This window comes from Xenopus laevis, chromosome 9_10S (assembly GCF_017654675.1).
Source record: "Xenopus laevis strain J_2021 chromosome 9_10S, Xenopus_laevis_v10.1, whole genome shotgun sequence".
Taxonomy (NCBI): Eukaryota; Metazoa; Chordata; class Amphibia; order Anura; family Pipidae; genus Xenopus; species Xenopus laevis.
Window position 1 is genome coordinate 47,156,996 of NC_054388.1, and position 70,785 is coordinate 47,227,780.

At 44.8% G+C, this 70,785-nt stretch overlaps 3 protein-coding genes, 1 long non-coding RNA gene and 2 other non-coding genes across 8 annotated transcripts; 2 read left to right on the forward strand and 4 right to left on the reverse strand.

Moving 5' to 3' along the window:
- Positions 1–5,292: 5,292 nt before the first annotated feature.
- On the forward strand, positions 5,293–33,925 carry trim25.S (tripartite motif containing 25 S homeolog). Of its 3 annotated transcripts, none has more exons than XM_041578070.1 (10): positions 5,293–5,354; positions 9,741–10,374; positions 18,370–18,465; positions 19,705–19,938; positions 21,506–21,644; positions 22,748–22,822; positions 23,836–23,910; positions 28,062–28,130; positions 28,234–28,287; positions 30,113–33,925. In XM_041578070.1, exons 2-10 carry the CDS (start codon positions 9,778–9,780, stop codon positions 30,640–30,642), a joined length of 1,869 nt encoding a protein of 622 aa, XP_041434004.1. In that variant the 5' UTR covers positions 5,293–5,354; positions 9,741–9,777; the 3' UTR covers positions 30,643–33,925. The 3 variants fall into 3 exon arrangements, with proteins under 3 accessions (XP_041434004.1, XP_018094113.1, XP_018094111.1); XM_018238622.2 differs by lacking the exon at positions 5,293–5,354 and adding an exon at positions 8,547–8,822; XM_018238624.2 differs by lacking the exons at positions 5,293–5,354; positions 22,748–22,822 and adding an exon at positions 8,527–8,822.
- Positions 33,926–42,842: 8,917 nt separating this feature from the next.
- Positions 42,843–49,711, reverse strand: LOC108702869 (40S ribosomal protein S11-like). The gene is made up of 5 exons (XM_018238625.2): positions 49,571–49,711; positions 47,388–47,519; positions 43,518–43,593; positions 43,279–43,408; positions 42,843–43,009 (listed from the first exon to the last, which is right to left on the reverse strand). Exons 1-5 carry the CDS (start codon positions 49,583–49,585, stop codon positions 42,886–42,888), a joined length of 477 nt encoding a protein of 158 aa, XP_018094114.1. The 5' UTR covers positions 49,586–49,711; the 3' UTR covers positions 42,843–42,885.
- Positions 49,712–49,826: 115 nt separating this feature from the next.
- LOC121398747 lies at positions 49,827–54,419 on the forward strand. The gene is made up of 2 exons (XR_005964483.1): positions 49,827–54,028; positions 54,135–54,419. It is a non-coding gene; the product is annotated as an uncharacterized LOC121398747 (long non-coding RNA).
- A 9,676-nt stretch (positions 54,420–64,095) lies between these two features.
- rpl13a.S (ribosomal protein L13a S homeolog) lies at positions 64,096–68,032 on the reverse strand. Its single transcript, XM_018238627.2, has 9 exons — positions 67,883–68,032; positions 66,931–67,014; positions 66,448–66,520; positions 66,200–66,265; positions 65,678–65,779; positions 64,830–64,915; positions 64,691–64,750; positions 64,325–64,447; positions 64,096–64,212 (listed from the first exon to the last, which is right to left on the reverse strand). The coding sequence occupies exons 1-9, from the start codon at positions 67,895–67,897 to the stop codon at positions 64,126–64,128; spliced, it is 696 nt and encodes a 231-aa protein (XP_018094116.1). The 5' UTR covers positions 67,898–68,032; the 3' UTR covers positions 64,096–64,125.
- Positions 66,344–66,418, reverse strand: LOC121399215. The gene has a single exon (XR_005964827.1). It is a non-coding gene; the product is annotated as a small nucleolar RNA Z195/SNORD33/SNORD32 family (small nucleolar RNA).
- On the reverse strand, positions 66,591–66,663 carry LOC121399216. Its single transcript, XR_005964828.1, has one exon. It is a non-coding gene; the product is annotated as a small nucleolar RNA Z195/SNORD33/SNORD32 family (small nucleolar RNA).
- Positions 68,033–70,785: the final 2,753 nt, after the last annotated feature.

Sequence of the window (70,785 nt, forward strand, 5' to 3'; positions counted from 1 at the left end):
CTCAATTCGTACGATAATATCTGTCAGGATCTTGAACTCTGGTGGTGCTGTTCTGGTCATTTGCAGCACTTACCTCATGAGCCACTGGGGGCTCTCGGGACTGGTTCTGAACTCTTGTGTTTAGTGTTTCTGTTATCTGCCTGTTCACAGTATGTTTTCCACCCACCTCGTTTACCCTCATGTGTTTCCCATTCCTAAGCACGTTCCCTTTATAAACCCTGCCCTGAGCTTTGCTCAGGGCTGAGTCATTGAATGTATTCTGTTTGTTCCTGACCTGCCAACGAAACCTTGAAAACCTTGTTTCTTGAGTGAGTACCTTTTGTTCCTGTGTTCCCCATTTTTTCCCTCTCCATACCTTGATTAGCCTTTTTTGCCTGTTCCTGCCTTTTGGTTTCTGTGTTCTGTAAACCTACTATTACTTTCATCATCATGTTTTTGTCTCCAATCACCTATGGCTACACCCCTGGGCTCCCACCATATCCACTCCCCATGGAGTGGCTATCCTCGGTTAATGAATGTTACAGAATGACTCAGCCTAACTGCAGGAAGCCTTTGGGAAAGCCCTCCATGCCTTCTGACTCCGTTGTTAAACTGCAACTCCCTTGGGGTGGAGAGGATAAGGCAGAAGACGCTATCAGTTTCACTGATGTCTGGCAGGATTTTGTCTCCGATGATGACTGGGAGGATTCAGTCTTCGATGAGGACTGGGAGGATCTAGACTCGGATGAAGATGAACTACAAACTATCTGGCCTGTGTCAGATTGGCCACCTCCAGTTTTTTGGCCCTTGTCTCCTCCACAACCTTCTGCTCCTGTTGCAGCTGCCAAACCCAGGTTACCCTCGTTTTCTCTCAGACCTGAACCCCAGTTTATTAGCTTTTCTACGGTTTCCCAGCACCCTCCACTGCCCACAGCTTTGGTGCCGGCTCTCCAGTCTCCAGCTTTGGTGCCGGCTCTCCAGTCTCCAGCTTTGATGTCCTTGCTCCTCTCTCCAGTCCTTGCTCCTGTGCCGGCTTCCCAGCCAGTCCTTGCTCCTGTGCCGGCTTCCCAGATAGTCCATGCTCCTGTGCCGGCTTCCCAGCCAGTCCTTGCTCCTGTGCCGGCTTCCCAGCCAGTCCTTCCTCCTGTGCCGGCTTCCCAGCCAGTCCTTGCTCCTGTGCCGGCTTCCCAGCCAGTCCTTGCTCCTGTGCCGGCTTCCCAGCCAGTCCTTGCTCCTGTGCCGGCTTCCCAGCCAGTCCTTGCTCCTGTGCCGGCTTCCCAGCCAGTCCTTGCTCCTGTGCCGGCTTCCCAGCCAGTCCTTGCTCCCCCAAAAGCTGCCTGTGCCCATTACCATGCCAATGCTTCAGGTTCCCGCCTCTGTATCTGCAGCCCAGCCGGTTTCCGTGCCTGCAGCCCAGCCGGTTCCGGTTTCCGTGCCTGCAGCCCAGCCAGTTCCCGTGCCTGCAGCCTAGCCGGTTCCAGCCTCCGTGCCTGCAGCCCAGCCGGTTCCAGCCTCCGTGCCTGCAGCCCAGCCGGTTCCAGCCTCCGTGCCTGCAGCCCAGCCGGTTCCAGCCTCCGTGCCTGCAGCCCAGCCGGTTCCAGCCTCCGTGCCTGCAGCCCAGCCGGTTCCAGCCTCCGTGCCTGCAGCCCAGCCGGTTCCAGCCTCCGTGCCTTCAGCCCAGCCAGACTCCGTTCCCGTGCCAGCTCCCAGACGACTGCTTCTTCCTGAGCCTGTTTCTGTTCTATCTGCCCTGGCCTCCTGGCCTGAGGACCAGTTTGCCCTGTCCTGAGGACCTGCCTGCCCGGGCCTCCGGGCCTGAGGACCTGCCTGCCCTGGATAGTTCCACTTTCCCTGCTACTGGACCTGGTAGGGCGGTTAATCCTGTCTCTATCAGGTCTATTGCTGTAGGTGGTGGTATCGCTGTCCTGGCTTGCCTCTTCCTGTTTCTAATGGGTGCCTGTGCTCCTGGTCCGCCACCTGTGATGGGTGCCTGTGCTCTTGGTCCGCCACCTGTGATGGGTGCCTGTGCTCTTGGTCCGCCACCTGTGATGGGTGCCTGTGCTCTTGGTCCGCCACCTGTGATGGGTGCCTGTGCTCCTGGTCCGCCACCTGTGATGGGTGCCTGTGCTCCTGGTCCGCCACCCGCGATGGGTGCCTGTGCTCCTGGTCCGCCACCCGCGATGGGTGCCTGTGCTCCTGGTCCGCCACCCGCGATGGGTGCCTGTGCTCCTGGTCCGCCACCCGCGATGGGTGCCTGTGCTTCTGGTCCGCCACCCGCGATGGGTGCCTGTGCTCCTGGTCCGCCACCCGCGATGGGTGCCTGTGCTCCTGGTCCGCCACCCGCGATGGTGCTGTGCTCCTGGTCCGCCACCCGCGATGGGTGCCTGTGCTCCTGGTCCGCCACCCGCGATGGGTGCCTGTGCTCCTGGTCCGCCACCCGCGATGGGTGCCTGTGCTCCGGCCGCCACCGCGATGGGTGCCTGTGCTCCTGGTCCGCCACCCGCGATGGGTGCCTGTGCTCCTGGTCCGCCACCCGCGATGGGTGCCTGTGCTCCTGGTCCGCCACCCGCGATGGGTGCCTGTGCTCCTGGTCCGCCACCCGCGATGGGTGCCTGTGCTCCTGGTCCGCCACCCGCGATGGGTGCCTGTGCTCCTGGTCCGCCACCCGCGATGGGTGCCTGTGCTCCTGGTCCGCCACCCGCGATGGGTGCCTGTGCTCCTGGTCCGCCACCCGCGATGGGTGCCTGTGCTCCTGGTCCGCCACCCGCGATGGGTGCCTGTGCTCCTGGTCCGCCACCCGCGATGGGTGCCTGTGCTCCTGGTCCGCCACCCGCGATGGGTGCCTGTGCTCCTGGTCCGCCACCCGCGATGGGTGCCTGTGCTCCTGGTCCGCCACCCGCGATGGGTGCCTGTGCTCCTGGTCCGCCACCCGCGATGGGTGCCTGTGCTCCTGGTCCGCCACCCGCGATGGGTGCCTGTGCTCCTGGTCCGCCACCCGCGATGGGTGCCTGTGCTCCTGGTCCTGGTCGCCACCCGCGATGGGTGCCTGTGCTCCTGCGTCCGCCACCCGCGATGGGTGCCTGTGCTCCTGGTCCGCCACCCGCGATGGTGCCTGTGCTCCTGGTCCGCCCACCCGCGATGGGTGCCTGTGCTCCTGGTCCGCCACCCGCGATGGGTGCCTGTCTCCTGGTCCGCCACCCGCGATGGGTGCCTGTGCTCCTGCGTCCGCCACCCGCGATGGGTGCCTGTGCTCCTGGTCCGCCACCCGCGATGGGTGCCTGTGCTCCTGGTCCGCCACCCGCGATGGGTGCCTGTGCTCCTGGTCCGCCACCCGCCGATGGGTGCCTGTGCTCCTGGTCCGCCACCCGCGATGGGTGCCTGTGCTCCTGGTCCGCCACCCGCGATGGGTGCCCTGTGCTCCTGGTCCGCCACCCGCGATGGGTGCCTGTGCTCGCTGGTCCGCCACCCGCGATGGGTGCCTGTGCTCCTGGTCCGCCACCCCGCGATGGGGTGCCTGTGCTCCTGGTCCGCCACCCGCGATGGGTGCCTGTGCTCCTGGTCCGCCACCCGCGATGGGTGCCTGTGCTCCTGGTCCGCCACCCGCGATGGGTGCCTGTGCTCCTGGTCCGCCACCCGCGATGGGTGGCCTGTGCTCCTGGTCCGCCACCCCGCGATGGGTGCCTGTGCTCCTGGTCCGCCACCCGCGATGGGTGCCTGTGCTCCTGGTCCGCCACCCGCGATGGGTGCCTGTGCTCCTGGTCCGCCACCCGCGATGGGTGCCTGTGCTCCTGGTCCGCCACCCGCGATGGGTGCCTGTGCTCCTGGTCCGCCACCCGCGATGGGTGCCTGTGCTCCTGGTCCGCCACCCGCGATGGGTGCCTGTGCTCCTGGTCCGCCACCCGCGATGGGTGCCTGTGTTGCCTCCGTGGTCCGCCACCCGCGATGGGTGCCTGTGCTCCTGGTCCGCCCACCCGCGATGGGTGCCTGTGCTCCTGGTCCGCCACCCGCGATGGGTGCCTGTGCTCCTGGTCCGCCACCCGCGATGGGTGCCTGTGCTCCTGGTCCGCCACCCGCGATGGGTGCCTGTGCTCCTGGTCCGCCACCCGCGATGGGTGCCTGTGCTCCTGGTCGCCACCCGCGATGGGTGCCTGTTGCTCCTGGTCCGCCACCCGCGATGGGTGCCTGTGCTCCTGGTCCGCCACCCGCGATGGGTGCCTGTGCCCTGGTCCGCCACCCGCGATGGGTGCCTGTGCTCCTGGTCCGCCACCCGCGATGGGTGCCTGTGCTCCTGGTCCGCCACCCCGCGATGGGTGCCTGTGCTCCTGGTCCGCCACCCGCGATGGGTGCCTGTGCTCCTGGTCCGCCACCCGCGATGGGTGGCCTGTGCTCCTGGTCCGCCACCCGCGATGGGTGCCTTGTGCTCCTGGTCCGCCACCCGCGATGGGGTGGCCCTGTGCTCCTGGGTCCGCCACCCGCGATGGGTGCCTGTGCTCCTGGTCCGCCACCCGCGATGGGTGCCTGTTGCTCCTGGTCCGCCACCCGCGATGGGTGCCTGTGCTCCTGGTCCGCCACCCGCGATGGGTGCCTGTGCTCCTGGTCCGCCACCCGCGATGGGTGCCTGTGCTCCTGGTCCGCCACCCGCGATGGGTGCCTGTGCTCCTGGTCCGCCACCCGCGATGGGTGCCTGTGCTCCTGGTCCGCCACCCGCGATGGGTGTCCGTGCTCCTGGTCCGCCACCCGCGATGGGTGTCCGTGCTCCTGGTCCGCCACCTGCGATGGGTGTCCAAGCTCCTGGTCCGCCACCTGTAATGGGTGCCTGTATTGGTCTTGTCTATCTTCATGTCCTGGCTTCCGACTCTGGCTGTGATGTCTTGGCTCCTAATTCTGCCAATGTTCCTGATTTGGCTCCTGACCCCAGCGACTACTTTGTTTTGTTTTCCCATCCTGGTGAAGCTCCTGTTCACGCATCTGTTTCTGGTGAGGCTTCTGTCTATTTCCCCAGTGTTTGGACTAAAAAGGATGGGGGACCATTTGATCCTGGGATCACCCAGAGGTCAATCCTCAAGGGGGGGGGTAATGTCAGGATCAGCCCGGGACTTGAACTCTGGTGGTGCTGTTCTGGTCATTTGCAGCACTTACCTCATGAGCCACTGGGGGCTCTTGGGACTGGTTCTGAACTCTTGTGTTTAGTGTTTCTGTTATCTGCCTGTTCACAGTATGTTTTCCACCCACCTCGTTTACCCTCATGTGTTTCCCATTCCTAATCACCTTCCCTTTATAAACCCCGCCCTGAGCTTTGCTCAGGGCTGAGTCATTGAATGTATTCTGTTTGTTCCTGACCTGCCAACCTGAATATTGAAAACCTTGTTTCTTGAGTGAGTACCTTTTGTTCCTGTGTTCCCCATTTTTTTTCCCTCTCCATGTGGATACCTTGATTAGCCTTTTTTGTCTGTTCCTGCCTTTTGGTTTCTGTGTTCTGGCTGCCAATAAACCTACTATTACTTTCATCATCATGGTTTTTGTCTCCAATCACCTATGGCTCCCACCATATCCACTCCCCATGGAGTGGCTATCCTCGGTTACAGCGGTTCCCCGTTGTGAGCGTTACAGTATCTTTGCGTCTATGGCCAGCTTTACTTGCAGCCACATGACTAGAGGCACCTCAGTGTAGTTTTTGGTGGGATGGTCAGCCTGGTACAACCACCAGAACATGTAGGCCTTGTCCCTGACTGCAACATACCCCCAGGATTCCTTGGGCTCCCTTAGTGGCACTCCTGCAACACACTTAGGGGGAAGGTTAACATTGAAATCACATTTTTAGTAATCACCCCCCCAATTTTATAAGAATTTATCATAATCCCTTTCATTAAGAGGGCATAGAATACCCCCTAAATTATAGGGGATGGCATTTGAACAAAGATTTTCAAACTTTTTCAGCTTAAGCCCCTCTGTCAATGATCAACCTTTCCGGGAAGCCCATGGGAGGGCCCCATACACAAGCCAATAAGCTGGTGACTCGGTCTGTCTGCAGTTTTTATCGGCCCGTGTATGGCCATCTTAAAAGTGGACATACACGGACAGATTTAAAGGAACAGTAACACCAAAAAATGAAAGTGTTTTAAAGGAATGACAATCTAGTGTACTTTTGCCCTGCACTGCTAAAACTGGTGTGTTTGTTATAGAAATACAACTATAGTTTATATAAACAAGCCATTCAAGCACAGGATACACAGTAGCTAAGAAATGAGTTCTGAAGAAACCCATTGTATCCTGTGCCTTCTTATTTTTCAGATTTGAATGGCTGTCTCCATGGCTACACAGCAGCTTGTATTATAAATTATAGTAGAGTTTCTGCAGCAAACAGTGCAGGCCAACAGGACATTATATTTTCATGACATAAAGGGGATCCGTCACCCAAAACAATTATTCAAAATCCTATTTCATCACATTAGTCAAGCAAAATGAACTTTAATTACACAATATAAATTATTTGAATCTTGTTTCATTCAGTCTGGGAATTCATAATTGTAACAAGCAGGCAGGAGCCATTTTGTGGACACTGTTATTAAGGCAAGCCTTAAATCATCTGAAAATCTTGTTTGTGCACCAGAATGGGGGTCCCGATGTCCATCCCCAGGGCCGCCATCAGGGGGGGACTAGGGGGACAGTTGTCCCGGGCCCCGTGATTTTTTGGTCTTAGGGGGGCCCAGACGCTGTACTCACGCTGTAGCCGGGCCCCCACTGCTGTCAGGAAGCTGCAGAATCGTGTAGGGAGGGCAGAGCTTCTTCTACACGTCTTTCACCTCTCCAGCGTTTAAACTATTGGTAGTTTTCCCTAGAGCCGCATGGTGATTGGATAAGCCTATCCAATCCCTGTGTAGATCTACCGGGACTACTAAGCACTATAGCTCCGCCCACCCTACCCGATGCAGCTCATTGAGAGCAGGGGAGGGGACTTAATGTTTTTTGTTTTTTTTTAGTTTCTTGAACCCCTGGCCACTAATGTTTTTATTAAATATATTCTACGGGGCCCCTGACCACCAATATTTTAGTAAAACTTTTACGGGGGCTCTCTGTCATCACCGTTTTTTTTTAATTTATTGGGGCGCCCTGACCACTAATGAATTTTTTTAACTTATAGGGGGTCCCTGACTACCAATGATTTTTTTTAACTTATAGGGGGGCCCTGACCACCAATTAATTCTTTTAAACTTATAGGGGGGGCCTGACCACCAATGATTTTTTTTAACTTATAGGGGAGCCCTGACCACTAATTTTTTTTTTTAAACTTATAGGGGGGTCCCTGACCACTAATGAATTTTTTTTAACTTGTAGGGGGGCCCTGACCACAAATGTTTTTTGGGGGGCGGGGCTTGGGGCAGGATTTGGGGTGGGCGGGGACCAGGGGGCCAGAAAATGTTGCCGTATGGGGCCCCGTGATTTCTGATGGCGGCCCTGTCCATCCCCATGCTCTGACTACACAATGAAACGGTGAAGAGAACGGGGGAATGTGGGGAGAACAGTGACATCTAGTGCTGAATGGAAAGTGAAAGAAATGGTCTGCCCCAGGCATGGAGGGGCAGAAAATATTTGATTAACTGCTGAGATTTGTAACATATGAATGCTTTAATAAAAAATAGAAATTGGATTTCATCTTTAATTTGAAAAGGACTTTAAGGCTAAGGCCACACTAGGCGATAGCGCCGCGATTTGACTCGCGGCGACTTTTCGCCGCGACTTTTAAGCCGCAATCGTTGGGGAAACTTTTGTGCTGGCGAAAAGTCGCCGCGAGTCAAATCGCGGCGCTATCGCCTAGTGTGGCCTTAGCCTTATTATTCAGCTTTTTATGTCTGGGCGACAGGTCCACTTTAAAAACACTAATTTTTTAGTATTACTGTCCCTTTAAAGCAGTGCTACGTAAATGGCACAAGGCAAGTAAATACCTTCTGTTTTCACAAGGCTTTATGCTACTGATCACTTTCTTCATTCTAAAGCCCACCCCCTGCCTATGAATGTGATCTTCCTGTGTCCAGGCACGGCTGCATCAGGCAAGAGCAAGCAGGAAGAATAGCAGAAGAACAGAAGAACTGCAGCCGTCAAATTACTATCTCGCTGACAGTGATTTAAATTTCCTGCCCACGCATCGGGTACTGTTGGGGGGGTATTTGCACATGAAATAGTCACTGTGCCCCCCCTGCTATGAGTTCTGGTAGTATTTGTACATGGGATTGCCACTGGTCCATCCTGTTTTAGTTCTGGAGTATTATACATGGAATTTCAACTGTGTTCATTCTGCTAAATGTTTTTGGGAGTTATAAATAAAAATTACATCAGTGGCTTTTTTTCTCAGAATGATGTGTGCTTTTGGAAGAGCTGAAATAGATGCTTAGCTATCTATATATTCCATGTATCTCAAGTGGGCATGGTCTAAATTCTACAGGAACAGCCCCTAAGTTTGCTCATAGCCTGTACAGAGAGATACCAGCACTCCCCCTGTACTAAGCAAAATTCAGCAGGAACAGCCTAGAGACCAGATTCAAATAACAACTGGCCACCCCCTTTTACCTGGGGCAGTGTGCAGCAGTACGGGTGGATCTAGAATGGCTCTGTGTTTGGATGGACAGGGCAATGCTGTAAACTGAGGTTTCTTTTCCTCACTGCTTCCAGCCTTAGCAAACCAGAAACGAAACCAATGTTGTGCCTGGGAGTGGGAGGGGTTTCCCACAATATCACATGTGCACAATCAACCAATTATCTTTCACCTTTCCGTGGCGTTTAAACTACTCTCTCAGTAAATGTCAGTGAGTCAGTCAGTCAGTGAGCGCTCCTTCGTTACAGTAACAGTGAGTATGGTCTCTATTCCTGTCAGTCATTAGTGTGTGCTTCTCCAGTCACCCAGTGAGTATGAGTTCTCTTCCTGTCAGCCATTTAGTGTACAATTATTCAGTCAATATGTGCTCTGTTCCTTGAAGTCCGAGAGTGTGTGCTTATTTTTACCACATTCAATCAGATCGCCTCTTCCCCCTCCAGCAAGTCAGTGCTTGCTAATGTGTGTGGTTTCTGTGCTCCTTCCCTCTAGTGAGTAAGCGTCCTTCCTTCTTGTGATTGAGAGTTTGCTCCCCTCTAGTGAATGACTGGGCTCCCCTGTAGTGAATGACTGTTTGCTCCTCTCTAGTGAGTGTATGCTTTTTTTCCTCTAGTGTGTGCTACTCCTCTCTAGTGAGTGTGTACTCTCATGTGTGAGCATATGCTTCTTCCCTCTAGGGTGTGAGTGTGCTAATTTCCTTGTTGAGTTTGTACTCTTTCCTGTAGAGAGATAGTTGGTACTTCTACCCTCTAGTAGGTGAGCATGTACTCTTTACCTCTAGCGAGGGAGCATGTGCTCCTTCACTCTAATAGTTGAGCATGTACTTTTTCCCTCTAGTGAGTGGACATGTACGCCTTCTTTCTAGTGAGTGAACACATGCTCCTTCCCTCTAGTGAATGAGCACATGCTCCTTCTTTCTAGTGAGTGAGCCCTTGCGCCTTCCCTCTCATGAGTGAGTGTTTGCTCTTTCACTCTTATGAGGGTGTGCTGTTTTCCTCTTGTGGGTGAGCACTTGCTCTTTCCTTCTAGTGAGTGATTGTGTGCTACTTCTCTCTAGTGAGTGAGTGAATGTGTACCCCTTTGCTGTAGTGTGCCAGGGAGCTAGTAGATATGCTGTAGCACTTTGCACCCTCTGTTCTTCCATTTATTCACTGTTCCCTTTGCCTTCCTGCAGCCTACACATTCCCAGTTCTCTCATCTCATTAGCCAGCATGGCCCAATCACTGGAGAGCTTGGCGGAAGAACTAACCTGCTCCATCTGTTTGGGACTGTTCAACATCCCAGTGACAATACCCTGTGGGCACAATTTCTGTGGCGAGTGCTTGGAACTTGCCTGGGAAACATCTATGCTGAGTCAGTACAGATGCCCCCAGTGTATGTGCACCTTTTCCGCTAAGCCTGACCTGAGGAAGAACACCCTATTGAGCAACCTGGTCAGCCAACTAAAAAGCGTTCACATTGAACCTCCGCAGCACAACGTGATGGTGGAGGAGGTAGTAGAAGAACCCTGTGACACAGATGTGGTGCTCTGTGACAGCTGCATGAAGTTGCCAGCTGCTAGGACCTGTCTGACCTGCCTGGCATCCTTTTGTGAAGAACACCTGCAGCCACATCTTGAGAGTCCAGCCTTTATACACCACTTGCTAAAGCAGCCCCTGAGGGACCTGCATGTAAGGAAATGCCAGGATCATGATAAACTACTTGATCAATACTGCAAGGAACACTCCTGCTGCATCTGCTGCTACTGTCTGACCAGCCACAAGCAGTGCAACACCTGCACCCTCCAAGAGGGCAAAACGGAGAAGGAGGTAAATCCAGAAACAACAGACATGCTTTATGTATGGGATAGAAGTGATAAGTAATACTGTCCAGGCTTCCAGCTGTTACTGTTTCTTTAAATCTATGTTTTAAAGGGGGTTGCCATTAGGGTTGCCACCCGGTCGGTACTTTGCTGGCCTAGCCGGTAAAAATTATGGTTGATCCCAATATTATGAATAGGGAAAAAGATAAATACATGCCATGCACTTATCACTTCACCCATGAGAGCTCCCCCAAACAACTAAAGGGTTTAGACTTTGACCTTTGTCTGGCCATGTAAACCTGAGCATCTCCGTTTGAGTGATATTTGCAGTATTAATCAAATTTTGCAAATGGCCATGGGTAGGGATGGGCGATTTTTTTCACTTACAGTGAGCATAGCCTGTTTTTGGGATACTCAATATATTTCTTCAACAATGCCATAGCAACACAAGAAGGGCAACACATGCGCAGTAGAGCAGTGAAGTGACTGCAGCCGCAACTTGCCACACTTCCGGGGCTCGCGTTAACGGAAGTGACGTAACAAGAAGCGCAAGCGCGTATCAGGAAGCGCCAGCGCAAACACGTACCGGATAATCGCAGAAAGCCTATTTAAACTTTAACTAAATACACGCTCATCACTTATGCCCCTGAGGAAGCCGTAGACACGGCAAAACGCGTCGGCTGGCATAGGTGGACTGTGGGATTCCTAGCTCCCACCTAGTCCCTACGTAGATAGGCAGAATTGGTTCTGAGGGATTTACTGGAAGGGAGGGAACAGGCAAAGGTGTGTTACCTTACTCATATGTTGGCTTACTATTATCACTAATAGCAATAAACAGATATTAGGAATCTGTACTTTGATACCACAGGTCCACTCTTTGCAGTTTTTATTTATGTATGTTTTTATGGACACGGTCCAGCACTGTCAGCATAATAGGCAGACAGTGGGTGTGTTTTGATATGAGCATTTTTATTGGTAGATCAGAATAAAAGTAACATTTTAAACTGTTACTTTCACATTTGCGAGGCTGCTGACCAAACTAGTTTGCTTGTAAAAGACTAAAGGATACATTTTTTTTTTTAACTTCTTTTTATTCAGTTTAACAACAGTGTATCCACAAGAAGAGATACTTATCACAAGAGAAGAGAGAAAAGGAAGGAAAGGTAGAAGAAAAGAAAGTTAGGCGGAGGGGAGCGGAGGGAGGGGTCGAACGTACAGAGTAATCATACACAATAATGCAATGCATACATTCTAGACCTTAAAAAACATGCGGGCTGTTAGTTTCAGGGTTGAGCACCCAGATCATCCAAATTGCGATGAACTTGTCCATGCAGCCTCTAGCAAAGTAGGCGGCCTTATAGCATGGCAGTGCCTTGTTAACTAGTTCTTTCCAGGTTGCAAGTGTTGGTGGATCAGGCCTGTTCCATTGCAAGACTATCTGTTTGCATGCATAGTACAGTAGCAATTGTAGCAATGTTCTGTCGGACCCATTATCTACAATACCCTTTGTCAGACCCAACAGCGCCAATGCTGGGTCCAGGGGTATCTCGAGGACCATTATTTTAGATATAAAGGCAATTAGCTGTGTCCAGTAGGTCACTAGTTTGGGGCAAGACCATATCATATGTATCCAAGTACCCGGGTGGCCGCAGCCTCGAGTACAACTGTCATCTCTGGTTGGAGTGATGTGGTGGAGGCGCTCAGGAGTTAGATAGGATCGGTGGAGGAATTTCACCTGAATCAGCTTGTCTCTGCTGGCTATCATGGGTTGAGTCAGTAATCTGAGAATTTCTGACCATTTATCAGGGTCCAAATCCACTATGTCCTGGAGCCATTTGCCATAAGTGCAGAGCTCCTGTCTCTCTTGCTGTGATTGGAGGGTTTGGCAAATGGCGGAGAGAGGTTTGGGTACATCCTGGAGTTGTAGCTTAGTTTCCAGTTCAGAAGCTTGGATCAGCGTCTGAGGACCAACAAATTGCTTTTTCACTGCATGTTGGAAAAATATGGTGCTTGATTAACTGGAAAAGAGGTGTGTATTTGGTCTCGGTTGAGTAATTGGCCCTGGGGGAACAAATCTTTCACAAATCTTAAGCCGGCTGTGGCCCAGATATGATAGTCGGGGATGTCTAGCATAAGAGGGAGGTTCATATTGCGCCACAGTGGGGCATGAGGGGAGTACACAGTCAATCCCTTGGGGGTGAAAATAGATTGTGCCATCTTCCAGGCTGTGATAGTGGTGGTCATGGATCTGGTTACCAATGGGTGTGCCTCCCGTCCCCTGTATACCAAGAGCCGCAGGGCCTCCCTTGACCCCAAGATGGCAGCTTCTAGTGTCACCGCCGAATTTGAGCAGTCTGACTCAAACCACCATCTACTTGTCACCAGAATTGCCGCCAAGTAATAGTGGTATAGATTGGGCAATGCCAGACCGCCTGCCTGGGACGATCGTTGCAAGGTGGTGAGACTTATCCTCGGGTTTTTGTTGCCCCATATGAAAGAGCGGAACTGTGAATTCACCTGGGAAAAAAAATATTTAGGCAGGCAAACCGGTGTATTTCTGAAAGCATATAAGAATTTAGGGAGAAATTTCATTTTGACCAGGTTGAGTCTGCCATACAGCGAGAGAGGAAGCGAAGCCCAACTTGAGAATTTAGTTTTCAGGTCAGTAAGAATAGGGTCAATGTTGAGTTTCCTATATTGGGTAACATCTCGTGTAACCTGAATCCCAAGATATGTGAATTTGTCCACCCATTGGAGAGGGGAGTCGGGGGGTAGGTGATTTTTTGCCTCAACATCTATCGCAAATAGGATGGATTTTCCCCAGTTTACTTTTAAGCCCGAGAACTTACCGTTCTCATTAATAACACTGAGTAGGTTGGACAATGAGTGGTTGAGACTGTCTAAGAAGAGAAGGAGGTCGTCTGCGTAAAGCGCAAGTTTTTCTACTAGGTTGCCCCTAATCAGGCCGCCAATGTCCGACTTAGTTCTTATAATTTCGGCCAAAGGCTCCACCGCTAGGCAAAACAGGAAGGGTGAAAGCGGGCAACCTTGCCTGGTGCCCCTGTTCAGTGCAAAGGTGGGGGATAGCATGTTGTTCGCTCTAATTTGTGCTGTGGGGGAATTATACAGCGCCTGGAGCCAGCAGAGGTACCGTGGACCGAAGCCAAAGCGTTTTAATGTCTGCCAAAGGAATGGCCCTTCGACCGAGTTGAAGGCCTTCTCCGCGTCCAGAGCTGCTATCACCCGAGTTCCTGCGTTATCATGCTGCAATTGGAGGTGTGTAAAGAGCCTCCTGATGTTTACGTCAGTAGCCCTAGTGGGTATGAACCCCGTCTGATCAGAGTGTACTAGATCTTTCATATACGGCTTGAGCCTGTTGGCCAGTATCTTAGCTAACAATTTAGCGTCATAGTTTATAAGGGAAATCGGGCGATAAGCGGAGCACTGAAGTGTGTCTTTCCCTTTTTTGGGTATTAAGGATATGAAGGCCTGCGACATTGACATAGGTGTGGTACCCCTGCTGGCTATTTCGTTCAGTAGGACAGTTAGGTGGGGTCCCAACAGTTGTATGTGATGTTTGTAAAACTCGGCTGGAAGCCCGTCTGGGCCAGGAGCCTTGCAAGTGGGGGAAGCTTTCACAGCCTCTTCCACCTCCTCAAGAGTTATGGGCGCTTCCAAAAGTCCCTGGCTGTTGGCAGAGAGGTATGGCAACTGAGCGGCTCCCAAGTATGTGAGAATGTCCTCTTCAGTTTGCGCAGATTTGGATGAATATAAGTCTTGGTAAAACTGTTTAAAAGCATCTAAGACACCGCGGGGGTGCGTAATCAAGGTGCCATTGGCATCTTTGATAATGGGAATCGTGGCTGTGGGTCTGTCTTCCCTGGCTAGCATTGCTAGGAGTTTCCCCGCCTTGTCTCCGGTCTCGAAAATCGTGTATTGTTGTCTAAGTATGTGTGCCTGAGCACGTTCTATGGAAGCCAAGGACAGGAGACGGGCTGCCTGGAGCCACTCATTCCTTGTCCCTTCAGTGGGGTCCCCTAGGTAAACCTGTTCTTTTTCGGCAGTCTCCGCTTCCAGGGAGTCTATCTTTTGGGCAAGGGATTTTTTGGCTTTGCTAATCCCCGAAATATAGGCTCCCTGAGCTGTGGCCTTAAAGGCATCCCATACCATAAAGAGATCCGCTGTATCGGGGTTTACTTGCCAGTATTGAGAAACTGCGGGGTGTACTATAGCTTCCACAGTTGTGTGTCCCACCCAGTGAGGGGGAAGCCCCGATATCCTATCAGGCGGATCTGGGTGTAATCTAAGTGTTAAAGTAAGCGGGGCATGGTCAGATATGCCTCTCGGCAGGTATTCTACCTCTTGTATGAGCGGCAGGGAATCAGGGAGGGCAAATACCAAATCAATGCGGGAGTGGGTTTTGTGAGAGGCCGAGTAGCAGGAAAATTCTTTTTTAAAAGGGTGTTTCCACCTCCAAAGCTCCGTGAGGCTGTTAGTGCTGGCCCAGGTGTCTAGGGGAAGCTTGCTATAGTGTGTTCCTGATAGAGTGTCAGTTGTCGGGTGCAGCACCGCATTAAAGTCCCCAAAGAGCAGAGTTGGAGCAGGGGTGAATCCCGTTAGGGCAGTAGTGATTTGGGTCAGAAGTTGATTGTCGGATGCAGGGGGGAGATAGATGGAGGCTAACGTAAGAAGGAGCCCATTAATTTGAGCTTGCACTATGACATACCGTCCGTTGGGGTCCTGTTTGACCTGCATTACCTGAAAGTTTAGTTTTTTGTGGACCAGGATAGCCACCCCCCTGGAGTAAGTCGAGTAGGTGGATTGAAAGGTTCTGCCTACCCAAGCCCGTTTTAATGCCAAAATTTTCTGCCCAGTTAAATGGGTCTCCTGCAAAAGGAGTATATCAGGTTTATACCTCTTAACGAAATCAAAGACAAGGGTGCGTTTCAGTTTGTCACCTAGCCCTCTAACATTCCAGCTAATGATCCTTCGGTCCGTCATGTGTGTGGTGGATATATGGTCGGAGCCGCTCAGTCCCATTCCCCCGCCTGGAGTTCGAACCCCCCTCAAGAGTGCATAGAAAGAAAAGAGTCGAAAAAGAAGGAAAAAAGAGTAGAAAGAGAAACATGTATTGAAAGACATTTCAAAAAACATAAAATATTACAGGGACACGTATCAAAACAGTAGAGATTATCCCGTGTCCTGTGAGTCCCAATCCTCTTGGCTTCATCCAAGAATCCCCCCACCCTGACCCTTCTGGAACACTAAGAGTCCCGATACCCTAAACTGGCTGCCTAAGCGGGAGGCACCCCGTAACTATCTAGAAAGTTAGTTTGTCTGTCACTTAGCAACAGTGAACGGCTAGAGCCAAATAAACAACTTTACCCTTCTGGAAGTAATGGTCCTTGGCGCTTGGGTTGCCCCGTGATGGCCGCCAAGGCCGATGTCAGCATCCTGGGAAATTACCGTGCCACACCATGATGACGGTCTTAGCGCTTGTCGAGCCACTGCCCCACCTCCTCAGGGTCTGTGAAGAACCGGACCTGCTGGCCATCAACGACCCGGAGCCTGCTAGGGTACATCATACTGTACTTGATGCCTTTGTCGCGGAGCCTCTTCTTCACGTCCTGGAACGTGCGGCGTTGCCGTTGGACTTCCGCAGAGAAGTCGGGGTAGAATTGTAGAGTGGTGTTGAGGTACTTGACTTCCCCTTTCTTCCGCGCAGCCAGCAGGATGGCGTCTCTGTCGCGGTAGTTCAAGAGGCGTAGGATGAAGTGTCTGGGCGTAGCCCCTGGAACTTGCCTCGTGGGAATTCTATGGGCCCGTTCCACCGTGTAGGCCGTAGACAGGGCAATTGGTGCCAGGAGCTCTTTAAGCAGCTGTTCAGTGAAGTCGGCCGGGCTTAGGCCTTCAGCACCTTCCGGCAGGCCTATAATGCGGACATTGTTGCGACGCGTTCTATTTTCAGCGTCTTCTGCCCTCTGCGATAGCAGCTTGACCTGGCGCTGTAGCTCCACGATGACCGGCTGCTGCTGGTGCAGAGTGTCCTCTGCCTCACTGATGCGGTGCTCAGTCTCTGTAACCCGGCTGCGAATTTTAGCCATGTCGGCCCTGAACAGGGCGATCTCCGTTTGGATCTCGACACGCAGGTCGTCCATCTTGGCCGATATCGCCGTCTGGGATTCTTTAATGGCCCCCAGCAGCATGCTGGATTCAGGGGAGATATCGGCTGGCCGGTCTGTGTCTGCGCCGGATGGTGCCAACATACCTGCGTGTGTGTCCGTGTAGGTGCAGGCCGCGTGTCTCGTCAAAATGGCGTCGCCCTCGCCCCTGTGATGTTGCTTAGGGGCAGTATGGAGGGATTTTGAGCAGCGGTTGCGGGCACTCATAAGACAGTCTTGGCAATAGTTCCAAGGGTCTGGAGGGTGAGATGCGGGTCAAGGATGTGACAGGGTAGTCAGTCAGGATGAATTCCACATGGAGCTCTAGCCGAACACGTCTTCCCGCTCGCCCTACATAGCCACGCCCCAAAGGATACATTTCTTTATTGTCTCCTGTTATCAGACTCTTTACCCTATATTCGTTATTCGTGGTCTTGGCCAGTATTACACACAAGAATCAGGTGGCTTACTTACAATTATTTACTTTATTTGCTTATAATGATGTGTACCAAGACAATCAGGTCTTCCCCAGCCTCCCCATTAATTTGTCCACCACAACTCTAGCACCTGGTTGGCATCAGGCAGTTTAGCATGTCCTTTAGCAGGTCCTTGCGTCAGTTTCCTACTTAATAACTGAATATTAGAGCATCTGCCACTAGGGGGCTCAGCTTGCTCCATACATGCTTGCTAGTTCAGAGCTGCCCCCCAAACCAACAGCTTCAGGCAAAATAGATAATTTGTTGCAGACTACATGTGGACCAGCCTGCCTGCCCCTACTTCTTCTTCTAAGTGTAACAAACCTGTCTCTCTCATTACCTTTCGTGAAGGGCAGTTCTTGGGGCATCGGAGAGAAATGAATTTCTATTTGTGCCTTGTATTCTTAGGGAACAAGGATTTGATTCAGTGATTGGGAATGGAATAGAGTTTATGGGTGGGAAGTGAATAAGACTAATGGCAGACTAGGAGATATGTTGCCTCCAGTAAATCTGCTGAATTGCCCTAAGTAAAACACATTACTTGCAAGCAATGCTCCAACGATCACGCAATGAGTCAACTTAATCAATAAAAATCTTTTTTCTCCACCACAATTGCTTACATGGCCCATGGGTGTCCCGATAAATTTGAAAAAATATGGGACTCATGGCTCAACATTAACGTACTAGAGCTCCCTACTTCCTAAGCCTACCTCCATGGTTGACTTTGAACCCTTTCTTTGACAGGATACTACTCCTATCACTGCAAATAATTTGCAGTGATCTGGCTCAATTGCAGAAAACTGCCCTCTTACGCATTTTCTCAAGATGAAACCAGGTCACTATGAGTAATGTGTTTTACTTGCAAAGGCAAGGGAAAAGCATATTTAGAAAATATGTTACCTGTGATGGATCTCCATGTCCACCAGTACCCTTACAGCAGTGATCCTTATTCAGTGGCTCGTGAACAACATGTTGTTTAACAAACCCTTGGCTGTTGCTTCCAGTGGCACCAAAGCAGGTGCTTATTTTTGAATGACTGGTTTGGAGGCAAGATTTGGTTGCATAAAAAACAGGTGTTCTGCAAAACAGAGCTTCCTGTAGGCTGCTATTCCAAATAGGGGCAACCAAATAGCCAATCACGACCCTTATTTGGCACCCACAGGAACATTTTCATGCTTGTGTTGCTCCCCAACTCTTTTTTTCTATATTTGAATGTGGCACATAGTTAAAAAAAAAAAGGTGGAGGACCACTTCTTAGTGGTTATGGGGCATGTACAGAATGGCCAGCAGAGTCACTAATGCAGGACACTGCTGCTTTCTAAGAGATCCATATGTGATGTACTGACATTTCATCTATCTTAACAGAAAGATTTTAGAATGCTCTTGCAGTCATTGAATCAGAAAATAGAAAAAGCCTCAAATACAGCTGATGAAGTAAAGAGAGAGCAAATACAAGTGGTGGTGAGTATAATCCTACACTGATATTGCCTATGTTAAGATGCCTGACAGAGATATGGTCAGTTGTCTGTATATACGTATATATTTTTTTTATATGGTTACCTGTGTACATAGCACTGTACATTGAAACAAAACATTAATGGAGCAGATGTGGGAAATGTGTAAATAAATAACTATATTAAATATATACATATATATTCAAGATTATGTAATAACAGTAGGAACGAGGTCCCAGCTGCCCTTGCCCACAGTATAAATAGTTCCTCTGCCTGACCCTGCACTGCAATTGCTTAGGATAGCAGCACTCTTTAGCTACTCTTCACTTAAACTGTGCAGGGTAACTGCTTTCTTTCTGCATTCCCTTCACTTCCGTACTTAAGATTTGAGCTTTGCTCTCCAACTACACCTACTTGGGGTAACCAAGCTCTCCTCTGCAGCACACTTGTTCAGGGTAACAGCACTCTATCTTCTCTCCCCTGCTAATGGTAACACTTTCTGCAGAATTAATAGTGCTTTGTGCTGATCATACTTTTTGTCTGTTGTTTTAATTAGCAATAATCTAGAATTTTGTTATTTCTTGAGCTAACAGGGCAGGCAAACTGGGAAACTGATCCACCATGTTTGGTCCTTGCGAGGAAGGCAATTAGATTCCCAGTGTACAGATAACCCCCCTTCATAGTGGGCTTCTGTTTGCCTGAGCTCTGGTAATCGAATTATCTTCCTCGCAAGGACCAAGCAAAGCTTCAGTTTCCCAGGCCAGGGCAATTTTCTGCTGAAAGGAGCACTGACCCAGGGTATTAGGTAAGTGATCACATGGGGTACCTAACTTTTGGCACCCTCTAATGATTTTGACTTTCCTTCTCCTTTTAAGGGACATTATGCAACGTAAGTGCAATGAATAAAGTTTGGGTATCATGTAAGTGAATACAATCAGTGGGGGTGCCTAGCTGTTGGCACTACTCAGTGATTGTTGCCTTTCCTTCTCCTTTATGGCTGAAAATAGGCAGAAAATATGTTATCATTGTTATAGAATTTGAAAGTAGCCTCTTTCATTTATTGTAATGGATTAAGGCAGAGGCATATTATTCTGGGAAGCAGGTTCCCACAAGCAGTGCTCATAGCTGCATATTTGCAGATCAGTACAATGAATAGGGATTACATTAAATTTATACTTGTTATCATATCTGGATATATTGGAATTGGGAATCAACTGTAATGTGAGCCCATTTATTGTGTTTCTAGGATATTGCAAATAAGAAGAAGAATCTATTGGAAGGGGAGTTTGAAGAAATTATAGCTTTAATTGAGCAAGAGAAAAAGAAATCCATGAGGAAAATTGAGGAAGAGGAGAAGAAGGTGAACACTAAATTTAGCTATACATTGAACATCATTGGGAAAAAGAAACAGGAGTTTGGGAAAATGAAATCAAGCATTGAATCTCTCTTACGGGAAGAAGATGATCTGCAGTTTTTGAAGGTAAATGCCTTGCTAATGCTGGAGTTCTTTCTCATTCCTTGTAAACTGTATGGTGAGAAACATGCTGTACAGGAGCCATTATTTGTGGGTCACAGATTTAAAGCATGCGTTGTAGACTGTTAGTGAATAGATACATAAAAGCTTTTCTACCAGGTGTTTTTTTCTACAGCTAGGAATTGCCAAAAATGGCTTGTCTTATCTTTGCTGATCTTGAAGGGCAGTTCTTGGGGCATCAGGGAGAATTAATTTATTTTAGTGCCTTGTATTCCGTGGGAAAATGGATTTCTGTTAGTAAATGATTCAGATTATGGGTGGGAAATGAATAGAGTTTAGGGCAGGGGCACACGGGCAGATTCGGGGAGATTTAGTTGCCTGGCGACTAATAGCCTCTTCTGCGGGGCGACAATCTCTCCGAACTGCCTTCCTGAATTCTGGCATCTGGATATTTGGCAGTCCCAAAGAAATGTCCACATAGGCCAAAAATGCAGCCCAAAACTGATGGAATTTAGGACAGTCCCAAAACACGTGTTAGAGGATACAGGGATGGTAGACCTCTATGTAGCTGGTTCGCTAGGGCTTCAAAGGAGGAAACCACATTGCCCTGGTTATTAGGGTCTGTATTAAACCACCACCATGCATAAACTAATTGGCTGGCATAGAAATATAATACAAAATTTGGGAGGGCCAGTCCTCATTTTTTAGCCTGGGTTTGGCATCCTGGTTTTGTGGCCATTCCCCTGCCCAGATAAATTCTCTCACACAAGCATCTAGTTTGTTGAACCATTTCTTGGTGGGTATAATTGGTGAATTGTGGAATACATATAAAACTTTTGGCAAAAAAAATATTTTTAAAATGAATGCGCCCTGCCAGAGAAAGGGGGAAACTCGACCAGTTTTAACCTAAGAGATTTGAGAATAGGGGTCAAGTTCAGTTCTATGTATCTTGCAGTGTCCTTATGTATTGTTATATAAAGATAAGTGAAAGGTTATCCATTGCAATTGAGATTCATGCAGCGGGTCCCTAACCAGTCCTCCATCTATGGGGAGCAACAGAAACTTCGACCAGTTTAGTTAACCTTAAGTCTTAAAATTCATGACTTCTGCCAGTAGTGCAGAAAGATTTTTTTTGGGTCACTAGCTATACTAGCAAGTTGTCTGCATATAGTGAGATTTTTCCCTCCGGTCTCTGCAGCCTAAGGCCTTGTATGTCAGGATTGTTATGTATTGTAATGGCCAATGGCTCTTTGGCCAAGGCAAGCAGGAAAGGTGACAGTGGGCAGCCCTGCCTGGAACCCGATTTAAAGAAAATCCTTTAGTCCGCTTTGCATTAACCAGTATTCTGGCGCTAGGGGAATCATATGAGGATAAACTGGTCCCCTATCCCATATGTGCTAGAAGAGGTATGGTCACTCCACTCCGTGGGATATAAATCTTCAATGCCAAGTTTAGGTAGACTGGTAAGTGAATGTGAATATTTTTCGTGGAGAGATAATTGGCTCCTTGTGTGATGTAAGACTTATCTAGATCTGGCATATTAACTACAAGTATTTGCATTTCCTTTATACAGCAGGCACCCAAGCTGCATGGCACTATCTCTAAGGAGCCTTATAAGCCAAAGACAGAGTTTGATGAGAAACTACTGAACCAGATTTTTCGCAACACTGTTTCCCTTAAAGAGATCATCAAAGTCAAACTGCAGCAACCCGGTAAAGTCTTTTTATCATTCCAGGCACCTTTCTCTAGAATAGATTTTCTACACAAGAAGACAGTGATCTACTTTTTGGCGTCTTTGTTATTATCATCTTTTATTTGTTTATATACATTGCTGCGCACAATTATGCAGCATTCCCATCAGAGTATACACCATTCCCATTAGTCTCTGCCCCAGTAGAGCTTACAGAGTAAAGACCCTGATACGCCCTATTACGATAGTGATTTAGATTCTAGCCAGTGGGAATGCTTTTCAGGGAGATTAGTTGCCCAAACAAGAGGGCGATTTGTCACTGGGCGACCAAATCTCCCCGAATCTTAGCGTGTGCCCTTACCCTAACACTCTAATTTGCCTATCACTTACAGTCAAAGGTACCTATCACATTCCCATCAATCCCTGCCACAGTGGAGCATACAATCTATCAAATTTACACACAGTATTATCAATGTAGCCAGAGGCCAATTAACCTGCCTGTATGATTTTTTTTTAGTGTGGGGAATAAACTGAAGTACATGGAGGAAACTTGCCTAGACCTGGGGAGAACATACAAAATGTTTAATAGCTTGACAGAGGTCTTTGTGGTGGATATCTTGGGCATTATGGGTGCAATACTGGTCTCTTAGAAGGTCACATCTGGCCCTCCAGTTGGGACAGCCCTACCCTAGAACATTACATTTGAGCAAATCCTTAAATTAAATTGAATGAGGCAGTTTGTGGTGTTCACACATCACTGTATGGGACTGTATTTTGCAACCTATTGCTGCCGGCTGAAATAAAAGACTTTTGCTGTCCTGACACTTACTCTGTGGGAACCTGCCATACACTCTGATATCTTTCTCTATACTTGAATCTTGGATCTTTATCTCTGCTTTAGCCTCCAGTTTTCCATTGGTCTTCAGGCTCTCCATTTGGGCTTTGGCTCCACTTCATAGACTCTTGTGAAACACTGTTTTGCTTGTGGCTATTTCTTCGGGATGAATGCTCTCAGTGCACTTTCTTGCCATTCTCTCTTTCTCATCTTTCACCTCGATAAGGAGGTCCTCTATAAAGCTCTGATCTTAGATTGATAACTAGCATTCTGACTGCCTCTTTATCCAGATGATACACCAGAATGGAGAGAGTCACTTGCCAGTACAGAGAAAATGCCAACAGGATCTGGACACCCTAAACAAGGTTAGAATTCCAGCAATTTGCTGGCCTCATATTCATATATGGACCTGGTTGTCAGACCTATCTGTCAATTAGGAGGCACTCTGACACTTTCCACTGTACCTGAATCTTGTATCTCAGAGGCCTGATAATTCATCCAAACCTCTTAATTTGACGGCTCTCCCTGATGTCAAGACCTTCATTCAGGGGTTTGCCCATGTGGGTTGCTCTTTCCTGTTTGTCTCGTTGTCCCCTGTGGGACCATAATCTAGTCTTGGGGGCTTTTCGGGCTCCTATATTTTACCCTATTGCTTCGGTTCCACTTAATGTGCTCTTGTGGAAGACTGTTTTACTTGTGGATATCTTTTTGGCATACAGGGTCTCGAGCTCAGTGCACTTTCTTGCCATTCTCCCTTTCTCATATTTAACCTCGATAAGATGGTCCTCGGTACAGCTCTGATCTATAGCAACTAACCTTCTGATTGCCTCTCTTTCTCTGTGTCAACATGCCTGGGTCGCTAGCTCTAGGGTTCTCTTGGGAGCACTCATGATATCTTTAGGAGAGGTAAAGTAAGTAATCAATCACATGTAATGTAAGTAAGCATTCGAAAGCCCCAAGAGTAACTAGGACCAGAACATTATTTAAAGTAAGCTGCTGTATTTTGGGAATGGTACATGTGTTTCTTTCTACAGACGATACACCAGAACGCAGACTAAGCTTGATTTACAAAATTGCACAACTATACCCTCTTTATACTGCCCTCATGCCCCATACCGCCACCCTGGGTTTTCTGCTAGGTAAATCTCAGTTGTGTGTTACATTATATAATCTCTATTACAGCAGTGCCTACTTTAGAATTATATAATGGGCTTCCAGCAGATGTTTAGCAGATTTCTGTGATCCTTTGTCGTATTAGGCTTGTTTAAAGGTTAAAATTCTTTGTGCTGGGCTGCAGTACACTAGAAAGCATACAACGTTACAATGAACCATGGTTCTCTTGTTTATTTGCTTAAATGCCTTTTTTCTTTCTCTATAGAAGATACACCAGAATGGAGTGCATCATCTACCAGCTCAGAGAAAATTCCCCCAGTAGTCAAGCAACCTAAACAAAGTGAGTAGGATGATTTCCTTATAACAAATATTATGAAAAGTGGGTAGGAATTTCAACAATCAGTTTGCCTCATATTTGTTGATGGGGGCTGGAAAAAAAAATGGGAAGAAAGACACTTGTGAATGGAAGTCACCTTCCACACTATTATCCCATGAACACCTGGACTCATTGGTCATAGTACAGAATGGAACTTGATGGTGCTTCAATGAGAAGGAAAGCTACCGAAGCAGTTTATTGCCAATAGATTAGCCACAATAGTGCAAGCCATAACACTATATTTATTCTGCAGAATACTTTACCATACCTAAGTAAACAGCTCTAGAAGCTCTCTCTGTTTGTTTAGGATAGCAGCTGCCATATAAGCTTGTTGTGACATCACTTCCTGCCTGGGTCTCTCCCTGCTCACTAGTGATGTGCGGGTTGGTAGGGTTCAGGCCGACCTCGCACCCCCATTTGCAGGTGGCAGGTGGGTCTGGGTTCCTGTTTTATAGCGATGCACCTGCTCACCCCGCCCCTTTTGTGACATCATCAGTGGGTCTATAAAAGGACCGGAAGTCGGGCTCGGGCAGGCACGGGTGGTGGGCGGATATCAGCCGGATGCGGGTCGTAAAAACTGAGCATGTTCAAGCCATAGCCCTGGAGGTTTATGCTGAAAACAGGAAGTCTGATACAGAAGCCCATGGTACACAATAGAAGGAAAGAAAAGCGGTGTTTCTTTTGAAAGAGGACTCAGAGCAGCATTACTTTGAGGGTTTACTGGTGTATTTATATAGACCTTTCTGATAAAGCTTACTTCATTTTAGCCTTTCCTTCTCAGAGAACTAAAGCTTAACTAAAGAGGTAGCTAGAAATGTTGAACATTGTTGTAACCCTTTCGACACCCCCTTTGTCGGTGTTACACTCCACATGTGGCACTTACCTGATGACATGGGACAAACCTGAGCCACTCTGCAGTGGTATTGGGAGAGGTTGGGTACCTGGTACTTACTAGCGCAGTGCCTCCACCTAGTGGGATCCAGGAATGCACCTACGGGTGGCCCCACTAGGAATACAGTAATAACACACACACAATATTGGTTAAACTGAATAACTGTTTATCTAAAATAAATGGGCACCTAATACATGCAGCACTCCTAACCGGTGGCAATAGGGCCTCACTAACTAACTTGCTAGCGCAATCTGTCTATCTAACTAAAAGAAACAAAGTCCTTTAATGTTCTTTCAATAACAGTCTCTTTATCTTCAAGCGCTTATTTAGGGTACTGTCCCTTTAAACAGATACTCACTCCAAATCCTCTTTGGATACTTTAGAGTTCTCTTCCGGCATGTCCAGCATACAGTGCGACTAACAGCCCCTTTGGATTCTCAGATAGGAATCTCCTTCTGGTTGTTCCTCCAGTCTGGATTCCTTTCACACTCTCTCTGTCTTTCCAGGCACAGTATGTGGCTTCCCTGTGCCAACCCAATCCAAATGAATGCTTGTGGTGCAGCCTCTCAGCTCTCTGGGCCCACCAGCAGCTCTCTGGCCTCTTTCTCTGTTCACCATGCGGCTCTCTATGCCAGGCTCTCTTCTTTTGCCAGTATCTGTGACTTCCTTTTCCTGCCAGCCACTCACTAGCTGCTGTGTCACTTCCTACTGCACTGAATAGCTGGTTGCTAGGTAACAACTTACAGCACACAGACCCAAGCTCTGTGCTTCTGCCATTACAGGAATAAGAGCAAGGAGTTTGCACAAATTTCCTACATTATGTTTTGGGCTTCTGTACCAGTCCATGGCAACCACTAGCAGGGAAGATTGGTGTCTCTAAAGATGCCCCAGTAGCTCCCCATCTTCTTTTCTGCTGATTCACTGCACATGCTCCATGCTGCTGTCACTTACTGAGCTTAGGGGCCAACTCACAATATACAGTACACATAAAATATAAATGTCACAATATAAGACTAATTAGTAATGAATACAGATAATTACTACATGGCAGCACAGAACCCAGTGCAATTAGCATTAGAATTTAATAATCGGCATCAGATTATATTGCAGGCCAACCTCATTTTCTTGCGACGACCACTAAGCTTTTTAAGATGATGACCCCCTATGACACGTTTGAAGTCCTGTATCATTGCTGCTATTGAGAACTGAAACTTTAGGCTGGTGCAATAAGTTTTCTATATAAAATATGGAATTTTAGCCATATTCATTTTTAGGGTTTAGTTCTCCTTTAACAGTGGTGTAACTTGGTAGCGTGCCCCCCCAACGCCAAAATATGTACTGAGGGGGCCGAGCACAATCCAATCGGCCCCAGCCTGACCTCCTTATCCCCCACGTCACAGGCCTGCACCATTCCGTTATTTTAAAGGTAAAAGATGGGTCAGGGAAGGGGACTATGATACAGCAGATCCTGCGGCCCGGGCCCCCGTGACCCCGGGGTCTGCTGTATAATTAGTTACACTAAGGATTATAAACCTTGGTGGGGAAAGTGGCATAAAAATGTGGTACTACCACCCCAGAGCAGAATTGTTTTCGGGTCCTGCTAAATATTGGGAATAAGATGTTTTTCATAAACATAAATTTAATCGAATTAATAGTTGCTGTTCCTGGAACATGCCCTATGGACATGTACCAAATTAAATGCCTTATGGGATTGGCCCCCTTTGTGAAATCCCTGTGACTTGAACAAACCTACAAATTCTATTAGGGTTATATCCCAAACCCAGAGACAGTTCACTAAGGGCAATATCAGACTAGCAGAAATTTCTTGTTCTCAGTTAAAACAATACTGGAATGCTGGACTACCACACAACCACCCTCAAAACAACTATGGAAAAGCAAGTTACTATACACAAGGCAATTACAGTGAATACTGGCATTTCAGGACAAAGGATTCAATGGATGTCTATTTTATAATCAGTAACGGAACTAAATGCTTGCGGGCCCGGGCCCAGGATATGCACCCTGGCTACCCCCAGCCCTCCAGATGGACCAGATGCGCAGTTTACTTACCAGCACGATCTCCGGCAGACACCGGGGGGAGCGGGGTCTGGTGCAATTGAACCAACTGCTCCCCCGGTAGTTACTTGGAACAAATACCTGAACACAAGGTCAAAACAACACAAGCTATAGGCTCCCTTCAGGTATACCAATTGGTGGTCAAGAAGCTCCTCTTTTGAAAGAACTCCCCCCCACAATCAATGGATTAAGGGTGAAAGCAACTGGTTTGCCACCTCCTCTGACCTCAATCAGGAAAAGCACCGGGACACAAACAAATGTGTTTTCTGGTACCATTACTACACAACTACCTCCTTCTCCGCTTCTTTATTTGTTTTTTCTTTGTACCATTTTGAGAAGTTGTTATTTATATTGCTTTAATTAGTCTTGCTAAGAATACATGATGCTGCCAAGACTGCTGCTATATCAGAAAGGCATCACGTTGTTTAACTTACTAACAACCTGTCAATTGTCAAATTTCTGCTTCTTTATTTGAAAAATCAATAAAACAAAAAAGTCACTGCTCCTCTTGGCCCTCATACCTCCTCAGACCCCCAGGAGTCAGTGGAAGATGGGCCCCTGTTAATCACTTCCCTGTATCTTTCCCTGCCTTTCTTGCATGGGCCAGTTAAACCATGGCTCTACAAAATAAATGTACATTGAGTGTGAGTAATTGATATGATGTAGGGATTCCCAGAGCAGATTTTTTAGGAGCCCTTTCCATTCAAACTGATTTATTTACTTCCTACCCCTTCACTGGACATTCCTTTTCATTTCCCTTTGTCCCACAATCACACTATTGCTTCTTCCTGTTACTATTCTAATTATTTTTTCTTTTATGCTTAGAATGTCTCAAAAACCATCATCTCTCTGCTTCCATTTCCTAACAATATTATAGCTTCTATTTCCTAACAATATTATAGCTTCTATGTCCCTTTTTTTTTTTTTTTACTGCACTGTAACTCTGGACTTACCAATGCAGTGCAGTCAGTCACCTGCTTTTATCCAGCACTGTAATGCCTCACCAATGTAGTGTAAGCAGTCAGTTGTCTGATTTTATCCTGCACTGTTATGCTGGCCTCTCCAAAGGCAGCTTAGACCATTTTAAAGTCTCTCATTTATGGGATAACTACTGTTATTCTGAAATAACAAGATGTTCCATTTTTAGAAAAATCGAGAGCCAAAGTTCCTTCCAGCCCATCAGTACCCTCACCAGATGTCAAAACCAACCCTCAAGGTTAGTTTACTGAATACTCGCCTATGAGCTATTGATTAAAGGTTGTCTCTCTGGAAGATGCAGAACTAGTCATTAAGTGCTCTAACGACTTATTGTATTACAGGTAACACCAAGAAGGGACCTGCTATTCCAGACTCTCGGGAAGATGTTCTGAAATGTAAGTGGAATATTTTACTGCTCTTAGGAGTGCTAATTTAGCTCATTAGTTCCTAACAGCTCAAACCCTACCAGCAAGTGAGTAACAAGGAATAAAGCTCAGGCTGCTATCAGCAAGAGAGTCACACAGAATAAGGCCAGACTCATACCAGCAAATAAGTCACAGGGAAAAAGCTCAGACTCCTACCAGTAAGTAGGTCACAGGTAACAAGGCCAGACTCCTACCAGCAAATTAGTCATAGTGAATAAGCTCAGACTCCTACCAGCAAGTAAGTCACAGGGAATAAGTACAGACTCCTACCAGCAAGTGAGTCACAGGGAAGAAGCTCAAATCCCTACCAACAAGTAACTCATAGGAAATAAGGTCAGACTCCAACCAGCAAGTGAGTCTTATGGAATAAGTACAAACTACTACCAGCAAGTGAGTCACAGGATATAAGTACAGACTCCTACCAGCAAGTGAGTAACATAGAATAAGCTCAAACCCCTACCAGCAAGTGAGTCATGTGGAATAAGGCTAGAGTCCTACCAGCAAGTAAGTTACATAGAATAAGCTCAAACCCCTACCAGCAAATGAGTCACAGGAAATAAGGCTAGAGTCCTACCAGCAAGTGAGTTACATAGAATAAGCTCAAACCCCTACCAGCAAATGAGTCACAGGAAATAAGGCTAGAGTCCTACCAGCAAGTGAGTTACATAGAATAAGCTCAAACCCCTACCAGCAAGTGAGTCATGTGGAATAAGGCTAGAGTCCTACCAGCAAGTGAGTCACAAGGAATAAGGCTAGAGTCCTACCAGCAAGTGAGTTACATAGAATAAGCTCAAACCCCTACCAGCAAATGAGTCACAGGAAATAAGGCTAGAGTCCTACCAGCAAGTGAGTTACATAGAATAAGCTCAAACCCCTACCAGCAAGTGAGTCATGTGGAATAAGGCTAGAGTCCTACCAGCAAGTGAGTCACATGGAATAAGGCTAGAGTCCTACCAGCAAGTGAGTTACATACAGTAGAATAAGCTCAAACCCCTACCAGCAAATGAGTCACAGGAAATAAGGCTAGAGTCCTTCCAGCAAGTGAGTCACAGGAAATAAGGCTAGAGTCCTACCAGCAAGTGAGTCACAGGAAATAAGGCTAGAGTCCTACCAGCAAGTGAGTCACAGGAAATAAGGCTAGAGTCCTACCAGCAAGTGAGTCACAAGGAATAAGGCTAGAGTCCTACCAGCAAGTGAGTCACAAGGAATAAGGCTAGAGTCCTACCAGCAAGGGAGTAACATAGAATAAGCTCAAATTCCTACCAGCAAAAGAGTCGCAGGAAATAAGGCTAGAGTCCTACCAGCAAGTGAGTCACATGGAATAAGGCTAGAGTCCTACCAGCAAATGAGTCACAGGAAATAAGGCTAGAGTCCTACCAGCAAGTGAGTCAAAGGAAATAAGGCTAGAGTCCTACCAGCAAATGAGTCACAGGGAATAAGTAGAGACTCCCACCAGCAAGTGAGTAACATGGAATAAGAACAGAATCCTACCAGCAACTTGGGAATAAGCTCAGACCAATAGTCCTATATGGCCTGTGTTACTCAAATGGACATCCAACACCTTTTTAAACCACCCTCAACATAATTGTCCTTTACTGTAAATAAAGCCTTTCCTATGCCGGTGCTGACATCTTTCCAAAAGGGAAAGTGATACTCACCAATAAACGTATAAAAAATATATAACATATAGGTACAGTGATGTTGTGTGCACATCATTCATACAGACAGAAAAATAGATCCTCTGCACAACCTCATATTAATATATTTAGTTATTTCACTGTAATTGTTTCCACAGATGCTGTTAAACTGACAGTGGATCCCAATACAGCTCACAAAAGAGTTTTGCTTTCTGAAAGACACACCAAATTAATGATCAGTGATAAAGTCCAGGATTACCAAGACAATCCTGAGAGGTTCACACACTGCTCCCAGGTCCTATGCTCCCAGGGATTCAGCCAAGGCATCCATTACTGGGAAGTGGACATACAAGGGGGACATTTCAGTGGCTTTGGAATTGCCTACAGGAGTATTCCTCGGAAAGGAGTGGAGAGCCGCCTTGGGCGCAACAGTGTGTCCTGGTGCCTGGAGTATTTCAATGGGAAACTGCAGGCCTGGCACAATGAGAAGGAGACCAGCCTTACCTCTCCCAACACAAACAGAATTGGGGTTCTGCTCAATTATGATGAAGGATTTCTGTCCTTTTTCTCTGTTTCAAAAAAGTTCAGCCAGATTTACAGATTCAGGGCCCGATTTACTGAAGCAGTTTATCCAGCTTTCTGGGTATTTTCTGCCAATGCTGTTCTGTCCTTTAACACATTCAGTTAAGGCTGTGGGTGGAACCACTGTTTCCTTCATGTTAATGAGGTGCAGTTCTGTGTGATGGTGTTCTTAATCTGCTTCATTTTCTCTACGAGTGGATTTTATATTATTATTCTGTTTATATTTTGTTTACAGCACAGGTATGGGACCTGTAATCCATTCTGTTTCTGCCATATTAATGGTTCTCTCTTCCTCACTTATTCCCTAAGAATTACTGTATACCATAAAAGAACCAAGGAAAGGGAAATGAGCTTTCGTATAGAGCCATCTGATTTAGGGCATAAGGTACAGAGCTCTTTATCCTGCTTTCTGGCTATTTCATAAGCAGGCTATTCACCATGTGTTATGATTAATTCTATTATGGGAGTTGATTCTAAAATGTATCACAATCTGAGATTTCTTACGATGTTGATTTTTTTCCATGAATAAGCAGCGCCGGATTTACATAGTGGGCACCCCTAGGCCCACTGACTTTGATTGCCTCATCCCCTCCCAATTATTTACGTAAATGTTCATCATTGGGTCTGGAGCAATGAGGATTGGTGCAGGGGAAATTAAAAAAATATTGTATGCGCATCCCCAGTGTTTCTGAACCAATGTGGATGTGGTCAGGCAGCATGCCACACCCTAAAATCCTGCCACCCTAGGCCCGTGCCTTTGTGGCCTTTCCACAAATCTGTAAATAAGGTGCAATTTGGTATGACTGTATTACTGAATTTTTGTGCTTAGTTTACGAGAATTCAGTGGGTAATCCCATGTGGTAAGGGTTTTGCAGCATAGCAGGATTAACTAACTGATGGGGAGCTACACATTTCACTGCTCTGTATTACAGACTCATACCATGGCTTGTGGATTTTTTTTCTATGTTTAGTGACTGTGTAGCATTTTTTCAAGGGTTCCTGCAGAGTCTGTTACCTTGCAGTAGCACTCAATATTCTTCCCGCCACAAGTGGTGCACTACTCACAAGTCACCCCATCCATGGGAATTTCATGGTGATCAAATGGCACTGGCCCTGGATGCATTAACACGATGAGCGCTGCAGGTAATGGATCACTACTGCACTTTCCATCATCTGCTACTTGAGTTTTTTTCACTATAGCAGGGTTTGGGGTGAGTACTATCTCCCCTCCTACATGGGCTGTCTCTTTGGGTTCCATTGAGAACTCCCTCCCTTCCCCTGTCTGCCTGCCGCCACTCCCTGTTGCTAAACATGACTCTCAGTAGGCATAAACATGACCTTTTTTTGCCACTGATTTGTAGGCCCTAGTGTCATGGCGGCACTATTCATTTCTATCCCCCAGGGCAGGACTTCCAGTTTTATCGTTGTCACCTGGCTGCTATTTTGCTGACCTGGCTGGTAAAATGGTTCTTGAGGCCAACTTTATAAATAGAGAAAAAAATGTAAACAATAGGAAGGCCTGTATTTTTTCCAGAAAAGGTGGCAATCCTATCTAGTTTGCAGATTTTGGAAGCATGCAATAATCCTTTCTATTGTGTGTTCTGCTACCTGCCAACCTTAATTTGTTGAGGAACATAACTTCACCTCTACAGGTAACGTCCTAGCTGGTTGTTCAGTGCCTTCTCAGTAGAAGACACTGTCTTAACCATGCTGCTCCTTAAAGCATTATTATAAATATTATCAGGTCTGGACTGAGAATCAAAATAGGCCCTGGCATTTCAGGTACATAGAGGCCCACACAGAGGCCCAAACAGCCCCCACCAGCTAAATACTGACTTTCTATGGCACCTTATAGCAGCCCTCTGGCATTTGCCAGAACCCACAGATTGCCAGTCCAGACATAATTATTATAAATGATTAAAGATATGCCTCAGGAATGTGGCCACTACTGAAAAGATCAGTAAGGCATTTAGAGCATACTGTCACAAAGTTCTACAGAATCAATATTTTTGCTTATGTTGACACAGTACTTGGATTGAAGGTGCAGCATGTAGTGATTCCTGCTTATCTGGTTGCTGGGAAGCTTTTGCATTTCTGAGAAATCAACACTGACAGGCTAACCGGGTAATCAAGGTTTTTCTTATGGGTAACTCCTTTTGTACTTGGCCCATATTCTCAGTGCACCAAGTTCCTCCTGTTTTTTGTTGAGATGTTGTTGGTGGATTACCAAGGCTCCAATTTTTGGACCCATTTACTTAATAACCCTGTCATCATTTCACCCTGTTATATGCTCTTATAGCTGCTAAAGGAGTATTTCTACAATGTGTAAGTAACGTGCACTGTGCAGAGTTAATACAATATGCTTTTTGCCTTCAGACACCTGATCGGGCTGGTTATATTGCTGTAGGTGTATTGTGCGTACAGTGTGAATTCATTGTACACTTTAGACACCTATGGACTCTGGGTAATATTTGTGATATGAATGTAAATACACGTGGTGTTCCGTGCAGGCTAAATATATTGTGCTATTTAATCTTAAATGCCTGATGGACTCTGGGTTATGTCTGTGTATTTATGCAGAACACTAAAGCTTTACAGAGGGTGAATACATTGTACAGTTCACACTCAAATGCCTGAGGGCAATCTTTACTTTTATTGTTGTAGGTGCTGTGTAGGATACATTGTGCTATTTACTCTCCCATGCCCACTGAACTCTGGGCAGTCTACATGATGGGTTAGTAGGTATGTGGGAGACATAGTGTGGCTAATTATATTGCACTGTTTAACGTCCGTTAACAATCGACTGTGATTAATCTGTGTACAACTGTAAATGTGCAGGACGACTAGTGTGCTGTTCACAGTGAATACATTGGGGGTGTAACTATAGAGGAAGCAGACCCTGCGGCTGCAGGGGAGCCAGGAGGTATAGGGGAGGTAATAGGTTAAATCAGCTTTTACGTCCTGAAATAAAATGGATTTTTTTCTTGAACACCAGGTCACCAAACGGACCCAGCGTTTATGTCATATGCTTCGTATAGGTGAGAATGAATTTATAAAAAGTAAAATTTTTCTAAAAAGCTATAAAAAAAAATGAGATTTTAAAATCTAGGCATGCTATATGCTTTAATACAAAAAGGGGGGGTTGTGGGAGCACTCAAAAAGGATAAGTTAAAATATGTTTAAAACTGGATACGGTCATGGGAAACATGTTTTTTTCCAAACGCATCAGTTAATAGTGCTGCTCCAGCAGAATTCTGCACTGAAATCCATTTTTCAAAAGATTTCAAAACTGACTTTGTTATATTCAATTTTGAAATCTGACGTAGGGCTAGACATTTCACAGCTGCTCTCAGTCATGTGACTTGTGCTCTGATAAACTTCAATTACTCTTTACTACTGTACTGCAGTCTGCAAATTGGAGTGATATCACCCCCCCCCCCCCCAGCAGCCTAACAACAGAGCAATGGGAAAGTAACCCGATTGCAGCTCCCTAACACAAGATAACAGCTGCCTGGAAGATCTAAGAACAGCACTCAATAGTAAAAGCAAAGTCCCACTGAGACTGATTCAGAAATAACAGCCTGCCAGAAAGTAGTTCCATCCTAAAGTGCAGGCACAAGTCACATGACTGGAGGCAGCTGGGAAACTGACAATATGTCTAGCCCCATGTCAGATTTCAAAATTGAATATGAAAAAATCTGTTTGCTCTTTTGAGAAATCGATTTCAGTGCAGAATTCTGCTGGAGCAACAGTACTAACTGATGCATTTTGGAAAAAACATGTTTTCCCCCATCCCTTTAAGTATACTGGAAGTGCAACTGATTTGGCCAATTAATCAATGCACATTCCCTGGTCCCCAATAGATGTAAAGGGAGACATGGGGGCTGCTTCCTCTATAGCTTTAAAGAAATCTCTCCCTCCTGGACTGAATCAGGAATGGCAAGGAGCTGGGAACACAAGCGAGTGAGGCCAGTAGGGGCATGGAGTGTGCTATTGGCTGTCTCTCTCTCCCTGCAGCTATGGGTTTGGGGTTCCGTGAGTGATTACATTATTCCTGTTCTCTTTGTATGCTTTGCACTACATTAATCTTCTCTGTATATGAAGGGCTCTAGCACCTGGGTCATAGATTATACGGAAAGAGTCAATTGAAATTTTCCTTTTCTATGTGCTGGACATGGGCTTTAACACCTGGGCCATTCAAGAGCTTAAGTGAGTACACTGAGCTGCACAATAACTGTTGGTCCATAGCAGAGGATATAGCTGTTCATTGTTATAAAATTTAACTGGTGCACAATGACACCATCAAACTTTTATTTGATTTTTGCATCTGCCAATAAAAAGAAGAAATTCCAAAAAAATCGGTCCTTTATTTTTAAGACTGTAAATTTTGCACATGCGTATTTGCGCATGCGTAAAGTGAAGTTCGTGCGCAGAAGCGCAAAAAGCGTGAAGAAACGCAGAGAGTTGGGCAGAGAAGGGAACCGGACTTGGGGTAGGCGACATAGGAGGTACATGCCTGGCGCCCTCCCAGCTTTGCTCCCTAGGCACGTGCCTACTCTGCCTACCCCTAGTTCTGGCCCTGTATAAGCTGATGCTACAGGGCTGATTATTAAATTCTAATGCTAGTTGCACTAGTTTCTGTGCTACCATGTAGTAATTATCTGTATTAATCACTAATCAGCCTTATATTGTGACATTTCTATTCTATGTGTACTGTATATTGCGAGTGGGTCCCTAAGTGACAGCGGCAAAGAGCATGTGCAGTAAATCAGCAAAAAAGAAGATGAGGAGCTACTGGGGCATCTTTGGAGACACAGATCTTTACTGCTAAAAGGCTGTGGTTTCCTTGGGCTGGTAGAGAAGCACAAAACATAGGGGCAGATTTACATAGGGTCGAATATCGAGGGTTAATTAACCACCCTCGATATTCGACTGCCGAATGTAAATCCTTCGACTTCGAATATCGAAGTCGAAGGATTTACCGCAAATAGTACGATCGTTGAATTCGAAGGATTTAAATCCATCAATCGAACGATTTTTCTTCGACCTAAAAAACATTAAAAAGCCTATGGGGACCTTCCCCATAGGCTAACATTGCACTTCGGTAGGTTTTAGGTGGCGAAGTAGGGGGTCAAAGTTTTTTTTAAGAGACAGTACTTCGACTATCGAATGGTCGAATAGCCGAACGATTTTTAGTTCGAATCGTTCGAGGTCGAAGTAGCCTAAAAAATCATTTGAAATTCGAACTTTTTTTTATTCTGTTCCTTCACTCGAGCTAAGTAAATGGGCCCCATAATGTACAACATTTCTACCCTACTTCTTTAGTTTAACTTTCCTTGTCCTTTAACACTTTGCAAACTCTACGGTGAATGACAGCACCAGTGTAATGAAGTGTTTGTTTCCCCCCAAAACCTCTGTGAGACAATGGCGCTCTCTCTGTATACAGTCATATGAAAAAGTTTGGGAACCCCTCTTAAATCTTTGGAGTTCTGTTTATCATTGGCTGAGCTTTCAAAGTAGCAACGTCCTTTTAATATATAACATGCCTTATGGAAACAGTAATTTTGTTTTTGGCAGGGACATAAAGTTTATTGGATTAACAGAAAATATGCAATATTAATAAATTAATTAGACAGGTGCATAAATTTTGTTCCAAAATGACTGTGGCTTGTCTAAATGAGCTTTTGCATACAATAAGCGATTCTGTTTGTGGTGAGTGCAGAAAGTGCTTCTTTCTCATCACCCTGCCATACAGATGTTCTTTGTGCAAGTTGCGCTGAATTGTAGAACGATGTACAGATACACCATCTGCAGCAAGATGTTCTTGCAGGTCTTAGGAGGTGATCTTTGGGTTGTCTGTAACCATTCTCACAATCTTCACATATGTCCCTCCTGTATTTTTTTGGCCTGCCAGACCTGGGTTTTGATTTAATACAACTGAATACTGCTTCACTAAAAATCTTTGTTCAGAAAACACCCCAGTACTCAGATGTTCCTGGGAAATTAAAGACATACCACTATCTTTTTTTGTTGAAAGTGGAGTAAATTATTATGTAGGCTGAGAGGGGTGCCCAAACTTTTTCATATGACTGCAAACATCACTGCCACCTTGTTGTGTGTATTTTTATTAGCTTCTTACCTCTACTCTACTGTGTATATCTTGCACTGCTGATCATCTGCTGTGCTCTTAAACATTTCAGGAGCAGTTCCCAGAGACAATGGCCATTGTTCCTAGAATTCTGCCCCATATTCTGTTTTTCTTTTCAGGAAGACCCAGCTAAAACAGAGTTTATTATCCCACTCCTCTGGGCACAGTCATGTATGATAACACTAATGATAGTACAAAGCAAAATACCAAACTCCAAACCTTTCTAAAATCAAGCAAAGTTAATCAATTATATTGCAGAATTAACAATCAGTATGCCCAGTGGCCAAATTACCTTATCCAACTGCAAAAAAAAAAACTGTTAAGGGGAAAAAGATCCAATAAATGAACTTTGGCAAAGGGTGTGTTAAAGGAGAACTAAAGCCTAACATGAACATGGCTAAAATGCCATATTTTATATACTGAACTTATTGTACCAGCCTAAACTTTCAGCTTGTCAATAGCAGCAATGATCCAGACTTCAAACTTGTCACAGGGGCGTCACCATCTTGGAAAGTGTCTGTGACACTCACATGCTCAGTGGGCCCTGAGCAGCTGTTGAGAAGTTAAGGTTAGACGTTGTTGCAAAATATCTAGCAGAAAATTAGGTTTGCCTGTAATATAAGATGATGTCACAGAGCTGATAATTAAATTCTGATGCTAGTTGCATTGGTTTCTGTATTAATTACTAATCAACCTTATATTGTGACATTTATATTCTACGTGTAATGTATATTTTGAGTCGGTCCCTTAGCTCAGTAACTGACAGAAGCACAGAGCATTTGCAGAGAATCAGCAGAAAAGGAGGATGGGGTTGTGTCCACCTCCAGAGGCAGGACAGAAAAAGGATTTTCCTTTTTCTAGACCGGCCTTTGCTATGGGGATGTCCTGAAACTGTCCCCTAAATTGGGATGGTGCAGAATTATTTACGGATGCCATGGCTTTCCTATAAGGCTTTGACCTGACAACATCCGGTTTGTGTAGGGCCTTCTCCTTGGCATTAGAAGGTCTTGGGCACAGGGATGGTAGATTACATTTCCTCGTTTATGTCAAAAGAGGAGACCACTTTGGGTGTAAATGATGAAATTGTTCTAAATACTGCCCTGTCTTGGCTCAGTATGAACCAGGGCTCCTTAAGGGATAAGGCTGACATATTTGATACCCGTTTTACGGATGTAATCGCCAAGAGGAAGGACATCTTCCAGGTAAGGAACGCTAATGATTTGAATGGGGGGCCCTGTAAGTACAGTAGTAAGGTCCCAAGGGGGTGTGGGGTCTCTATATGGTGGTCTAACTTTGCCTACTCCTTGTTACTGCATGAGGTCTGGTTCTTTAGCCCACAAGTGTTGGGAGTAGGAGGGAAAGGGCTGATTTTTTGAATTTGTCCTTTTAGTGTGGCTAAGGAAAGTCACAACTAGAAACAATTTATAAGAAAATCGACAATAGTCTATATGGAATATGGTGCGCATTTGGAATAGCAATACTCTATAAACATCTTCCATGTCCTATGGTAAGCTTTCATTGTGCACTTTCTGGCTTTCATCAGTATGTCTGTGGCCTATTTTGAGAACCCTTTGAGGCTCCATATTTAGGATTCAATAGACAGGCCGCCAAATGTAGAAATTGTAAATTGCCGTGGTTGATTGGTCCCTGGGTCAGCAAGCCTTGCCTGAAAGGTAGTAACCACAGAGGAGCTTCCGACATATTTACAAGTTCCGAGTACTATGCCCTCCTCAGCGATGGGGCGACACGTCCTTTCCTGTCGGATCTTGCGGATTATCCTTGGAAAAAGGGGTGGAAAGGCGTAGACTCTGTTGAATCTCCAAGGTATGACTAAGGCGTCCACATATGCTGCCCCCAGGTCCTGAGACCTGGCACAGTACAAAGGTACCTTAAAATTTTGACGCCAATATGGCTGTCTGGTGTCCCCCGTTTGGACACAATCTCTTGAAAGACTTTGAGATGGAGTGCCCACTCTCCTTGGTCTATCTGTTGCCAGCTGAGGTAATCCGCTTCCCAATTTAGTATTCCTGTTATGAATACTGCTGAGATGGCCAGGCCAGGCACTCTGCCCAGTTGAGTATCTGAGCTACTTCTTTCATTGCCTGGTTGCTTCATGTACCTCCTTGTTTGTATAGGGAGGCCACTGCTGTGGCATTTTCTGACTGAATTCTGAGAGGTTGACCAGTCAGTTCCTGTGACCAATGGAAGATAGCATTCCTTATTGCTCTGATTTCTAGAACATTGATGGGCATTCTTGAATCCTCTGGTGTCCAGGTCCCTTGGCACATGCGGGGTGGGAATGTTGCCCCCCAGCCTGTTAGATTGGCGTATATAGTCACTACTGTCCATTGGTGTAAGGTCCAAGTCCTGCCTGGGGTCAGGTTGTGTGGTAGTGTCCATCAACTTAGTGAACGTCTGACCGTCTGGTTACTGAAATTTGTTGTGACAGGTTGAAGTGATTCTTGTTCCAGTGACTTAAAAAATGGTTCTGGAAGCTTCTCATGTGAAACCTGCTGAATGGCATTGCTTCCAATGCTGCCACCATGTAGCTCAACAGTCAGAGGCAAAGCTCCACAGATACTGTGGTTTGGAGGCGGACTTGTTGCACTGTGACCATGATTTTCTGGATCTTCTCCGTTGTCAATTAAATTGTCTGGAGGAAGGAGTCGAACCACATTTCCAAGAACTGGATGAGATGTGTTGGTGTGAGTTGGCTTTTTCTGTGGTTTATGAGCCACCCGTGTTGTTAGAGTGTATCAACATAGATCTGGGTATCCCTCAGGCTCTGTTCGTATAATGGGGACCTTATTAGAAGGTCGTCTAAGTATGTAGTGAGCATGATCCCTCTGCGTCTGAGGTACGCCATGAGAGGACTGAGTATTTTCGTGAATACTCAGCGCAGTACAGAGGCAAAAGGGAAGGGGTCTGAATTGATAGCGTCTTTTGAAAATTGTGAACCTTAGATACTGTTGGGACTCCATCCTGATGGGTACATGCAAGTACACATCCTGGAGATCCACTTTTTTCATACAACATTGTTCTGTCATGGACATTAAAACTGATAAAATCCATTCCATGCGGAATTTTTGCTTGAAAACAAATGGGTTGAAAAGTGTATCGCCAGTGAATCAAAGGTTGAGTAATTTAGTCTTGGACGCTGTGTCTCCCAACAATGGCATAGCCATAGTGCCCGTCTGGCTACTATTGTGTCAGTGCTGGTTTTGGCTGCTAACCTTACCATATCCATGAATAGAAATGAAAAACCTTTAGAATTAATTTTGTAGATTAATTTTCTCTAGCAGATCTCTCCACAGTCTCTCAGCTGTATTTAAAAAGTCTTCAAAGTTTGTATGTAGATCAGTGCCTATGACAACAAAGAAAATATCCATGGCTGCATCTGATAAAAAGGCTAAAACCGAACAGAGCTCCTCTGGTAACTCTTCTGGTAATGTGGGTTGTTTAAGTGACTCTTGGCACCAGAATCTTGTTGTATGTGCTAATCCTGCGGATGCCACTGCCGGTCGGAGGATTGCTCTGGCATGTGTGCCCCTTCTTAGGGACACCTCCATTTTTTTATCCATTGGCTCTTTGAAGGCCACTTCTTCTGTGGGTAATGTGATGTTTTTGGATAGTCTGGCAATTGCTGAGTCTACCTTAGGTGCCCTGTCCCAAATTTTCTGTTCTTCCTCAGGGATAGGGTAAGTGCTAGGGAATCGCTGTTAGTGTCAGGCAGTGATCTGATTTTGACCACACATTCTCTATTAACTGAGACACTGACTTAAAAACGGGTAAAGCCCTAGACTTTTTGGGCTGAACCACTTTTGAAGTAGCTGCTGTCTCATCTTTGATGTCTAGTGTAGCTAGGATGTCACAAAGTAGATGTTTGGCTGTGTCAGGACCTGCAATCGAACGGTATTGATGCTCATTGTCCGAGTCATTGGAGGAATTTTCGCTGGCAGATAGTTCTCCAGGTTCTAGGTCACTATCCTGATCACTGATATCACTTGAGTCAGAGGAGTTTGTATCTAAAAGTAGTTGTGACTTCCTCTTTTTACTGAGCAGACGTTTTACTAATGAATGATTGAATTGTGGATTTGATCCAGTGAAATAATTCCTCTAGCCGAGGTGGTTTTGCTTACGTGGGAGGATTTTGCTGTGTGTGTCATTAATTTGGGGGCTACCCTCTACATCCTGAGATAGGATTGGATGTGGTGATAGAACTAGCGCCAAGTCTGGTGGCTGTGCGCAGTCCAGACATATCCCATTCCCCTTTACGTAAAGTATGCCTGCAAATCTTGAATTTATTCAAACTGGCTATGAGACCTTTGTAGAGGTAGCCTTTATTGTAGTCACATATATACTATATCTAATATATGCCTGTATACCACTTTAAGCTAAGTCTCTTTCTTGAATAATATTCTAGGTCAGCATGACATGAGTAGAAAGTCCCCAAACTTCCATCCTGCTTATCATGATTAGCAAACATCCCCTAGTTAATCATACCCCAATCAAGGGCTAAACCCATGAGACAGAACTAGGTGAACGGTCATGTCATATTTGTTATTTCTAAACCTAAATACTCTTCTCTAATTGGTTATGATGGGAAACCACCCTAACCCACCTTTAAGCATAATCATTAATTAATTATGTACTCCATCTATAAATAAACGGTCTGTCCACCAAGATGGTAGAACAGAACAAATAAGACTCCTGGTCTGCGTCTGTTCTCTTGCATGCAATCATCCTGCAGCTGACATCCCTTCTTGTACTTATGGATGACCCTAACACCTTATCTGTTGCCTTTTGGTCTTAGGTGTTGTAGTGGTACTGGTCATGTCCTTTCTGAGGTCCTCTAGAGCAGTGTCTTTCTCCATGTTATTTTAACACGGAAGTACAACCGCTCTGTAAGCACAGCTTCCGGCGGGCCAAAATGGAGCAGTTGTGGTCCTGACAACAGTGCCAGTCTCTGAGATGGTAGCTGTTGTTAAACAGCCTCTTTTCAGACCTAGCCCCCAGCCCTGTGGAGTGGTTAGGGCTGGTGGCATCACCAGTGTAATCTCCAATGGTACCAGCACTTGCCTCACAATGGTTTGCCTAGCACGTATAATAACTCATTAATTAATTATGTACTCCATCTATAAATAAACGGTCTGTCCACCAAGATGGTAGAACAGAACAAATAAGACTCCTGGTCTGCGTCTGTTCTCTTGCATGCAATCATCCTGCAGCGGACATCCCTTCTTGTACTTATGGATGACCCTAACACCTTATCTGTTGCCTTTTGGTCTTAGGTGTTGTAGTGGTACTGGTCATGTCCTTTCTGAGGTCCTCTAGAGCAGTGTCTTTCTCCATGTTATTTTAACACGGAAGTACAACCGCTCTGTAAGCACAGCTTCCGGCGGGCCAAAATGGAGCAGTTGTGGTCCTGACAACAGTGCCAGTCTCTGAGATGGTAGCTGTTAAACAGCCTCTTTTCAGACCTAGCCACCAGCCCTGTGGAGTGGTTAGGGCTGGTGGCATAGCCAGTGTAATCTCCAATAGTACCAGCACTTGCCTCACAATGGTTTGCCTAGCACGTATAATAACTCCAGGATAATCAGGATAAAAGAGAATGGAAAGAAAATGTATATGTGGAGGGTGGAGCTGAAAAGTTTCTTCTGTCCTGCCTTCGGAAGTTAATACTTAAACCCACAGCGCCTCCACTGGCAGGAAGGACTACTGAGGCTTCTTTGGAGGCACAGATCTTCCCTGCTAAAGGGATGTGGTTGTCTTGGGCTGCTACAGACGCCTAAAACAATGTACAACAATTTTGCCCTACTTCTTTAGTTAAGCTTTAGTTCTCCTTTAACCCCAGCCTTGGGAGGATTTGGGGGAAGGAGAATCATTGTTGTACAGTGTGATCGGCACCTCCTACCATCCCATAATACCCTCTTATGACACTAACAGTTACATGACGACCTACTCCCAGGGCCTGTAGAATTTGGTGCATGAACACCCAAGCAGTGTAATCAGTGTCAAGAGTCTGATGGCAAGGCAGTAAGTGGAGCCACCCTGCATAACATGGATGTTTACATGGTACATAAGCATTCAGTGTTTGACTTTGGTGGAGCAAATGGGTCAGAACAATGACACAAGAGACAGCCAGCAAATACAAGGGGTCAGTTCTTAGACATTTTATTGGAGCAGAGAGGTAAAGGAATCTTAGAACTTCTGGAACTGTTTCTTGGTTCCGGCCGCTTTGGTCACCTTCAGGACATTGAAGCGGACAGTTTTGCTCAGGGGACGACATTCTCCGACTGTGACAGTATCTCCAACCTGCACATCCCTGCAGGGGGAAAAAAAAAAAGTGAGTCACTGTTCATTACTGCACACAAAGAGTTTGGAACTAGACAAGCAATACATTTCCCTGGGCAGGCAGGCGTCATGTACTTAGAGCACATTTCTATATGTAGACTACAGTTGAAGCCTCACACATAACTGGAAGGGAGGCTATCCCTTTGTCAGGTATGAAGCTGCAAAGCTGGGGGGCACGGGGGAAGTAGTCCCAATTTAATCCCACATATATAGTTAGAACTAGGCAGCTCTCGGCAGTACCTGAAACAGGGGGATAGGTGGACAGACATGTTCTTGTGTCGCTTTTCAAACCGGTTGTACTTGCGAATGTAATGGAGGTAATCTCTGCGGATCACTATAGTCCTCTGCATCTTCATCTTTGTCACCACTCCTACAAGAGACAACATAACCATCAGCTGGCAACAATATAAGAGACCATTAAGGAACAGCACCAAGACAAATAGTGACCAACTAGGGCATTTGGCAGGCCCACAGCTTACCTGAAAGGATACGGCCACGAATGGACACATTGCCAGTAAAGGGGCATTTCTTGTCAATGTAGGTGCCATCAATTGCCTATAATAAAAAGTGGGCCATTAGATCAGCCTGCAGGGTGTGCCATACACAAACTACCACACAGTAGAGTGTTCATTTAAGTCTTCCTCATTACACGCTCCTTACTGTACTGGTTAAAGGAGAAGGAAAGGTTAAAAAACTAAGTAAGCCTTATCAGAAAGGTCCATCTAAATATACCAGTAAACCCCCAAAGTAATGTTGCTCAGAGCAGGGAAAGACTCAGGCAGGAAGTGATGTCACACCATGTTAATACTGCAGCTCCTATACTAAACAAACAGAGTTTCTAGAGCTTTTTACACAGGTATGGTAAAACATTCTACAGAATAAATATAGCATTCTAGCTTGCACTATTGCAGCTAATCTATTGGCAATAAAATGCCTCCGTAGCTTTCCTTCTCCTTTAAGGAAAACAATAGGACACTTCTTTCCCATTTGTATAATTACAAACTTAGAAGACATGTTCTGGGCACACAATAAGTCATACCTAATGCTGTAGTCAAGGCAGTGCTGTCACAACTGGTTGAATTCAGCACAAACCCTCTTGTGTAGACTGTGGCTGCTTACCTTTGTATAAATTTTAAAAGAACAGATTAACTGGCTCCTGCATTGTTCACACTTTATATCCAGGCTGTAAAAGACCTGCATTGTTCACACTTGTAATCCTCTGTATTGTTCCACCTGTAATAGCCTGCACTGATCACACCTGCACTGGCATGGTGTCACTACACATAATACAGTAGAGTGCAGAAGCCCTGATAGGAGTCCCTAGTGACTATCTTTCCTCGCCCTTTAAAGGACATGTAAAGCCTACCCAAAGGACATTTGTACTGCATACATCCCCTCTGTTTGCCAGCATCATTACATTTCCCTAAAACAAATAGAAGCTTTCACACAGGTCCATTTCCCCTCTGACATCATCAGTGCATCAGTATGCTTGAATTGGGCACTAATGGTTAATCTCAGCTCAGGAGAGGGTGCTAGGATTTAAAAATAGCTACAGCATTGTTTCAATGGGAACCAACAATGCTATCTCTTCATTGGCTGCTAGACTGGAGGGTGTTTATTAATCTGAGTTGAGAAGAACTGAGCATACCGAGTAGCCAGCAGCCACAGGAAATTCCCGAGGGAAAGGGCTGAATGGGTTAGAAGAGCAGAAGGAATCCTAAGTGATTAAGGGGATGCTGCAGCCTTACTATTAACCTTTGAACAACCAGAGTGGCCTTAGAGATTTCAAAGAGGCTCTTCAGTGATTACATTTTTGTGTGGGGGTTTACATGTACTTTAAGCAATGTCTTCTCATGTCGGCAACAGATTTTCCATGTCTAGCCATTAAAATCAAGTAGAGATAATTCATGAGAAGTTTTTTTTTTTTTTAGCAATGAATTTATGTGCACTGATGCACAGAAGTTTATTCATTCAGCAGGATCTGGATTTAGTGTCTAGTTCTTCCCGGGCACCACTACAAAGGTGCCAAATTGATAAGACCAATTCATCAAAATAACAGTTAAGATCATGATTACCTGCTATATGAATCTCCCTGTAGAGCAGCCCTAACGTCTATGATGAATTTTCCAGCCCCCTAGAGCACCAATATGTTAAGGTGGCCATAGACATTAAGATTTTTATAAGATCTTCTCGTTATCATAAGACCAACTTATCCCAAAACTATAATTTAAATGTACAATTTGTCCATCAACTAAAATTCCATTTCAAGAGATATTGTTTAGTTGAAGTCAGGAAAACTGTGGCTAGCTGCCTGCTTGGCCCTGCAAGCAATTGGACAATGGATACATTTCACGGTGAATGATGAAAACCTTCTAACCTGCCTGATCGGTGTCAGACTGAAAATTTCTGATGCGCGAACGTACAGGGTCCAAAAGCTTCACGATTATTTGCCACAATCCTTCAGCGCCTTTGGATGCCACCAAGCAGACAGACAGGAGGAGTGACCTGGCAGCCGGCTATGGTGTCTGAGATTTCCTAAGGATGTGCTGAAGAGACAGGGGCCCTTAAAAAAGCTATTTGGTAAAGCCACAAAGGAGCAACATGAGAGCCACACTAAATCACGGGGGGGGGGGGGGGCAATGAGTTACTGCAGGTATTCGAAAAAAAGTATTACTAATTCTAGAGAAGGGTCATTAGCCCTAGAATATTATCGGATATTTATCTACAGATAAATGTATACTCCCTGATGTAGAGTTCTGCATCGGGTCTGGTACCCACGGAATACTCGCAAAGATCATGTTTCAGGTAAGAAGTCCCCAATTCCTTAGCCGTTGCGGGCAGTCCACAGGTAACCTGGCTGGTTAGCCAACAAAAGTGCGGGCTTGATCCCTCCCACCCTCCCTTGTGGTTCTTCCAGTTTTACATTTTTTGGGGGGTTTTTTGGCATCTGAGTGGTCACTACTAGTCGAATGTGAGGTCACTTCCGGTTTTGCGTAGCAGGAACATGCGGGACAAATTGCTGGTTGTGGAAGAGGCCACAATGGTCCTAAAATCTCTACTGGCCAGTTTGATCAACAGCCCAAATCATCAAACAGCAGGAAGTGAAAGAAGCAGAGCTGTGCCACCATTACCCATCAGCCAAAGCAGTGGCACATATGGAACAGCAGCAGCATCATTTAAAGACAAGGTCAATCACCAAACTAGACAATTTTATTGACTGGACTGACTCGAAAACTAACTGCACATGTGAATATTACCAGCATCATCTCCAAACTATTTTTCCTAACTTGGGTACTAAGCAGGGATGTCCGCGATCACACTAGCTATGGAGGCGTTATTCAAGCAGATTTGTAACTGCCCCCAATGTTAACTGTCTTAGCCTTGAAGAACTAATGTACTGCTTAACGAAGGTGACGCAGGACCTTCACTGGAGTCAGTACAGGCACTTGTGAATAATTTTGACAGATACACAGGGCTTATGATTAATTGGGAAAAATCTATTATTTCAAAGCATTATATGTAAAGCTCTTTTGAGTAGGACCCCCTATCATATTCTTATTTGTAAATCCTTGTTACATTTTGTCATTAAAATTAATGTAAATTGCTGTGTAATTTTTTCTGCCACTATATAAATAAATGATGACTATTGGTGAAAATCTCATCAAGTCACTTTCCCACAATGCCACTGGTAGCGGCACATCATTCCTGAATTTGCTTCTATATAGTTCTGGAAAAAGGTAATGAAATATGTACAAGACAATATGGATTTCCATAAAATGGTGTTGCCAGAGATCTGCCTCTTGGATGCATAACTGGCACCAAATGGAATTGGAAAACTCTACATTGTATGGCTAGGAAAAATAACTAGACCATCTGTCATTTTATCTAACCAACGTATGTACCCAAGGGCTACTGTAAAATATGGGAGACCGGGATTTTTGTATTTAATTTTACAATGACAGTGTCATGGCAACACATAGGCCCAGCAGGGTGAATAAATGTCTCACTAACCACACTAAATGCTGTACAGCGTATTCAATAAACAGTCTGCCTTGATACCTGGACCTAGAATGATGCAACTATTACCATCCTGTTTCCCCGTTTATTGTCCCTTTGTTTTTGCCCCCACTCCTATTCTTTTTTTTAAAATAAACCAAATTAAAAAATCCAATGACCGATCATTAAATGGAGCCACAGTACATGGGTACCAGTATGCCTGCAATACACACACACATCAAAAATCCCACCAATGGGATAAGATGATGCCTACTTGTATGGCCAGCTTTAGGCACAAGCCCAACCAGCCATTATTGAGTGACAGAATTACATGTAGCCACAGGATTAGTTACCTCTCTTGGAGTCTTGAATCCCAGGCCAACGCTCCTGTAGTACCGGGGGAGCTTCTCCTTGCCTGTCTCACCTTGCAGAACTCGCTTTTTGTTCTGGAAGATGGTCGGCTGCTTCTGATATGCTCTCTCAGTCTGCAGGCAAAGAAGCACACACACCATTATTTAGCAGCACCTACAGGGGCTTCACTCACTCCCACTGCTTTGGGGGAACTGCCCCTTTAACCACACCATATTCTGTGCATCCAGATTAAGATCTAATTAACGAAAACATCCTTAGCACTTCCTAATATATTGTCACCCAGCCTGTTATACTCTAATACATTTGAATATACTCAACTCGAAGGGGAGGTTAAAGAAAAAATGTGAACGTCTAATATTTGATCGTATAGTCTTGACCGAAAATTCCCTCTGAATTTTCATGTCAGGAAGGCTATTAACATCTCCAAATGGCTCAACGGACCTCTGCCGATGACTTCTACATGAACTCAGGTTTTAGGTGGCAAATATTCAAATTAAAACTGGGATAAAAATTCAAATGTGTGAATTCTGACACCAAATTTTTTTTTTTAAATTTAAATGTACTATTGGACCCTTAATATATCTGCCCCTTAGTGAGGTTGTCCCATTATGATCTACATCCATAAAAGCATTGTTGAGCATTCTGTTCCATGGAAAATTTTACTTTACTGATTTATAAGAAATTGTATATAGTTATCTTTAAAAAAATATTTCTTCTGTAAATTTAACAAATATTTGCCAGAAACAGGACCGTGATTTAGACAAGCCGTTTTTTGACAGTGTCTTGGAATCTAGTGATCACCAGCTAAAGGTCTACTGGTAGATCCAGATTTGCCTTTTGGCCACCCCTGTTCTAGCCCTAAGGCAGGGGTGTCCAAACTTTTTGCAACGAGGGCCAGATTTGGTGAGGTGAAAATGTGTGGGGGTCGACCATTCAACCTGACATTCTTTGAACCATTAACATCATTTAATTCATTTAAACAAGGAATCGCGTAGCAGTAATATTTGGGCACATTAGGGAAATGATCTGCCACTTGGTCTATACTGCTGCCTGTGTGCTGAAGGTGTTAGCAATAGACACATACTGGCACATTGAGACGCCATACTTCTTTAGTTCACTGTACTGGCACGTCATTACGTCTATTGACACCTTCAGCCCTAAAGAAGTATGTGAAGCAGCGCGTCACTATGTGCCAGTATGTGTCTATTGCCAACACCTTCAGCACACAGGCAGCAGTATAGACCAAGTGGCAGATCATTTCACTTGTGCCCAAATATTACGGCTACGCGATTCTTGATCGCACTGTGCTAGCGGGCCACATTATTATTAATTTCATGAGGGCCGGTGTAAATTTAAAAATGGGCAACATTTGGCCCCCGAGCCTGACTTTGGACATGCTTGCCCTAAGGGTTAGACCTTGTTGTACGTTTTATGTTCACTTAAATGCAAAATAAAAACTTTAAAAAAAAAGAAAGGACCTAGTTACCCAGAGTAAGGGGGGTGTATAGTGCATGGGGTGAGTATAGGAACCTGTGGGTGCAGATTTACCCCTAGTTAAGAGTAAGGGGCTGTATCAGTGCCACAAGGATATAAGAACAAGATATAGATTAACTAACGAATACCCAAATGGGATGAACAGTGGCAGCTTCATAGGCTCCTTGTGGATGTATATGAACCTCTAGATAGCCAGAGTAAGAGGCAGTGTAAAGGTGCCAGGGACAGTTGCATAGGAATTAGTGGACAGACAGGCACATGGGTCCATGAGGAGGGGGAAGAGAAGGGGCCACTCTGGGGTGTGTAACAGTAACTTTCCTATTAGAGTAACTAGTGTCCCGAATGACAATTTGTACTTTGCACACGAACACCACAAGGCCGAGTTCCCCTTTCAACATTCTTTCCCGAGGGCAGGAGAAGAGGCGCAGTAGCGGCCCATTGTAATTGTAGCTTCACAGGCTCCACAAGAGAATTAACATATGCCGGGCCGAAGAGAAACCCGGAACACACGTGCGTCCCCAGAGCTCAATTCTTCGATTCTCTCTACACCAAACCCATCACATCCTCTCCCACGCTGACCCCTGTCCTCTCCTGCCGCTTCTCCGTTCTTTCGCAGGCCACTGCACCCTCCCCGAGGATTAAATCTACTCTTCCAGTGCGAGCCACTAACCTGAATGTCCGCCATCTTTGCGTGCTGGATGGGAAAGGGCTGCTGGGAAGCTACGGGGACGCCTTGAAAGTGCAATGGGCAGGGGCGGACGTGACGTCACATTCATGGCAACGCCACTGGGAGGAGACGGGCGAGAAGTCGAAATGGGAGCTGCCATTACTTCGGGCAGGGAAGTGCATTGGCCCTCCTGGTGAGAATAATAGTGGCTAAATGACCAGGGAATAGAGCCACTTGCGGAGGGCAAAGTCGTTCCTGTCTTTTTGCATACCTTCCAATGGAAAGGACAAAAACATTTGCTGCAAGTGGTGATATTTGTTTGGCCACGCCCGTTTTTTGAACACACGTTCATGTTACAACTATTGGCAGGTTATGAAAGTCTGAACACATTTCTGGGAGTGTTATGGCCATATTTTATGTGGTATAACGGTTTTGCTAATGAAGGTGAAATTGCCCTTTAAGCTGCTAGTCTCAGTTCTCCCGAGAGAGCTGCTTATCTTAAATAGTTACAATTGTATCTTTACTTGTCTTTAATTGTTACACATGTATCTACGTGCAGGTGCTGAGTGTTTTTTTTGGCTCTCTGCCAAAATCATCTTATTTGATTAAGTTTTACTTTCTTTAATGAAATTCTCCCACTATTTTCTGCAGAAGGGGCCCTGAAATTTCTTTTGCAGGGGAGCCCTGGCATCTGAAGTTACACGACTGGCTATAATAAGTCGTTCTTATAAATATTTCTATCAATGATGTGCTAAAGTGTCAGTCAATTAGTTGGGGGGCAGTTTAGCTTGCTCTTGTCACACTGCTTTGCCTTGTCATTGCTTGATACAGAAATTATCTCAATTTCTAGGGAGAGGACTGAAGTTTTTGTGTAAGTTACATAAATTGTGTAAGGTTTATTGTAACTTTATATGTAATTGCACAATTTACATAACATTTGCTATGTGTTCAGGTCCCCTTTTGGATCAAAATTTCCCTTGGGACAACAGTTTCTCCTTCAATGGTGGTTCTGCCTGTTAACAAGCAGCATGGGAACTCAATGAAAAAAAATACAGATATAAGACCTTGTCTTTGATCCACCCAGTCATGACCATTATGCTGTAACCCACTCACTCTCCAGCAAGCCCCTGTGAATAGGACTTTAACACCTCTGCTGTACCCCCTGTTATAGCAGCCTTGTCCTGCTCCAATGGATCTCCCATGGGGCTAAAGACCCTCACTAATTAATGGCTTGGGAATCATGGGGGGAGGGGGAAGAGGTGGGACTGTTCTCATGGGCCCAGTGAAATCTTCCCTCCAGCTGTGTAGCAAATATTAAATTGTGTAAGTTATTTGTAAAGTTAGGGCAAACTCCACTGTCCCAATGAACTGCAGACTCATTAGCACATTAATTAATGGAACTATACAGTATATATGAACTGCTTATTATAGATCAGCAGACCACAAACAGTGGCTAGTGAACAATTTGTTTCTCCCCAACCAATTGAATGTTGCTCTCAGTGGCCTCAACGCAGATGTTTTTTTTTAATTCCTGGCTTGAAGGCAAGTTTTAGTTACCTAAAAAATATGTGTATTGCCAAACAGAGCCTCCTGTACACTGCCAGCCCCCCTAGGAGATGCAGTTTCTATAGTTAATGATGGGTGAGTTTGTATCATTGTATCATTGTATATCTGGATGAAAGAAAATTGTACAACGGGATACAACTTTTGTTCTATTTACTTGCTTGTTGATCATTTGTCTAGCAAACATAAGGAGCATGTTGATTCTGTGTACTTGTGATCATATGGGGGCTACATATACAGTAAATAACGTGTATACAGCCCCAAAGTTTCTGATCGTGACCCTGCTGGAGCAGTGGAATCATGTTGCCCCTATCTCCAAGAGATGTGTTTCACAATAAATCAGGTGGAATTCTCTTGCCTTAAGGCAGAAAGCCACTGGTGCCTTCTGCGCCCTCTGGCCACAATGAAGCAGGAAGTAATGCCAGTAACATATTCCCCATAGAGGCCTCTGGTAGAATGGGTATGGTGGCTAAAGTACTCAAGAGCACTTGACACCAGACCCTGGCACTGCGGTACAGACCTGTGGCTTCAGGTATTATAGTGTTTTCCCACCATTTGCCATGTGCATATTAGTGGGTTTCCAGGAAGCTGTGGTATCTTCCACTGAGTGTATTGGCCATGTGCTTATCCATGGGCCCCTTGGAAGTCTTGGTATCTTCTGATGGCAATGTAGTTAGACAAACAATATATTGCTTGTGGGTCATATGCAGATTTAATATCATTTAAATTGTAGACCCGTTGATTGAGCAGTGGCATAGCTTGTGAATTAAAATATTCCCAAGTGGTACAAATCTTCCCCAAATGAAGGAACTGCCTCATCTGGACCCCTCTTTTCTGGGAACATTTTTGGGATGGCCACTATTGGCGGTCCGCATCATTTTTCTTTATTACTATTGGCATGAAGCAAGGTATTGCGAGTAATGGGTTTCCGATATAGATCTGTCAACACCTTCTCATCACACAAAGTAAATTTTATATCAAAATTATCAGTCTCATCAGATTATATTCACTGATGAAGGATATACCCCAACCAGTGTTATTACAGTATTGAACCAACAAATTAATTGAATCTCCTGTACCCTCCCAAACCCTACCAAATAAAAACAAGATTGTCAATGCACAGAAAATATTTAACAATATGTGCCTTAAATGGATTTGACACATCATAGATCAACATCTATGAGGGTGCAAATTTGCCACCATCGCTGCCCCCTCAAATCAAACATAAAAATATTAGAATTGAGTAAATAATCCAATGCTTATATCAGAAATTCATTTTGAACATCAGGGTAAAGTCTCATGTGTGTTAACCAAAATCTAATGACCCTTAAACCTCAATCGTTTTCAATGGAGGAATAAAGAGCTGCAACATCCATAGTGACCCACAAAAAGGAAGGTTTCCAAACCCCATCCTGAATCTTATTAATGCAATCAGTGCTATCTAGGCAAATTAAATATAATAGTTAATAATACTTGATCAACATATTCTGACAACCACTCATTTAAAGATCTAATGCCGGATAAAAATGGTCTACCCTGAACATTGGACAAATTCTTGTGGACCTTGGGTAACCAATGAAAGATGGGGATACGGGAACAACCTCGCTCATATATATGAATATTCCTTCTCAGTCAAAATAGATTATTTTTTTGCTTGATCAAGTAATCTCATCAATCTCAGACGAAATTCATTTGTTGGATCATGGTTAAGAACGTGATAAGTGTGCCCCATCATGAAGCTGTCTTAAAGCTTCATTTTTGTAATAATCAGCATCCAATACGACCATCGAACCACCCCTTATCTGCACCTTTTACTTCAATAGACATTCTCTGATAAACAATAGCCTTTCTTTCTGACTCTTGCAGATTACCATGTTTATTGTCATACTGATTTTTTAATTTACTGAGGTCAGCGATGACTAATTTTTGAATCATGTCAATATGCATGTCCCTACTATGTATGCGTTATAAGGTTGATCTTTCCTGTAACCTACCGGGTACCACATCACAATAGTCTTCATGATGTTGAACTGTGTTCAATGATAAATTTTCCATAGAATTAAAAATACACAATTTCTCAAAAGTAAAACTAAAAGATTCACCAACACTATGTATATTAAATGGCAAATTGTCAGAATTGCCCCCATTATAACCACGAACATCACTTATGGAACTAGGCTCATTATTATCATCAGAAAGTACTTCTATGTCCTAAGTAATATGTAAAAATATCTTAAAAGTGTAAGCTTACAGACAAAATTATTCATCTTCAAAATAATATCAAACACTTTTGTATTCATATCCAGTGTCGGACTGGGGGTCCTGGGCCCACTGGGACTGTTACCTTGGGGGCCCCCACACAGTGTCGTACTGGGACACCAGGGGCCGACCAAAAAACCTTAGACTAGGGGCCCACACTCAGTACTATTTTCTTGCTCTCCTCAATCAACCTCTGCTGAGCTGGCTGACTACTGTTACTTTGTATCCGCTGCATCATGATCTGAGCAGTAATATGGCTGTTCTAATAGAGTGGTCTCTGGATCAGGAAATTGCAGAATGTTGGGATCTCCCTTACATAGGTCTCATGACGTACAGATGGAATTGCAAGGTATCAACTTTCTTCTCTTTCAACAGGTTTGATCACCCGGACTACCTAGATGTGATGCCATTCAGATCAGATTTCCTATTTGTGTATATTATCCCTCCTCTTCCCATGTTACCCAGAGTTCTCCTAAAGATCAGAGAGGAGCAGATGAACACGATACTCATAGCCCCATTTTGGCCCAAGAGTAGTTGGTTCTCTTTTTTTCAAGAAAATATTATTTAAAAAGGAGGCAAGATGAATCCGAAAACTAGAAACATTAGCTCCCCATGGTCTCAACAGAGAAGATGACTTGAGTAAGATTTATCGTTGAATCTTTTTTAAAACCAATTCTTTTTTCCTTAAGCTTTATTATAAATGTGTTATTTATATGTGTTTTTTGTATATATGTTCTTTTTACAGCCAGGCTTTTTTCATAATGGACATGATGGAAACCGAATCTTTCATTAAGGTAGACAAAGTAAATAAATTATTTTTGGACTTGATTGGATACAATTGTGGTGGATTATATATGTGATGCATTGTTGTAAATGTGAGAATACACCATTAGGGGTCAATGTGTTACAATGTATAAATAACTGTGCACAGGGGCTGCTGAAGTGGCTTGATAAAAGACTGATGCCGGTTTGAAACGTTGTAGATTGTCTGGGTCAGAGCCCATGTCTTAATAAAGGTGTTTTAAGAAAATACATCTACGAATGGTGCTGTCTGTGACATAAAATTTGGGAAACAAGATCAAGGTTGAAACTGTGAGACTTGCACCAGACTGACGTAACTGGAAGGTATGAGTGCTGACTAAACTCTTGTAGAACTATTCAGATGAGATTTCCCATTGATGTACATTATCCCTCCTCTTCCCATGTTACCCAGAGTTCTCCTAAAGATCAGAGAGGAGCAGATGAACACGATACTCATAGCCCATTTTTGGCCCAAGAGAAGTTGGTTCTCTTTTCTCAAGAGGATGGGCAGGAATTTCTGGATCCTTCTGCAAATGCCCGTGCCCTGTCTCAAGAAAATGTTCTATACTGGGATCTTGAAATTTATGGCCTTTTAGAATCTCAGGGATTATCCCCAGAAGTGATTGATATTCTGATTGTCAAGAAGAAGGGTTATGAAAATCTTTCAAGCCTGGTATATCACACAACAAAATTTTTGTTCCCAACTGACTATTAACACCATACTGAAGACCCTTCAAGAAGGGCCTTGCTGTTAATACCATCAAGGTACAGATTTCAGCCCTATCAGCTTTACTAGATAGATTTCTTTTCTCCATCCCATTTTTTTTTTTTTCACCAGAGCTAATACCAAGATCCATCCTTGGATTCTTCAGTCTTTTCCAACATGAGATCTGTCTTTGATGTTAAACAAGTTGTGCGAGTCTCCTTTTGAGCCTGGGGAGGATTGTTCTCGCAGCTGTCTATCCTTCAAAACCTTGTTTCCTGTTCCTTTCACATGGCAGTGGGCACACAAAGGGTTAATCCCCCTGCCGTGAGGAAGGTACAGGAAATGACGTAATAAAAGGAACTCCCCCCGCCTTGGCGCCCATTCTTTTTCTTCCTGTCGTGGAAAAATACCCTCTTTACCCAGCAGAGCTGCTCTCCCTCTGTCTGAAGCTCCTGAGCCGAGACTAACATCTTATGTGTGCCCCAGGAGGAGCCGGCGGGCTCATGGCCATCCGTTGCCGACAGCGCAATAACTCGCAATGCCGCTCCGTTGAGCGGCGCATGCGCAATAAGACGCTGAAGCGCCCATTACTAAACGTCCATCCTGATGCGCTATGCGCATGCGCGAACTTCCGGGTAAGCCTTAAAGGGGCGGGATGGCGCCAAAAAATGTTTTAAATCCCCTAAGCTGCTACAATTGAATCTGTATGTGGCTGGTTGCTGCTTGTGAAGCAGAGCAAGTGTGTATTGATTATATTACTGGTCCCAGGTGTAAGTAGTTACCTATGGGATTTTTTCACGCTGGGAGCTCAGGTTAATTAAACAAAGTAACCTGTTGTGTGTATATGTTTTGCAGGCTGTCTGTAATGAGTCACAGACGCTCGCATTCAAGCTCCAGAGGGTAAGCATGGATGGAGAGAGAGAAACTATGGGACTATAAATGCTACGGACTGTAAGTAAGATGCAATTTTTTTCTCCTTACAGAAGTTCGTCGCACAGGGATGAACCTAGCAGGAGCAAAAGCTCAAGAAAAGAATGCATGGCTTGTGACAATGCTGCCATGGCAGATAAAAGGCTATGTAAAAAATGCCTGACAGATGCGAGCGAACCAGCTCAAGAACAAATGACAAACATGATGGACTGGATGCAATCCACCTTCAAACAGTCCATGGCTACAATGGTGAATGAAGTGACGGGTAAAGTCATGAAAAACCTGACTAAACAGGGTGTTACTCTCCGACCTACTGACAAGAGCTCAGTTAGAGAAACTGAGGAGTTGGAAAACTCAAGCACTTCGGAGGGTGAGATACCTCTCTCTGATTCAGAAACAGAAGAGATAGAGGATACCACATTCAACATCGAATTTATTGAACCTCTAATAAGACACATGAGGGCTACGCTGGACCTGGATGAGGAAGACCCCATACCTAAGCAAGACAAAATGTTCAAATCAAGTAAAAGGGCTCAAATGTTCCCAGTACATGAGGTCATTTCCAAGATGATTCAATCAGAATGGGAAAATCCAGATAGAAAACTGGGAGAATCCAAACGTTTCACTAAAATGTATCCTTTTTCGGAACAGGATGTGAAAAACTGGGTGTCGACACCAAAAGTAGATGCTGCGATCACCAGAATAGCGCGGCGAACCACACTGCCCGTGGATGAAGGAGTATCCTTAAAAGATGCCATGGAATGAAGGCAAGATGCCATACTGAAGAAGATGTTCTTGGTAGGAGGAATGGCATGTAAAATTGCGGTAGCTACCACCTCACTGGCTAGAGCCAATAGCATATGGATACAGGACATCGAAAATGCCATCAAGTCAGGAGCAGACACAGAAAATCTACTGGATATTGTCCAAGACATAAAGGCAGCCAATAACTTTACTGCTGAAGCTTCGCTTGATGGGTCAAGAATGGCAGCCAAATCTATGGGAATGGCAGTGGCAGCCAGAAGGGCACTGTGGCTGCGTCATTGGCAAGCAGACTCCCAGTCTAAGCACAATTTATGCTCTTTAGCATTTAAAGGCAAATTCCTTTTCGGTGAACGCTTAGATCAGATCATCTCTAAAGCTTCGGCAGGGAAATCTGCTTTCTTGCCACAGGATAGAAAAGACAGAAAACCCTACAAAAATTGGTCCAGGGACCAAAAACCCTCCTTTCGTGACACAAAGCAGTATAAGCCAGGAAAACCGTTTTTTCGACAACCCTGGAGAGCCAGGTTTCCAAATCAGGATAAGAGAGAACAAAAAACAGAGAAAAAATCAGCATGAAGGTGCGCGAGCCCCTCTGGCCCAAGTGGGAGGCAGAATACAAGCCTTTTTGCCAGTGTGGGTTCAACATGTAACAGACTCTTGGGTCCTAAACACGATTTCAAAGGGGTATGTTCTTCAACTAAAAACCCCCCCCAAAAGAAGCTTCATGTCATCCGACAAGAGGAGGTCAGAACAAGACATGAAAAACATCAAAAATGTCCTATCAGATCTTCTAACCAAAAGAGTCATAGAAGAAGTACCGATGCAAGAACTCTTCTCAGGCATATATTCTCACCTATTTCTAAAGCAAAAGCAAAATGGAGCATTCCGGGCGATTCTCAACCTCAAGACCCTCAATCAACATCTAAAAGTACAAACCTTCAAGATGGAGTCAATGAGAACAATCGCCATGCACATTTGCCCAGGAGACTGGATGGCAAAGATAGATCTTCTAGACGCTTACTTTCATATACCTATATGGGAACCTCACAGAAAATTTCTCCGTTTCCTGATCCTGGGGAAACATTACCAATATCGAGCCATTCCCTTTGGCCTATCAACAGGGCCCAGAGTTTTCACCAAAATCCTGGCCCCACTCCTAGAACATCTCCGAATAGAAGGAGTTCAAATCTTCGGATACCTGGACGATCTTTTCATCAAAGCTCCAACATCCCAGACATTGACCAAACACCTAAAGAAGGTGGAATCCACCCTGTCAAATTGGGGGTGGTTGATAAACTGGGACAAATCCGTATTAACACCGACCCAGGAAATAGTATTCCTGGGAACATTGATAAATACCAAAGAAGGGTACTTGAGCCTCCCTCAGGAAAAGATACCCGATATCCAGAGTCAAGTAAAACGACTCTGTTCAAACCCAAATCCATCGGCAAAAACTTGTCAACAAATTTTGGGGAAGCTCAGCTCCACGATGGACTCTGTCAGGTGGAGCAGGATCCACACCAGAACGTTACAAAGGGAATTTCTGACACAATGGAGCAAAGACTACTTAAAACCACAACAAACTATCAGCCTGTTGGCAAAAACTATACAGTCCCTAGCTTGGTGGATGAAAGAACAGAATCTGAAAATACCTATTTCCTTGAAACCTCGGATCTGGGAAATCATCACCACGGATGTCAGCAGATTAGGCTGGGGAGCTCACTGCAGGGACATGACATGCCAAGATACATGGTCATGGCAAGACAGCAGGAAAAGTTCCAATTGGAGGGAGCTGAATGCGGTGCTTTTGAGTCTGCCAAAATTCCTGGGAATCATCCAAGGGAAAGAAGTCCAGATAATATCAGACAACCTCACTGTAGTCAATTATATCAACAAACAAGGAGGAACCAGATCTCAAACACTGTTGAACACGACCATAACTATATTCTCCTGGGCAGAGGAACATCTGAAGGACATCTCAGCTACATACATCCCGGGAATCCAGAACTCCCTAGCAGACCACCTGAGCAGAAAATTCCCTGCTATAGGGGAATGGGAACTCAGTCAGGAGATATTCGAAATGATATCCAAAAAATGGGGGCCATTCTCAATAGACCTAATGGCAACATTCCAAAACAGAAAGATACAGACATTCTGTACCTGGAGGAGAGACAGTCGAACGAAATATTGGGACGCCTTTTCATTCCCCTGGAAGTTCAAAACAGCATATATCTTCCCACCACTGGCGGTAATTCCGAAAGTAATACAGAAGATCAGGATGGACAGAGCGAGTGTGGTCATTGTGACCCCCTGGTGGCCCAGAAGGGCATGGTTCCCTACCTTGATGCAATTGAAACAAGAGGAACCCTTTCACCTTCCCATCCTACCAACAATACTCCACCAAGGAGAAATACTACACCCAGATCCGAACAACTGGGCACTAACAGCATGGAAACTGAAAGGATCAGGCTAAGTAAGCTAGGGCTATCCTATGCTACAATCACAACTATGCTGGCTTCAAAAAAGAACTCAACACACATTAAATATGCAAAATCATGGGAAGCTTTCAAGAAATGGTGTGAGGAAAAAGACCACAACCCGGTCATGACTTCAGAATTCACTCTTCTAGAATTTCTCCAAGCAGGGATGGACCGAGGGTTAAGCCTCTCTACACTAAAAGGGCAAATAACGGCTATATCTTCATACACCAGTAAACAGTGGGCTTCTAACCAGCTTATCAAAAAGTTCCTTCAGGGTCTTAAGAAACTCAGACCTATAATCAGACCTGAAATACCCCCCTGGGATTTGTCCCTGGTTCTCAAGGCTCTGATGGAAAGTCCTTTCGAACCACTAGAAGAGGCATCACTTAAATCTCTGTGTCTAAAAACAGTTTTCTTGCTAGCCATTACTTCAGCGAGGCGAATAAGTGAGTTACATGCACTGTCCATAAAAACTTCAAAAATGACGTTTTTCCCAGACAAAGTGGTACTGAAAACAGCGGACGGATTCTTGCCTAAAGTTTCCACTAGATTTCACCAGTGTCAAGATTTAGTTTTGCCCACTTTTCACTCTGAACCAACTAATCAACAAGAGGAGAAACTTCACACCCTGGATGTAGTCAGATGCCTCCGTACTTACCTGGATAAAGTGGCAACCTTCAGAAAAACAGACTATCTGTTAGTTACAATTGGAGGCAGTAACGCAGGAAACAGAGCTTCCAAAAGTACTATTGCTAGTTGGATAAAACAATGCATTCAGAAGTCTTACTCATTGCAGGCAACACCTGGGCCAGCACCAAGAGCACACTCTACTAGAGGGATGGCAGCATCCTGGGCACTCAGAGCCCAGGTATCCGCAGAAGAAATCTGCAGAGCAGCAACCTGGTCTTCGCTTTGTACATTTGCAAAACATTATAAGTTTGATACCTACTCCAGAGAGCTGGCCAGTTTCGGTCACTCCATTCTGGATGCGGCTACTTCCATTAAATAATTCTGCATTTACGTTTGGGAGTATGGTTTTATTTTCCCACCCTGCATTTATAAGCTTGTTAAGTCCCTTTGTGTGCCCACTGCCATGTGAAAGGAACAGGAAAACAGAAAATCATATCATACTTACCGAGATTTTCGTTTCCTGGACTGTAACATGGCAGTGGGCAGGGGCTTCCCTCCCATGGGTATTTTTACTCAGTCATTAAGAATGGGCGCCAAGGCGGGGGGAGTTCCTTTTATTACGTCATTTCCTGTACCTTCCTCACGGCAGGGGGATTAACCCTTTGTGTGCCCACTGCCATGTTACAGTCCAGGAAACAAAAATCTCGGTAAGTATGATATGATTTTCTGTTTTCTAATGGCCATTACTTCAGCAAAGAGGATTGAAGAACTACAGACCTTGTCTGTCAAAGAACAATACCTTTTATTTCTTCCAGATTGAGTGATCCTGAAACACATTCTCCTCGTAGGCTGTTAGCCAATGTTTCTATGCACATCTGCAGAGCTGCAACTGAGAGTACTCCTAACACCTTCATACGGCATAATAAGGTGGATAGTATAACCTCTCAGGAATCTTCCTATGGCAGAGATTCTCTCCAGGTGTAGCCTAAAAAACCCACTAGTTGCTTTTTCTCTAGGTTGCTTCCTTGCTGTATTGGACTTAAGGGAATGAATAAACTTAGACTATTGTTTAAAGAAATGGTTCCTAGTTGAGAACTAAACCTAGTTCTGAACAGCTTTTGTGGTCCTCCATTTGGAACACTAGAATAGATGGATATTTAGCTCCTGTCATTGTTTGTAACCTTCCTGTTGGCAATCACTTCAGCCAGAAGGGTGTCAGAACTTTATCTAAAAGAAGTCTTACATCTTTTTATTTGTAAGACACAATATTGTAGAAGGAGAACGGCTTGAACAGAAGAAGAAAGGAAGCTTCAATCTTTGGATGGGGCCAGAAGTCTTAAATATTATTTATTGAGAATGAAGTATTTTAGGAAGAATGTTTCTTTTTTTTTTTTTTGAAGGACAAAAATGGCTTAAACAAACAGTAACACCATAAAATTAGTGTTTTAAAGTTATAAAAATATAATGTAATGTCATTCCTCCCAACATTTTGGAAATAAAAAGATGGACGAAAAGGATTTTTTGACCACGTACATTTTTTTGTGGCCACACACCCGAATTACATGTCCATTTTACAATTTCAAATTTGGCAGGTTATATAAATTTCAACACATTTCTGTGGTTATGTGTTATTACAGTTTTGCTCATGAAGTTGGATTGATATGGTCATGGGAAAACATATTTTTTTTCAAAATACATCAGTAAATAGTGCTACTCCAGCAGACTTCTGGACTGAAATCCATTTCTCAAACATTTTTTAATATTCAATTTTGAAATATGACATGGGGCTAGACATAGTCAGTTTCCCAGCTGCCTCAGTCATGTGACTTGGGCCTGCACTTTAGGATGTAACTACTTTTTGGCAGCCTGTTATTTCTCCTACTTAAAGGGATACTGTCATGGGAAAAAAATTTTTTTTCAAAATAAATCAGTTAGTAGTGCTGCTCCAGCAGAATTCTGCACTGAAATCCATTTCTCAAAAGAGCAAACAGATTTTTTTATATTCAATTTTGAAATCTGACATGGGGCTAGACATTTTGTCAATTTCCCAGATGCCCCATGTCATGTGACTTGTGCCTGCACTTTAGGAGAGAAATGCTTTCTGGCAGGCTGTTGTTTTTTCTTCTCAATGTAACTGAATGTGTCTCAGTGGGACATGGGTTTTTACTATTGAGTGTTGTTCTTAGATCTACCAGGCAGCTGTTATCTTGTGTTAGGGAGCTGCTATCTGGTTACCTTCCCATTGTTCTGTTGTTTGGCTGCTGGGGGGGGGGAAGGGAGGGGGTGATATCACTCCAACTTGCAGTACAGCAGTAAAGAGTGATTGAAGTTTATCAGAGCCCAAGTCACATGACTTGGGGCAGCTGGGAAATTGACAAAATGTCTAGCCCCATGTCAGATTTCAAAATTGAATATAAAAAAATCTGTTTGCTCTTTTGAGAAATAGATTTCAGTGCAGAATTCTGCTGGAGCAGCACTATTAACTGATTCATTTTGGAAAAAAAGTTTTTTTCCCATGACAGTATCCCTTTAATGTAACTGAATCAGTCTCAGTGGAACTTGACTTTTACTATTGAGTGTTGTTCTTAGATCTACCAGGGAGCTGTTATCTGGTTACCTTCCCATTGTTCTGTTAGGCTGCAGGGGGAAAGGGAGGGGGGTGATATCACTCCAACTTTCAGTACAGCAGTAAAGAGTGAATGAAGTTTATCAGAGCACAAGACACATGACTGGGGGAAGCTGGGAAACAGACAATATGTATAGCCATGTCAGATTTCAAAATTGAATATACAAAAAATCTGTTTGCTCTTTTTAAAAATGAATTTCAGTGCAGAATTCCACTGGAGCAGCACTATTAACTGATGCATTTTGAAAAACATGTTTTCCCATGACAGTATCCCTTGAAGCAGTTTGCCCAAAAGACCTGCTTATCTTAAATTGTTACAAAAGTATCTATTCTGGGCTCTCTGCCAAGAGCGAATTAAGTTAGAATCTATTTCTGGCTGTTCAGTGCAGGAGATCAAAGAGAGACATTTCAGAACAAAACCGGGACTGCAGGCTGAGCTGTCACAATAGGGACTGTCCCACAAAAAAAAAAACAGGACAGTTGGGAGGTATGTGTTGTGTTGCACTGGTAAAACCAGTGTTTTTGCATCAGCCACACTATTATAGTTTATTTAAACAAGCTGCTGTGTAGCCATGGGAGCAGCCATACAAAACTGAAAAAGGAGAAGGCACAGGATACACAGCAGATAACAGATTAGCTCTATAGTATACTATGGGATTCTTAAATTTGCGCTTCAATGGCTGCCATGGCGTTACTGTTCCTTTAAGGCTTCTAAAATCACAATTGCCAGATGGATGTGAGACAGTATACAGTTATACTCATTAGGGCTTCTCAAGAGGCTTCCGTATCTAATGGTGCTGCCACACAGGATGCTAAAGAATGATGGAATATGGGAATATGCTCTTACTGTATGTTTCTCTTTGCTTTGGATCCAAGCACCAGCACAGGAACCTTCCAGAAGTAAATTTATTTTTTGCAATATTATGTTACTTATTACAATATGGCTTGGGGCGATTGCACGTTTGGTTTCCTTACTGTGTGGTTTTGACTTTAGGCAGACAGTTTTATACAATCCAGCTTGCAAAGCGACACGGCTCCCCTTTATATGCAGTGAGCACACCCTCATGCATCTGTTGAAGTGCAGATGGGCTAGGTACCTGAGGCTGCAGCATGAATACTCGGATAATGAAGGGGATACACAGATGATATGGTAGGGTACAGGGACCCCCTAGTTTTTACTTCAAGCAAATCCCCAGGTGATCTAGGATTGTGTGTGCATGGGCAGATCTGACTCTGGTCAATATATAACTGGATTAGAGGTCATTAAACGTGTTGGTTGTAAGGATACCAGATCACGTGTAAAGAATGGACCTTTCTAGAAACTACAGCTGGATGGGGCACACCGATTGCTTTTAATTGCAATAGTGTAAAGGTTAGGGCTACCCCGACTGTTATGAACCCTGAAATTAACTTTTAGTATTTCATTGATTTGTGCTGTCCATGATCTTCCACATTTAGACCTGATTATAAAACAATGTGATCAGTCTATGGCCATCAGGGACATGCATGTTTGAATTATTAAAGCAGACTGGTACCCCACACTTAGGGAGGAACTCCACGATGCGTTTGGTGCCATGTGACGTGCCTGAGATTTGCAGAAGAAAAAGCCCAATTGCGCGCGCATAACTTCAGCCTTTTCTCATACAAAGGACATCCTGCTAAGCGCGACTGTTCCCTGTCGCATTAAGTAAGCAGTAAGGGCCATGCAACTTTACACACACCACATAGCAAAGTGCCAAGTAGGCAGTGAATCAAAGCACAAGGTAGGTAACAGTTCCATATTTATTCCACACTTCAGTTAGACAAGTATGCCGTATTGCTTCAGAACATCTGTGTATTTGGAGATTTTACTCTCAACGTTCTTTTCTGCTTGTTTTCGGAGTTTCTGGAAAGGTAACAAATGAAAATGGTTAAACTGAACTGTTACATGCAAAAACTTATGTTCCCTAGAGACTACAAAGCTGCAGCTCCCACCAGACAAGTTGCCTCATACTCACCACAATGATCTTCTTTTTGTTATAATGAAGTTTGGCCTTGACCTTTCTCTTCTCCTCCAAGGTTGCAGTCACTGCCTGGTATTTCCAGCCAACTTCATGGGCAAGGCGGCCAAGGAAAGCAAACTATGATAAAACCAAATTAAAACTGGGCTGGAGTAAACTACCGTCTGGAACATATCACCATTATTTGCCCACCAATGACCAAGACCAGGGTTTCCCCTCCTGTTGGGCAGGCGTGGTGCTTATGGGCTACTCAGAACCCCACAGGCTGAGATGACATTCAAGGATCTTGGCACTAAGCGGTAAGAAACCAAGATAAGATGCAGAATAAAGGTGGGTACTCTTCACCATACCGTCTCCACTAACCTTTCTTGTTGGCTTCAGGCGCACAATCTTCAGGGCAGCAGGCACCACCATACGTTTCCTCTGTTAAAAACAATAAGAATAATCAGACACCAGTACAGTACAAAGTGGTGAGTGTCACTGGTTTGATTTATATTGGCACCTTGTCATAGGGAGGTGGGATTCCATCAAACACCTTCAGTCGCTCCAGAGCAGCCTGGCCTCTCTTTGTCTTATGTGGCAGCATTCCTAATGCAGAAAAACAGAATACACAATTAGCCAATAAGACTCATTGCAAATACACATCCAGCATGCCCTCTGCATACTCACACAGCCAGTACATGTAAGTATGAAGAGTGATGCTGGGAAACACCACTGAGACTACTTACTATGTATTCTATGGCAAGTTACTGCATTTTGAACTGACCCACAGAATATACAGTATATGCAAGTAATCAGTTAACAGAAACTTATATTAGCAAAGGTCCTACTTTATACCAGCTACAAAGTTTAAGGCAGCACAGCCCGAGCTTTGCCATCATTTGCTGTATGCAATATACAGACAAGGAGGGCACTTATCTGTAGTAGAATGCATAGTTTGGTTGCTAAGAGCCCAGTTAACAGTTTATGGCAGTGGTTATCAGACTTTCAGTTAAAGCCCACCTTGGAAGTGCAAACCTTGGCTCTTGAGCACCTCTTCACTCACAGTAGGAAAAAATACAGTACCAGCCATAGGTCAAATATTGAGGACAGCAAAGGCTTACCCTACCCTAGGAATTTAGAGTATGACCCTGGGGAGGTGGGGAATTATGTCCCATAATTTGGAGTACTACTCTTGGCCCTGGCCACGTGATATTGGCAGATCAGCTTTATTTTTATAATCAGAAAAGCATAAGAAACAAGCTACCAGACATTACAAAAAAAAAAAAAAAAAAAAAAAAAAAAATCAATTTGCCAGCAGTACATCAACTACAGAGAAAGCCAAATAGAGCTCAGTTAATATGCACATACCTCTTACAGTCCTCCAGAAGATGCGGCTGGGTGCTCTGAAATGGTATGGCCCCCGCGATGGGTTGGTGTTCATACGCTTGCGCAGGAAAGCAAGGTACTTGACTGTTAGAGAGAGAGAGAGAGACTCGTTACCACAATGACTGGATAAAACCTAAAGAAACTTTTTCAAGCTTTAGGTTTCCCTTTCATCTGTGCATTACATTTAGTTAGATGGAAATGCGAGCACAGGTAAGAAAGCAATGAATGAGCTGAGGACATGTGCAAGGAGAGCAAAGCACCCCTTCTATATAGGCAAGCTGTAGGGGAGAGATTACATGCATTATAGGAGTTCTACAGGGCCATGGGGAAGGTCACAGATTCTGAAAATTCATGGCACAACAGACAATTCTCTCATACAGGAACCCCATGGCTGTATAATTACAACTCCAACAGCTGAGCTCATTCAGGGCTAGTGAGAATTTTTGACTTTTAGGAGAACACGTCTACGTATGAGTGTCAGGTTTAAGAAAATTCAGAACTTACGCTTGTTGCGGTAGAAGTTGCCAGAGATATTTATGCCTTCGCAGCGAACCACCACCACTTTGCGGCCTGAAAGAAACACAGAATTAGAATGCAAACCCAAACAACCCATCTTATAGCAGGTAGGTACCTCACATACAACGTACTCAGGTCTCAGATGGTAGTGCATGTAAGTTGTCTCATTGGCTTTAAACTCGAACAAAACCAATCATCACGGACCTTTACAAATAAAACCAGGACTTCACACTCACCCAGCAGAACCTGCTTGGCAACAATAGCAGCAAGTCGACCAAGGAGATGCCCTCTGCCATCAATGATCAAAACCTGAAGAAGCAAGCAGAATGTAAGTCTGGGGACTGGAAGGCTTGGGGCATCGCTGGTTCCTCCTGTCAGCGAGTCTCAGATGGTAGTGCATGTTGAGTGGTTTCATAGCGAAACTCAAAAGAACTGGTCTCATCATAGACATCGCTGTTAACCGGGAAGAACTGTCATTGGCAACAGTATGATCCAGCCAGGGACAATCTGAGAACGTGCAGCAGATCTGTGTAACCTCTGGACACTTACAGTGGTAGGAAGGTGGCTTTCCTGGTGTCCCAAGAGTAACTATGGTAGAAAGGTGGCTTTACCCCAAACACTAATAGTAATTATGGTAGGAGTGTGGCATCAGGAGCAATAAGTTAATATTGGGGAGTTGCAGAGAACAGGAAGACATACCCCGTAGAAAAGACACTTACCTGTCTTGCAGATTTGAAACCCCCAGCGCTCTTGTGCAATCCAGGGAGGCTAATCTTGGCAATGTCACGCATGAGCTTCTTATTCTGCAAAGGGAATATGTAATTTATCAAACGTCACCCAATATATAGCACCTTACTCAATTCTAAAACACCCTGCTCATTATATAAACACGCAGACACTGATATCCCTCACTATATAGATTAGTTCTGATCATATGTGTGGGGATATTTACAGTCATTTATAGAGGCAGCATCAGTTGGGGTGCAGTCAGGGCAGCCCTGGACACAATGTTGTATTAGGGATAATATGAGATAGTGGCACAAACAGCCACAGCTAAGTCTCCATGGAACGGTTCTGGGACAAGTACTAGAACTAAATGTCAATAATAAACACCCCTCTAAAATTAAGGTTACCCATTTTGGACAGATAGATGCAGCAGGATTAATCCAACTCTCACTAATGCGACAGATTAAAGAAAGACGGGGTGTCAGTTGGACCAAACACTTGAACTGTGATCCCCAGGCGCTTGTCAAAAGGCCAGCCAATCCCGCATCATTAGTAGCATGAAGTCCGCAGCCTCAAATCAATATAAACTTTGCCTCATGTCCGGCTGTTTCGGTACCTGCCTATTGACACCGGGCAATGGTCAACTCCCAACTCGAATCTCCTCTCAGAGAAGCCATAACTGAAGTTATTTCCGCTTTTTCCAAGAAGACAGGATTGCGCGCAGAGATTGGTCGGAATTGCCGTTCCATGGCCTCCACCAGGGCAGTTCCAAATCCGAGGCCGGGGGTGATCGCAGAACACGTGCGAACAAGCAACCAAGAGCTCCATTTCGCTTCCCCGATACCTCTTCACGAACCGCTCCCTGACCTTACTGTCCCATTCGCTCGCCTGCTCCTCCAGCCCCCCTGAGGCCACCAAACCTCCACTCTAACAGGAGCTACTCACCTCAGCGCCCGCCATCTTTGCCTGCTGGATGGGAAAGGGCTGCAAGGAAGCTACGGGGACGCCTTAACCGCGCGATAGACAGGGGCGGAAGTGACATCCTGTTCTTGGCAAGGTACTGGTAGAGGTAGGTAAGAAGCTGGAGCGGGTGCCATCTTTACTGTGGGCAGTAAGTAAAACGTTCTTCCTAGGGGCGGGACTAGTGGTGAAAGCCCGGGTTTCAAGTAACAATTCAGTTCTCAGTGACTAGCTGCTTAACTTGTAGGGTTAGCTGGTTTATTTTTGGTGTTAGATATATATATACATACACGGTATATGTATATATTTGTATAAATATATATATTGTGAGCTGCTGTGTTGTGACCCAGCATTGGGCTGGGTGGGTAAAAGGTTCCTGCCTCTCCTATACTCAGTGTTGCTGTAAATTTTCCCCTTCCCCCACTCTCTACATTGTTACACTTTATTTTCTTTTCTAATCTTGTGCCCTTCCATTTCTCCAACTCTTCTGCTAGATTAGTTTCTGCATTTAGATACAATTGTAACAATTTAAGCTAAGCAATGAAACAATTGAAACTATTTAAGATAAGTAGGTCACATGGGAGAACTGAGACTTTCTGCTTACAATATCACTTGCATTAGTTAAACTAACATAAAACATGACTCTAAAACCCCCAGAAATGTGTTCAAACTTTAACAACCTGCCAAATGGAGATTGTATTTAGGGGGTGTGGTCATAAATGGGCGTGGTCAAATGTCACCGGATCTTTTTATCCCTCTTTCCATTTTTCAAATGGTGGGAGCTAGTGTCGGACTGGAGTAATGGGGGCCCACCAGGACTGCCACATGAAGGCCCCTCCAAGCAGTCACCGGGGGCCCGTTCCTGGTTTACCTCTGTGCGCCTCCCTCTCGCGCCTCTCTCTCCATCTGCGCGCTCCTGCGCGAATGCTGGTGCGGCATGCACCTGAACGAACGCCTGTGCAGTGTGCGACTGCACAAACTCCCTTGCACTGCGTGCCTGCGCTGAACGTTGGAGCGCAGAGACTTTTTTCAAGGAGGAACCCGATCGGGAAACATGGCTGGGCCGGCGGGGGGTGTTTTTTCCACTGCGCTTAAAAATCAGCGTCAGAGCGGGTCAATGGGGGGCAGAATCACTAGTGCATTGAGCGCAATTCCACTCTTTGCACTAGATGAGCCAAATTTCTGGGTTAAAACCCAGAAATTCTGCTCTTAAAGTTACAAGAGGCGGCTTTTTGACGCCCCTTGCAACTGGCCACTCGCTGCTGCCTGAGACAAGAATCTCACCTTGCCTCATGGCAGGGGCGGCCCTGGTTGGGAGTTATGTTTTATGTTAAGAGTTATGTTTTATCTCACCTTTCCTCATGGCAGGAGAAGCCCTACTTAAAAGGAAGCTATGCTAAATATTTTACCATGGGAGGAACAGGTTCTCTTATAGGTCAGAGTGAGAAGATTCTAGCACAGGAGTGCCCATACTTTACTAATACAAGGTCTACTGGGGAGTGATATTGTCTCATTATGATCTTTTTCCATAAAAGCATTGTTAGCATTCTGTTCCATGGAAAATATTAATTTAATAATAATTTATGAGAAAATGTATATTAAACAACTATTTCTTATGTAACTAACATAATCTGAATGAAAAGCATGAAATAGGAGGGTGATTTAGACAAGCTGTTTGTTGACAGTGACTTGAGATCTACTGATCACCAGCTAAAGGTCTACTGGTAGATCCCAATCTACCTTTTAGGCACCCCTGCCCTAAACAACTGAAATCTCTCTCCAACAAGGAAGGACTGAGACTCCTGTGAAGAACCATACTATGTGCTTTAAAACCTGTTAACTATTAACTTCTTAATAATGTCTTTGCCATAATGGATAGCCCATGATACCTCAAATCTCTTGCAGTCAACGAGCACAAAAATATTCATCTGTGGCACTATTTCTCTCTTTTATCACTGCTTTATTTGCATGTGCTGACCAGTTTCTGAGCATTGTAATTGTTGCCATTCTACAAAATGACCAGCAGGCGGCATGCTTTAATTGCATAATGATGTTTTGAGCCAGAAATACTTTTCCTACATTTCTTAAAAACTTAAAAAATTGAAAACGATGAAAACTTCTAATATAAAAATTCTCCTTGTAAAAGTTGTTTAGGTCATATAGAAGTCAATGGGAACTGCGGTGATCCATTGGACCATTTTTAATCCATTCAGAATTTTAGAGGTTTCTGGGTTTTTTTCGCTAGGAATTTTCCAAAAAAACTAAAATTTTTAGAGCTTTTTGAGGTGTTTGTATTTTTTAGTGCACCGTCAAGAAATGGTGGTTAAAGGCAAGAGATGTAAAAGGGCAATATTTACTTAAATATATATTCCAGTTTGGTAAGATTCTTTAATATGCCACTTAATATGATATAAACTAAGGGGCACATTTACAAAGCTCGAGTGAAGGATTCGAATTAAAAAAACTTCGAATTTCGAAGTGTTTTTTGGGCTACTTCGACCATCGAATGGGCTACTTCGACCTTCGACTACGACTTCGACTACGAATCGAACGATTCGAACTAAAAATCGTTCGACTATTCGACCATTCGATAGTCGAAGTACTGTCTCTTTAAGAAAAACTTCGACCCCCTAGTTCGGCAGCTAAAAGCTACCGAACTCAATGTTAGCCTATGGGTAAGGTCCCCATAGGCTTGCCTGAGTTTTTTTGATCGAAGGATATTCCTTCGATCGTTGGATTAAAATCCTTCGAATCGTTCGATTCGAAGGATTTTATCGTTCGATCGAACGAATAATCCTTCGATCGTTCGATCGTAGGATTTGCCCTAAATCGTTCGACTTCGATATTTGAAGTCGAACGATTTTAGTTCCTAGTCGAATATCGAGGGT

Excerpts from the sequence above, each read along its gene's own strand:
- trim25.S (XM_041578070.1), top strand. The coding sequence starts at position 9,778 with ATGGCCCAATCACTGGAGAGCTTGGCGGAAGAACTAACCTGCTCCATC. Across the intron at positions 21,645-22,747 it reads AGTCAAACTGCAGCAACCCG|ATGATACACCAGAATGGAGA; the intron begins GTAAAGTCTTTT and ends CTCTTTATCCAG. Across the intron at positions 28,131-28,233 it reads TGTCAAAACCAACCCTCAAG|GTAACACCAAGAAGGGACCT; the intron begins GTTAGTTTACTG and ends ATTGTATTACAG.
- LOC108702869 (XM_018238625.2), bottom strand. Across the intron at positions 43,409-43,517 it reads TCGTGGCCGTATCCTTTCAG|GAGTGGTGACAAAGATGAAG; the intron begins GTAAGCTGTGGG and ends TGTCTCTTGTAG. Across the intron at positions 43,010-43,278 it reads CACCTATCCCCCTGTTTCAG|GGATGTGCAGGTTGGAGATA; the intron begins GTACTGCCGAGA and ends TTCCCCCTGCAG.
- rpl13a.S (XM_018238627.2), bottom strand. Across the intron at positions 64,916-65,677 it reads CTTCTGGAGGACTGTAAGAG|GAATGCTGCCACATAAGACA; the intron begins GTATGTGCATAT and ends TTTCTGCATTAG. Across the intron at positions 64,213-64,324 it reads ACAAAAAGAAGATCATTGTG|AAACTCCGAAAACAAGCAGA; the intron begins GTGAGTATGAGG and ends TTACCTTTCCAG.